The 72089-nt window shown below is 47.3% G+C and overlaps 2 protein-coding genes across 3 annotated transcripts; both read right to left on the reverse strand.

The window, feature by feature from the left end:
* Positions 1 to 23233: 23233 nt before the first annotated feature.
* LOC123167035 (putative receptor-like protein kinase At3g47110) lies at positions 23234 to 27017 on the reverse strand. The gene is made up of 2 exons (XM_044584875.1): positions 26733 to 27017; positions 23234 to 24913 (listed from the first exon to the last, which is right to left on the reverse strand). The coding sequence occupies exon 2, from the start codon at positions 24897 to 24899 to the stop codon at positions 23901 to 23903; it is 999 nt and encodes a 332-aa protein (XP_044440810.1). The 5' UTR covers positions 24900 to 24913; positions 26733 to 27017; the 3' UTR covers positions 23234 to 23900.
* A 511-nt stretch (positions 27018 to 27528) lies between these two features.
* LOC123163720 (transcription initiation factor TFIID subunit 5) lies at positions 27529 to 44476 on the reverse strand. 2 transcript variants are annotated; one of them, XM_044581075.1, is made up of 19 exons: positions 44228 to 44476; positions 43728 to 43809; positions 33301 to 33351; positions 33066 to 33163; positions 32885 to 32941; positions 32244 to 32331; positions 32043 to 32152; positions 31709 to 31810; positions 31337 to 31491; positions 30996 to 31106; positions 30848 to 30917; positions 30734 to 30773; positions 30204 to 30368; positions 30031 to 30101; positions 29231 to 29347; positions 28870 to 29135; positions 28063 to 28158; positions 27904 to 27979; positions 27529 to 27821 (listed from the first exon to the last, which is right to left on the reverse strand). In XM_044581075.1, exons 2-19 carry the CDS (start codon positions 43756 to 43758, stop codon positions 27774 to 27776), a joined length of 1752 nt encoding a protein of 583 aa, XP_044437010.1. In that variant the 5' UTR covers positions 43759 to 43809; positions 44228 to 44476; the 3' UTR covers positions 27529 to 27773. The 2 variants fall into 2 exon arrangements, with proteins under 2 accessions (XP_044437010.1, XP_044437011.1); XM_044581076.1 differs by lacking the exon at positions 33301 to 33351.
* Between the last annotated feature and the right edge of the window lie 27613 nt (positions 44477 to 72089).

Here is a 72089-nt window from a genome sequence, read left to right on the forward strand (position 1 = left end):
GCCCCAAGAAGTGTCGGAGAGCGTGAGGTACCCCATGCACATGAACCCAGATAGGAATTAGCTCGAACGGTGTGGTATCTTCTTTGTATTCCAAGGCTTGAACTCGATAGTGACATTATGGGATTTGATGAAAACTATGAAGCCCGTCACCCTCTGTAACACCTCCTCACTCGGAAAGGACATGAGAAAAGCGTCTTTGCCATGCGGTATGGCCTCCCACACCCACTGCTGCTGGTACTGAGCTATCTTAGCAACCTCTGCCTCCACGACACTGGGAGTGATAGAGCCACCAGAAATAGATACCAACGCCGTCAATGAATCCTGTGGTGCGAGATCCTCCCTGCAGACATTGTCAGGCATCTGAAAGAAAGCCATACTTTCAGTTCCATAACTGCATAGCATCGCTACCGGCTTCGGCATCTTGAGAGAAGGACAGCGCCGCATGGTCATCGGGTGATTAAACTTGTTACAAATAAAGCAGTACTGTTGTGTCTCGCAGTCATCATATGTGTGCCCAGCAGATTGGCACTTGGAGCACCATACCTTCTTAGGAGGAGTTGTCCCCTCGGCTACCCCTGGATTTTGAATCATAGGCTGCTGTTGCAACGAGCTGGACTGTACAAGGGTGATCTGCCCATTACCCACTGCCATCGAAGGCGAAGAAGCGGGCACCTGCACCAATGGCGGCATCATACCGGCCGCCGGTGGGATAACATTAGGTGGAACAGCTGCCTGATGGACTTTGTTACGACCCCCCTTGCTGCCCTTTGGCTCCCGAGGGCGAGCGGCCGCATGAACACCGGCAGCGGCTGGAGTATGATGCATGCGGGCGTTGAAGCCGGCCGGCGGCTGCACCCCGGCAGAACCAGAGATTGGCATATGCTGGAATTGTTGCTGCTGCACAAAGCCACCTGTCTGTTGAAGAAAGAACGGCTGCGGCTGTATGTACTGACCCTGGGCAGTGAAGAGAGGCTGCTGCAAGTGCGGTTGATACGCCGGAGGCTGTTGCAGAGGCGGTTGCTGTGCCAGAGGCTGCTGCGCCGGCACGAAGCCACCCGGCGGCATATACGGCTGCGCTGCCTGCACCGGTTGATAGACGCCCGGAGCGAAGCCTGGCGCGCCACCTGTCTGAGAGGAAACCGGCTGGGAAGAGACCGACTGAGTTGGGGGCTGCATGGGCTGGTGTCCGGTGGAGATGCCCGGCGGCGCGGACGGATCGCCGCGCGTCATCGTTGGAGAGGCGACGACGGCAGCGTAGGAGCGATCGAGATTAGGGTCCAGCCCCTGTCCTTTCCTTTTCCACATATGCCCAAGTCAACGGCCGAGATGGACCGTCCGAAGTGGACGCTCGGGATGCGCCTGCAGACCCGGTGTAGCCACCACGTCCCGTCCAGGTAGGCCCGAGTACGGCGGAGGCCCACTAGACTCCGGCGAGATCCCTCCATCGCCGAGACGAGCACGCGGCAGTAGGTCACCCAACGTTCTTGGCGGAGACAGCCTTGGTGCCGGAACTGGGCCGATCCAAGGCTTGATGAGTGGCCTCGACCGGCCGGGAACCCCGGAGACAACGTGTGGAACTGCCGCCGTCGTCGCCACGGTGACCCCGCGCGGAGCTGCAGCCGTCGCCGCCACGGAGAAACCGCGCGGAGCCGCAGCCGTCGCCGCCACGATTGAGGAGGAGGCCACCGCGCCCTCCACCGAGGCCGGGGAAGGATCTCCGACTTTGTCGAACCTGCAAAACGATGAAACCTCACCTGCACGTCGAACTGAAGGCCTCTCCCAAACCCTGGACACCGGAGTAGGGTCGCCGATGTCTGCCCAGAACTCGTCCGCTAACTCCTCATCGGTTTTCCTCCGACGACCTGCAGGAAACAGAAGAGAAGAGTTGTCGAGGGAGGGTTGAGCGCCCGCTTGCGTCGGCTCCTCCGTGTCGGAAGAACCTAGGCAGGAGAACCGGGAGCCTGAGGATTCCGGCGCCGTCGGCGACCAGCAAGGCGCCAGGGTCAGTCGCCTCCGAGAGGCGATCCGCATTTCGCGGAGCTTCACGTATGTACTAGCGCAACACAGCCAAGCAGCAAACTCCAAGCGCCTACTACATGAGATGACGAGAGGCGAGCGAGAGGAGATCGGCAACTCCCGCATTGAGTCCATGGCGATCCGGTCTTCCCTCGTACGTGAGCAGCCCGCTCCTCCACAAGACCTGATGCCATCGTGCTACAGCTACGTCCTGCCTGCCTCGCCACACGATCGCAGGCTCAGCCACAGTCCGACTTAACCTAGACTCCTACACGCACGCACACACGCGCGGGCCATACAATGCCAAGACACACACATACACACGCCACGCTTTCGCTGCGCCCCGCGCGTCCTGCATGCATCCGACGCGCCCGACGAGTCCGACCGCACCAGTGAGTCCCGCACGCACCCGACGCGCCCGACGAGCCTGACCGCACTAGACGCCGTGGCTTATTCCAACACTTCTTACGTTCTACTAGTAGCCCTTTGTGTGCCCCTACGTACTCCGTCGCCGAAGCTCTCATCGCCTCTTGTGTGCCCTTTGTCCGGTCCATCGCCCTTTGGCTGGTCGGCCATGCTTCCACCCCAAAGGAGGAATTAATCTACTAGCTTCTTACGTTCTTCTAGTAGCCACTGAAAAACTTGTGTTCATGTCTTCCAGCGTAGATCGATCTGTGTTCTCTACATGCGATTTCGAGCCAGCGGATGAATTAATGAGCTAGCTGCTCCGTACGTGCTTGCCTTCTGAAGAAATCGATCAAGCTGCCTGTTTTGCAAGCTATACGTTTCAGATCTATGCTTCTGGCTGGAAAGCAATCGGCAACCTGCATGCTAGATGATCAGAAAGTAATGGAAGCATCGTCAACCATGGACGTTGCAGGCTGCACTTGCAACAAGGGCGAGGGAAGATGGAGTATGTAGGCAAACGCAAAGCCTAGAAAAATCTGGGGTACAGAAAGAAGAATCTCTCAACACAGTCCCAATCAACCGACGTGACTCGCCAATTTCCTTCAAACGAGGAACGCACGTACGGTACACGCTCGAGTTCGTCCGAGCCGATCGTTAGACGTCTTAGTGTACGCGGCAACACGCACGTAGACAAGTAGTAGTAGTAAGCAGGCAGGCAGCCAGGTGGATGCTTTGTTGAGGTTAACTTCTGTACGCATCAAACTAATCAACGCCGGCTAGCTTGATTGATCTGAATGTAGCACATCTCCACGAGATACACGTTAATGATTGCACAGGAGACACGCCCGGTTAGGACAAAAGGCCCGTGTCGAGCCTTTTGCTTTATTGCTTTTGATCTGATCTGGACTGTATGCTGACAGAAACATGGCGTGGCTACATTGCCTGATGGTGTATCGGCGTGCTTGGGTGGTCACTACGTTGCCTCATTAGCTCTGATATGATTTATGGATGTGAACAATGATGGAGGCATGCATGGACGTACTCGCGTATATACGTGTTTGGTAGATACCAGGCAGTAGCAGGAGAGAGGAGCGGCATCAACAAATTGGTTTCCAGTTGTTTCATGTCACTTGCACAACTTCATGCTCCGGCTGGCCTAAGCCAGGTGGTAAGGGTTTCTTTAGAACAGACTCCTAGACTGTTCTTTAGTAATTGTATGATAGTTTTTCTTGTAGAGCTACTGTCTTAACTTATCATAATATTGCTGCTATTTATCACCTCAATTTATGCTGGAAACAACAATGAAATGCTTACCGATCACAATATATACACATAATGATATGAGGGACACTAAAGTTGAATTATGCAAATTAACTGAAATAGATCAAAAAGTATTTTCTGTCATAGTTTTCCAACAGGGCGACATATGCGACATATGCTTACCAACATATGTAGAACACTCGGTATGGATTTTATTTTGTGTGCTAGATATTTATATCAACCGGGCGTCGACAGCCGCAAAGCAGCACATGTGCCCTTGCCCGATTACCGGCAGCTTCCGCGCTGGTGGCATAGATGCCGAATCGAACGGATGTCGCACTGCTGCAAAAGGATGACTCGCCGGACAGGGCCGGCTGCGTTGGCCGTAGCGAGCTCATGGCATAGCCAGAGGGGAGCTCGGCCGAAGTGGCAGAGTCCGAGTCCCAAACTTTCGACACGATCCGCCGACGTGGGCTCGCACGCAGTGCTCTTGCCAATTCAACAAGCTCCGGTGGGTCCATTACCACCCAACGTAGCTAGCTAAGAGGAAACAACAAAAACTAAGAGGAGCTAGCTAGTTGGCAAAACTTAGTGTTGGCGTTCACATACAAGGCATGACAGCACTAGATTATTTCTCTACTGTGTACATAGAAATCCAATACCACCAGTATCTTCCAACTGGTCAGCACAGCTGGGCCCATCAGTGGCGCTGATTGATAATGGCGCGCCACCAACAAAAGTTGTGCCTAGTCATTTCTCCACTAGTGATAATTCTAATTGGCGCTCTTCCCTGGTTAAATCTTTGTTTGAAGTTTTTTCTAGACATGCTCAAGAATTAAAACTATAAGACAACATCTGCTTTGTACTCAATAACGAATGATACATCAAGCTGATAAAAAAGGACATAGCGGAATTTTTCAGTTGGTGATGCAGTTTTCCTCAAGTTACAACCATATGCTCAGGTTTCTGTTGCATCCAGGGCGAATCACAAACCGTCTTTCAAGTTTTATGGTCCTTACAAGATCCTCGAGAAGATTGATGATGTGGCTTATAAGAAGGAGCTACCTCATACAGGCAGAATACACCTCGTATTCCATCTTACATCTTATACTAGCAAAAATGCTCGTGCGTTGCAACGGGAGTAAACACAACTCATGACCTTCCAAAGGTCTATGCCCTCTAGTTGAAATTATACTCCTTCCCATCCTCATCAATAGTGGCCACGGTGTCCACCTGAAGGCAATGCGTTCGAACGTGACTAATCCGAACACGGTGATCTCAGCCTCTACATGACACACCTGCAATTGAGACACGCCAGCGCAAGGGAGTGTTTATACTTTGAAAACTAATCCTGTCGAGTTGGCCATGAGGGACACTCTCCGTGAGCTACACCCTACACCTACCACTTAGGATGGTGATAATTTCTGATGTCATGAAGCCATCGGCTCCTCCATGAAATAAGTTTGAGCGACAAGTTAAACGATCTTACAAATATTTTAGAAGTACAACGACAAGTTTGAGCTGAGTCGCGACCCTTATTGAGGTGCAGAGCTCACGTATATGTTGAACTGATACACACTTGGTTGGCAGGAGCATCGATGAGTTAGATATCGATGTGTGTACGGGATTGGGAGTGGCCAACATAAACTAACCATGCAGAACGGTTGTTGCACTGTGTTTTAATGGAATATATTAACCACAAGTATGCATGTGGGACCATGTAGTAAACATGCAAGTAGTAACCGGTACAGAGTAAATCATAGGTAATATATGTACAATAATGTTAACAAGAAAACACATGGTCATATCTAATTAATAATTGCTCAAATAAGAACTGTTAAAAATATATTGTGTCACCAACTTTGGTTCTGGCACAAAGCTTATAATTTTTTTATGCTATGAAAAATATGTAGTAAAATACTAAAAATTAATTTAAATATTTTGTATCTATTTTCTACAAGACAACTTAAAAAACTCAACAAATAATATTATGATTTCTCGTGCCGTAGCCCGTGCAACATTAAAATTTGCTAGCCCATGCAGTTGCACGAGTTGACGACTAGTGTATTCTAGCTTAAGTGATACCTTTCTCGGGATACCATCATTCAATAAGTTCTACCGCATGTTGCTTCTCCTTCAGGTTCCTCTTCGGGTGCTTCAACATCGTGTGCGTCAGGTGGGCAATCATACAGTAGCTCAAGGTCGTGTTGACTGGACCGATTCTTCGCCATGTTTGGCCACCTGGGAAGACTTGGAGTTCCTACAGCAGTTCCCTCGTGCGCCGGCTTGGGGACAAGCCGGTACTCAAGGAAGCGGGGATGCCAGCATCCCTGATCATCTACCAGACATTACTGAAGAACAGACGCCCATGGTGACAACCAGTGATGGCCCTGTAGATGACCCCACAAGGAGAGAAGGCATGATAGCGTTTGAAGACGCTGGTGGGCCGAGCACGCAGCTCAGTCGTTAGAAGATCAATCCTAGTTGGCTCTCTAACACCGTTTGGGCCGAATAATTGTTGTAATGGTAGAATCGTTTAAATACCGGCCATTAGCGTTGTAATCATTGGCTTTGAACTGGACAGCGGCTTGGGCTGATGCTTCTAAGGTTGTAGCTGTGCGGTGGATGGGTGGAACAGATACAACGTAATCCAACCCTAGCCAAATTCCCAGATCGAGAGAGAGTAGCTTACAGTTTAGATGGATGGCCGCAGGGGCGACAGCATGGCGGAGGTGGTGGGGCAGGCCACGAGGCACGCATGGCAGCGCTGTCGGCCGTGGGTAGCGGTGACAGGCAGCTTGGCTGGCTCCTAAGAAGGCACAAGTACACGGACATGGAGTATCTGCTCCTGAGTTCAAATGCTACCTGATGAACAGTAAAATCCAAGAAAATAATAAAAACTTCTAAAAATTCTGAATTTTTCATTTGGTAAACTTTGACAAATATTTTGTATGCGTGCAAAAATTTCATCACGAAATGACATTCGTGAAAGTTATGGAAAAGAAAAGAAAATCGATGTTCTAGATGCTAGTTTTGAAAACATTTTCGAGTGCTGATTTTGTTAATTTTCCATGCCTAACATGAAGGTCATTTCGTGGTGAAATTTTACAATCATACAAAATATTTGTTAAAGTTTGTCAAAAAATAAATTCAGAATTTATCGAATTTTCTAAATATTTTTTTTATTTTACTGTTTATCATGGAGCATTTGAGCTCGGGATTAGAATAGAGTAGGACTTTCGCAAGTACACGGCAAAAATGGCGATCCGATTCTCAGGCAGCTTACACATAGTTGGTCCCATACGATATATCCATAAAACACATTCAGTACTTTGTGACTTTGTGACACTGAGAGAATATAAACAAGAGTACAATCATTTATTGGCATCAGGATTGCTCCTACGAGTATTGATGTGCGATGTGAATTGAATAGAAAATCTGGTAGCATTATATTAGCCCATGAAGCTATGAAATATGCAGAAAACATGGTGAAGGGATTGATGACGCTGCTGCGTTGTGGCTTTGGCTCCTCCACGGCGTTGCCAGCAGCGATAGCGTTTTTGAATCCCTTCTGAGTCACCATCGTCACAAACCCGGACCCTCGTGATCGCCCACGCTTGTCATACACGACTTTTGCGTGGGCCACCTTTCCGTGCTTGCTGAGCATGTCTCGCAGATGGAAGCTATCCACCTGCGGGGACAGATCACCGGCGTAGATCGTCCGCTGTTGCGATTGCGACTGAGTGCTGACGTCGTTGCAGGTTGCTCGGGTTCTTCGCCGGCCCCGAGTTATCCGCGCATTAAAGAACGATATCTGGGGATCGGGTAGGAACCACATGCACCTTGCGTCATGCCATCCTGGCGGCAGCGTCTCCACCAGCGTGGCGGCTCCGTCATTGAAACTGTACCTGTACACGTTGCATGGCTGCGGAGGGCCAGAACGTCCGTCCTCCTCCGACGAGTTGTCCATGACAAAGTAGGCGGTGCCACCGCTCACCTCCCCGCCGGACCACTCGGCACCCAAGGCGAAGCTGCCCGGGAAACCCAAGAAGAGGACAAGCAGGCTCACCCAACAATAGTCTGATTCGCCACAGCGTTCCCACTCGACCACCAGCTCCTCCTCCCCCTCGCTGCCGCTCCGTAGACACAGCTCGTGCAGTGACACCGACAAGTCGGTGCTGCTGTCCCCTTGAAGAACAGTGGCCAGCAGCAGTGCATCCCCAAATTCAATGAGGTAGCTGCACTGGCGTACCTTTCCGGGCTCATCCGGCAGCGCCGCTTGCAATTTCCTGGTTTCTCTCACGTGCAGGCCTTCACCGATCGCTACAATGTCCGGCCATAGGACGTGACAGTTAGCCAAGCCCACACACACGATGTAACCGCAGTAATACGCGGCCGCGCAGCAGCGGTCAGTGCCGAGATTTGATGAGACACGGCTCCGTAGGCCGTCGTCCTCGTCGTGGCGTAGGAAGGATGCCCGGAATCTGCGGGGTAAATAGAATTCCTCTGGCCGGCTCGGAGTGAAGTCGTATGAAAGGACGGCGCCGTTGCCGGAGATGATGCGTGCTTGTGGTCCAGCCACTTAAGGTTCAGACGTTCGCGGGGGAATGGCAGAGGGTCGGCGGTCAGAGGGTTGACGAGGGAGAGCTCCTTGTGGGCGCTGAGCAGCCACGCCGCCTTGCCGTCGGGGCAGGCGACCCTCCTGTCCCGGACGCAGATGCCAGGCGCGCGGTAGCTCGTCTTGGAGAAGACGCAGCGGCAGCGCTGGCCCTCCGCGGAGTCCTCGGCGTCGGAGGGCGCGACGAGCCATGGCAGGAGCGTTTTTCTATATTCAAGCGCGTTGCGCCATGGCCTGCAGACGGCGTCGAAGTGGACGGCGTCGGACGCGGCGTGGAGACGGCAGGAGATGTCGCGGAGCAGGTCGGCCGGCAGATCCGCCCACTGGCCGGAGGTCGTTGTGGACGCCATGGTGCGCGCAACGGTCGTCGTCTCGTTGATCCGGTGGTACGACTGGTTTGTCTCTATCGTGAGATCCGTCGGGGTAGTAGAGGGGAGGTTGTCGATTATATAAGTGCGCGGAGTGCAGCCATGCACGATAAGAAAACCATTCGGACTCGGCTCTCCGACTCTTTCTCTACAATAACCCCTTTCTCTACGGCATCCAATCCGAGTTAAACAACTTATGCTGTTGTAAGGTGTAACTACGTGCGTGTAGGGCTGCAAACGAGTCGTGTTCGAGTGAGTTGGCCTAGGCTCAGCTCAACTCATACTAAAATTCGAGCGAGCTTAAAATGTGCGAAGTTCAAGGTCGTGCTACAGAAAGTGGCTCTTGCTTAGCTTGTAACAATCTCGAGTCGATCTCGAGCTAGTTTCGAGCTAAATAAGATGATTTTTAAAATCATTTAAGGTAAATTTTAAAGAAAGATAGACCACAACAGAACAGAAAAATCACTATAATTTTGACTTATTCTTTCTCAAGTGAAGACTAGTATTTAACAACAAGAGATCATAAATAGAAGGCGGCGAAGGTGCGCCGGCTCTGAAACTTTGACCAAAATAACAAGATATTGAACACACGGTTGGCCACGTGATGAGAATAAATTTTCTTCATGCTTAATTTCCATGTTTGCTAGTAGGTAAAGTGAAGAAAAAAAATCGTACATAACATATATGGAAATGAATGATCCTAATTCTTGGCAATAGATATGAAGGTTATTTAATATACTTATATGATATCGAGATATCGAGCTAAAATCGAGCGAGCCAATGCTGGCTCAAGATAAGCTCGTTTCTCGATCGAGCTATATAAAGTGTTCATACTCAGCTCATTTCTTTTCGAATCGATCTCGAGTCGAGCTAAAATATGAGTCGATCTCGAGTGGCTCACGGGCCTCGAGCTTTTCTTGCAGCCCTAAGTGCGTGGGTTTGGGTTTGTAACAAATACGGGTGAGATATTACTGCTTATATATTTTAACGATATAGCAAAAGGGCTCGTGCGTTGCAACGGGAGAGAAAAAAAATCATAATCTCCAATAGCCATGACCATATTTTGTTGCATCACCAAGATACATTATCACTCTCATTTTCGTGAAATCGTGAATAATTTTTGAAAATCATGAACATTTTTTAAACTCGTGAACATATTTGAAATCATGAACATTTTTCAAATTCATGAGCACTTCTATAATTTTTCCAAGTTTTCTAAAAAAAAATTCATGAACATTTTATACTATTTGCAAGAAAAATGGGAGTTTTTTTAAATTATTTTTCTTGAATCGGCAAGCATTTCTAGAATCGCCGCACATTTTTAAACATTTTTCTAAATGGAAGTGTTCAGAATTGGTGTTTTTGTAAAATCAACACTATCATGGTATTCATTCTTGTAATGTTTCAAAGATAATGCCAAACAAATTAAAAAAAGCAAGAAAAATACATATTTAGCCCCTTTTTGGGGGGTCACTGTTTGACAAAAAAAATGAAATGTCCATGAAAAAATTATGTAAAATCAAAACTGATGATCGTTCTGGTAAAGTTCCAAACCTTTTACCAAAAAGAATAAATAGTTACGTGCAAAATACAACTTCAGCACCTTTTTTTGGTTAAAATTTGCTGAAAAATGGAAGTGTCAAGAAAGCATTGAAACTTGACCCATTTTCACAGCAGAGTTGTGAACTTAGACAGTTTCAAAATTCAGGGTCACATTTGTTACAGTTTAGGGTTGAAATGAGGACTTCCCACTGGAAAAAATATTAACATTCACAATACCAAATGAATATTTCTTTTTAATATACATTTTGACTTAAAACATGACTCATGTGGGCTATATTCTGCAACCGGGGAGTATATAGTTCTAAGCTCTAAAGTATTTTGAATTTATTTTTGAAACAATATATATGATACCAAGCCTACAGCAAGACACAAGCCAAAATATATAGATGATTGTTCACCCACTACTAGTAAGAGCATCTCCAGCCGCGTCCCCAACAGGCCCTCCCCAGGCGACTTTTTCGCGCCGGCGCTCAAAAATCGGCCCAGTCGCGCCCCCAGGAGCCTGTTTTTCGTCGGTTTGGACCGAAACTGGCGCTGGCGGACCCATGCCGAACCTGGCGTCCTGGGGCGGCTGGGGGCGGCTGGGGGCGCCGGGGCAAGCGATTTTGGCGCGAACGAACTGCGGGCCCGCCGAGTCAGCGACACTCGCCTCGTCGTCCTCACAACGCCTCGGTTTCCTGCGGGGAATCAATGCCAAGGCTGCCACCGGTCAGCCTTCCATTGATTCCTCACGGGAGGCGCGGCGACGCCCCCCTCCCGCCACGCGTACACACGGCGCCCCCCCCCCCCTCACCGCTATAAAAGCCACGCCTCCCCCTCGCCTCTGGCCACACCCGCCCACAGCCGCCGTGCTCTGCCTCTCCAACGCGCTCTGCCTCTCTCTCCCCATGCGCAGCCGCCGCCGACGTTCCTCCCCTCTCTCCCCAAGCCCAGCCGCGACAAATGGGCGAGCGATTCCTCGGCTATGGGGCTACGGCCAATGGCCTCGGCCGCCGCTCGTTGCACGAGTGGGAAGCGCACTTTCTTTTCGATGCCAACATCCCGGTGCCTCCCAACATGCGCGCAAGGCCGGGGGGTGGAGGCTCAGCGCTGGCGGCGTCCCCATCCCCCCGCTGCCCGACGTCAACGCGCGCGCCGACTACTTTGCCGACGAGGTCGTCCACGTGCGGGCGTCGCTGACGGAGAATCAACGGGCCCTCCCGCAGTACGCCACCAACAACCGTGAGGCATGGGCGCGTACTTCCAGCACCGGCAGGTGCAACGGCTGGCATCCACCAACGGGGCGCCGGTGGTGCGGGGCACCAAGAACAGCGAGGGGCGCCGCCTGTGGTGGGGCGCCCCCGGCCGCTCGCTTCACGCCGTTCTCCGGCACCTCGAGGGCGGCAACGACCCGCCGCTGACGTACCCTGCCGCCCCGGCCCGAAGCGGTGGCCAATGGATGCCGAGGAGGACGGCGTCCTCTCCTACCTCCTCCTCCCGCTCCTCCTCCTCCTTCGGTTCGCTAGCACTGTTCAGCGTCAAGGCCAAGCCCGCGGAGACACCGCTCGGCCGGCGCACCCGCAGCGCCGGCATCGTCATCAACGAGGGCGGGCGCGCCTTCTCCTCTGCTCCTCCCCGCTTCGTCAAGCCGAAGACAGAGCCAGGGCTCGCCGCCGCCGTGAAGACGGAGACCGGGCTCGCCTCCGTGAAGACGGAGGCAGGCCTCGCCGCCGTGAAGACGGAGCCGGGGCTCTCCGACGAGGCGGCCTTGAAGTGGGCGCGCGAAGACTGGGCGCGGACGGAGCTAGAGCGCCAGTGTCGCGCCCTAGAGTAGTTCGCCGCTCGGCACCGTGGCCGCGACGAGAGATGCGTCGTCGTTCTCGACAACGATAGCAACGACGACGCCAGGGCGACCCCGGGCAGGGGTCCAGCAGGGGCGGCCGCGTGAAGCAGGAGAAGGACGACGAGGACAACGGTGATGGTGGCGACGGCGGCGACTTCGCTGCGCTCGGCGCGTTCTTCGGCCTGTAGTTGCGGCCTTTTTTAAGTATTTCACTTTGCTATGTAAAAAACTATTTAGGTCACCTAAGTAATGTCATGTTCGCCAAGCTTTGTCCCGTTTGCCGAATTTTAGCCGAGTTCCTTTTCAAAAAAATTATTAAAACACATTCTGGGGGCGATCCTGGGGCCGGCGGATGGGAACCCTAAAGCCCCCACGTCGATTTTTAGCGCCGGTTCGCCCCCAGGCGGCGATTTTACGCACCCCTGGGGGGGCAATGGCTGGAGATGCTCTAATCAGGAAGGGAGATGAGATATTACACACCTCTGCTAGCTCGGCCGGACATCATTTTCTCTTCCTTGGTTTTCACTGGGTGATAGAGTAGTGGAGTCTGAGTTTGATGGTCGGCTATAGTTCAGTCCCATGGGGTTTAAGAGGAGTAAATTGCACAAAACCACCATTTTGAAGGCTAGGTTTGTAGAAAACACTACGTTACGTATTTTTTGCAGAAAACATCACGTCTTGTGTAATCGTTTTGCAAAAATCACTGATCGGCGAATTTGGCCCTGTTAAGTGAGATTATGACAGGCGGGTCCCTTTTGTGCATACGTGGCGTAACGGCTCCACTCAGACGGCGTTTGATGATGGATTTGTCTAAATTTACAAACTAGTCCATGTAATTTTACAGGGACATGTTGGGGAACGTAGTAATTTCAAAAAATTTCCTACGCACACGCAAGATCATGGTGATGCATAGCAACGAGAGGGGAGAGTGTTGTCCACGTACCCTCGTAGACCGATAGCGGAAGCGTTATCACAACGCGGTTGATGTAGTCGTACGTCTTCACGATCCGACCGATCAAGTACCGAACGCACGGCACCTCCGAGTTCTACACACGTTCAGCTCGATGACGTCCCTCGAACTCCGATCCCGCCGAGTGTTGAGGGAGAGTTTCGTCAGCACGACGGCGTGGTGACGATGATGATGTTCTACCGACGCAGGGCTTCGCCTAAGCTCCGCAACGGTATTATCGAGGTGTAATTTGGTGGAGGGGGGCACCGCACACGGCTAAGAGATCTCAAGGATCAATTGTTGTGTCTCTGGGGTGTCCCCCTGCCCCCGTATATAAAGGAGCAAGGGAGGAGGAAGCCGGCCCTAGGAGGGGGCGCACCAAGTGTGGAGTCCTACTAGGACTCCCTAGTCCTAGTAGGATTCCACCTCCCATATGGAATAGGAAAAGAGGAAGGGAAAATGAGAAGGAAGGAAGGGGGCGCCCCCTTCCCTAGTCCAATTCGGACCAGACCAAGGGGAGGGGTGCGGCCACCCTTGAGGCCCTTTTCCTTCTTTCCCGTATGGCCCAATAAGGCCCAATACGTATTCCCGTAACTCTCCGGTACTCCGAAAAATACCCGAATCACTTGGAACCTTTCCGAAGTCCGAATATAGTCGTCCAATATATCGATCTTTACGTCTCGGCCATTTCGAGACTCCTCGTCATGTCCCCGATCTCATCCGGGACTCCGAACTCCTTCGGTACATCAAAACTCAATAAAACTGTCATCGTAACATTAAGCGTGCGGACCCTACGGGTTCGAGAACTATGTAGACATGACCGAGACACGTCTCCGGTCAATAACCAATAGCGGGACCTGGATGCCCATATTGGCTCCCACATATTCTACGAAGATCTTTATCGGTCAGACCGCATAACAACATACGTTGTTCCCTTTGTCACCGGTATGTTACTTGCCCGAGATTTGATCGTCGGTATCTCGATACCTAGTTCAATCTCGTTACCGGCAAGTCTCTTTACTCGTTCCGTAACACATCATCCCGCAACTAACTCATTAGTCACAATGCTTGCAAGGCTTATAGTGATGTGCATTACCGAGTGGGCCCAGAGATACCTCTCCGACAATCGGAGTGACAAATCCTAATCTCGAAATACGCCAACCCAACAAGTACCTTTGGAGACACCTGTAGAGCACCTTTATAATCACCCATTTACGTTGTGACGTTTGGTAGCACACAAAGTGTTCCTCCGGTAAACGGGAGTTGCATAATCTCATAGTCAGAGGAACATGTATAAGTCATGAAGAAAGCAATAGCAACATACTAAACAATCGGGTGCTAAGCTAACGGAATGGGTCAAGTCAATCACGTCATTCTCCTAATGAGGTGATCTCGTTAATCAAATGATACTTATGTCTATGGCTAGGAAACATAACCATCTTTGATTAATGAGCTAGTCAAGTAGAGGCATACTAGTGACACTCTGTTTGTCTATATATTCACACATGTATTATGTTTCCGGTTATTACAATTCTAGCATGAATAATAAACATTTATCATGATATAAGGAAATAAATGATACTTTATTATTGCCTCTAGGGCATATTTCCTTCAGTCTCCCACTTGCACTAGAGTCAATAATCTAGTTCACATCGCCATGTGATTTAACATCAATAGTTCACATCACCTTGTGATTAACACCCATAGTTCACATCGTCATGTGATCAACACCCAAAGGGTTACTAGAGTCAGTAATCTAGTTCACATCGTTATGTGATTAACACCCAAAGAGTACTACGGTGTGATCATGTTTTGCTTGTGAGATAATTTTAGTCAACGGGTCTGTCACATTCAGATCCGTAAGTATTTTGCAAATTTCTATGTCTACAATGCTCTGCACGGAGCTACTCTAGCTAATTGCTCCCACTTTCAATATGTATCTAGAACGAGACTTAGAGTCATCTAGATTTAGTGTCAAAACTTGGATCAACGTAACCCTTTACGATGAACCTTTTGTCACTTCCATAATCGAGAAACATTTCCTTATTCCACTAAGGATAATTTTGACCGCTGTCCAGTGATCTACTCCTAGATCACTATTGTACTCCCTTGCCAAAATCAGTGTAGGGTATACAATAGATTTGGTACACAGCATGACATACTTTATAGAACCTATGGCCAAGGCATAGGGAATGACTTTCATTTTCGTTCTATCTTCTGCCGTGGTCGGGCTTTGAGTCTTACTCAATTTCATACCTTGTAACACAGGCAAGAACTCTTTCTTTGACTGTTGTATTTTGAACTACTTCAAAATCTTGTTAAGGTATGTACTCATTGAAAAAACTTATCAAGCGTCTTGATCTATCTCTATAGTTCTTGATGCTCAATATGTAAGCAGCTTCACCGAGGTCTTTCTTTGAAAAACTCCTTTCAAACACTCCTTTATGGTTTGCAGAATAATTCTACATTATTTCCGATCAACAATATGTCATTCACATATACTTATCAGAAATGATGTAGTGCTCCCACTCACTTTCTTGTAAATACAGGCTTCACCGCAAGTCTGTATACAACTATATGCTTTGATCAACTTATCAAAGCGTATATTCCAACTCCGAGATGCTTGCACCAGTCCATTGATGGATCGCTGGAGCTTGCATATTTTGTTAGCACCTTTAGGATTGACAAAACCTTCTGGTTGTATCATATACAACTCTTCTTTAATAAACCCATCAAGGAATGCAGTTTTGTTTATCCCTTTGCCAGATTTCATAAAATGCGGCAATTGCTAACATGATTCGGACAGACTTAAGCATAGATACGAGTGAGAAACTCTCATCGTAGTCAACATCTTGAACTTGTCGAAAACCTTTTTGCGACAATTCTAGCTTTGTAGATAGTGACACTACTATCAGCGTCCGTCTTCCTCTTGAAGATCCATTTAATCTCAATGGCTCGCCGATCATTGGGCAAGTCAATCAAAGTCCATACTTTGTTCTTCATACATGGATCTCATCTCAGATTTCATGGCCTCAAGCCATTTTGCGGAATCTGGGCTCACCATCGCTTCTTCATAGTTCGTAGGTTCATCATGGTCTAGTAACATAACCTCCAGAACAGGATTACCGTACCACTCTGGTGCGGATCTTACTCTGGTTTACCTACGAGGTTTGGTAGTAACTTGATCTGAAGTTACATGATCATCATCATTAACTTCCTCACTAATTGGTGTAGAAGTCACAGATTTCTGTGATCCAATAAGGGAGCAGGTACAGTTACCTCATCAAGTTCTACTTTCCTCCCACTCACATCTTTCGAGAGAAACTCCTTCTCTAGAAAGGATCCATACTTAGCAACGAATGTCTTGCCTTCGGATCTGTGATAGAAGGTGTACCCAACTGTCTCCTTTGGGTATCCTATGAAGACACATTTCTCCGATTTAGGTTTGAGCTTATCAGGATGAAACTTTTTCACATAAGCATCGCAACCCCAAAATTTTAAGAAACAACAACTTTGGTTTCTTGCCAAACCACAGTTCATAAGGCGTCGTCTCAACGGATTTTGATGGTGCCCTATTTAACGTGAATGCAACTGTCTCTAATGCATAACCCCCAAAACGATTAGTGGTAAATTGGTAAGAGACATCATAGATTGCACTATATCCAATAAAGTACGGTTATGACGTTCGGACACACCATTATGCTGTAGTGTTCCAGGTGGCATGAATTTGTGAAACTATTCCACATTGTTTTAACTGAAGGCCAAACTCGTAACTTAAATACTCTTCTCCACGATCAGATCGTAGAAACTTTATTTTCTTGTTACGATGATTTTCTACTTCACTCTGAAATTATATGAACTTTTCAAATGTTTCAGACTCTTGTTTCATTAAGTAGATATACCCATATCTGCTCAAATCATCTGTGAAGGTCAGAAAATAATGATACCTGCTACGAGCCTCAATATTCATCGGACCACATACATCTGTATGTATGATTTCCAACAAATCTGTTGCTCTCTCCATAGTTCCGGAGAACGGCATTTTAGTCATCTTGCCCATGAGGCACGGTTCGTAAGCATCAAGTGATTCATAATCAAGTGATTCCAAAATCCCATCAGTATGGAGTTTCTTCATGTGCTTTACACCAATATGACCTAAACGGCAGTGCCACAAATAAGTTGCACTATCATTATTAACTTTGCATCTTTTGGCTTCAATATTATGAATATGTGTATCACTACGATCGAGATCCAACAAACCATTTTCGTTGGTGTGTATGACCATAGAAGGTTTTATTCATGTAAACAGAACAACAATTGTTCTCTAATTTAAATGAATAGCCGTATTGCAATAAACATGATCAAATCATATTCATGCTCAACGCAAACACCAAATAACACTTATTTAGTTTCAACACTAATCCCGAAAGTACAGGGAGTGTGCGATGATGATCATATCAATCTTGGAACTACTTCCAACACACATCGTCACCTCGCCTTTTACTAGTCTCTGTTTATTCTGCAACTCCCGTTTTCGAGTTACTACTCTTTAGCAACTGAACCAGTATCAATTACCGAGGGGTTGCTATAAACACTAGTAAAGTACACATCAATAATCTGTATATCAAATATACCTTTGTTCACTTTTACTAGTCTCTGTTTATTCTGCAACTCCCGTTTCGAGTTACTACTTTTAGCAACTAAACCAGTATCAATTACCGAGGGGTTGCTATAAACACTAGTAAAGTACACATCAATAATCTGTATATCAAATATACCTTTGTTCACTTTGCCATCCTTCTTATCCACCAAATAGTTGGGGTAGTTCCGCTTCTAGTGACCAGTCCCTTTGCAGTAGAAGCACTTAGTCTCAGGCTTAGGACCAGACTTAGGCTTCTTCACTTGAGCAGCAACTTGCTTGCCGTTCTTCTTGAAGTTCCCCTTCTTCCCTTTGCCCTTTTCTTGAAACTAGTGGTCTCGTCAACCATCAACACTTGATGTTTTTCTTGATTTCTACCTTCGTCGATTTCAGCATCACGAAGAGCTCGGGAATTACTTTCGTCATCCCTTGCATACTATAGTTCATCACGACGTTCTACTAACTTGGTGATGGTGACTAGAGAATTCTGTCAATCACTATTTTATCTGGAAGATTAACTCCCACTTGATTCAAGCGATTGTAGTACCCAGAAAATCTGAGCACATGCTCACTAGTTGAGCGATTCTCCTCCATCTTTTAGCTATAGAACTTGTTGGAGACTTCATATCTCTCAACTCGGGTATTTGCTTGAAATATTAACTTCAACTCCTGGAACATCTCATATGGTCCATGACGTTCAAAACGTCTTTGAAGTCCCGATTCTAAGCCGTTAAGCATGGTGCACTAAACTATCAAGTAGTCATCATATTGAGCTAGCCAAACGTTCATAACGTCTGCATCTGCTCCTGCAATAGGTCTGTTACCTAGCGGTGCATCAAGGACATAATTTTTCTGTGCAGCAATGAGGATAATCCTCAGATCACGGATCTAATCCGCATCTTTGCTACTAACATCTTTCAACATAATTTTTCTCTAGGAACATATCAAAAATAAACACAGGGAAGCAACAACGCGAGCTATTGATCTACAACATAATTTGTAAAATACTATCAGGACTAAGTTCATGATAAATTTAAGTTCAATTAATCATATTACTTAAGAACTCCCACTTAGATAGACATCCCTCTAATCCTTTAAGTGATCACGTGATCCATATCAACTAAACCATGTCCGATCATCACGTGAGATGGAGTAGTTTCAACGGTGAACATCACTATGTTGATCATATCTACTATATGATTCACGCTCAACCTTTCGGTCTCCGTGTTCCGAGGCCATATCTGTTATATGCTAGGCTCGTCAAGTTTAACCTGAGTATTCCGCGTGTGCAACTGTTTTGCACCCATTGTATTTGAACGTAGAGCCTATCACACCCGATCATCACGTGGTGTCTCAGCACGAAGAACTTTTACAACGGTGCATACTCAGGGAGAACACTTATACTTTGATAATTTAGTGAAGGATCATCTTATAATGCTACCGTCAAACAAAGCAAGATAAGATGCATAAAGGATTAACATCACATGCAATCAATATAAGTGATATGATATGGCCATCATCATCTTGTGCTTGTGATCTCCATCTCCGAAGCACCGTCATGATCACCATCGTCACCGGCGCGACACCTTGATCTCCATCGTAGCATCGTTGTCGTCTCGCCAACTTATTGCTTTTACGACTATCGCTACCGCTTAGTGATAAAGTAAAACTATTACATGGCGATTGCATCTCATACAATAAAGCGACAACCATATGGCTCCTGCCAGTTGCCGATAGCTCGGTTACAAAACATGATCATCTCATACAACACATTATATCACATCATGTCTTGGCCATATCACATCACAACATGCCCTGCAAAAACAAGTTAGACGTCCTCTACTTTGTTGTTGCATATTTTACGTGGCTGCTACGGGCTTAGCAAGAACCGTTCTTACCTACGCATCAAAACCACAACGATAGTTTGTCAAGTTGGTGTTGTTTTAACCTTCGCAAGGACCGGGCGTAGCCACACTCGGTTCAACTAAAGTGAGAGAGACAGACACGAGCCAGTCACCTTTAAGCAACGAGTGCTCTGAACGGTGAAACCAGTCTCGCGTAAGCGTACGCGTAATGTCGGTCCGGGCCGCTTCATCTCACAATACCGCTGAACCAAAGTATGACATGCTGGTAAGCAGTATGACTTATATCGCCCACAACTCACTTGTGTTCTACTCGTGCATAGCATCAACGCATAAAACCAGGCTCTGATACCACTGTTGGGGAACGTAGTAATTTCAAAAATATTCCTACGCACACGCAAGATCATGGTGATGCATAGCAACGAGAGGGGAGAGTGTTGTCCACGTACCCTCGTATACCGATAGCGGAAGCGTTATCACAACGCGGTTGATGTAGTCGTACGTCTTCACGATCCGACCGATCAAGTACCGAACGCACGGCACCTCCGAGTTCTACACACGTTCAGCTCGATGACGTCCCTCGAACTCTGATCCAGCCGAGTGTTGAGGGAGAGTTTCGTCAGCACGACGGCGTGGTGACGATGATGATGTTCTACCGACGCAGGGCTTCGCCTAAGCTCCGCAACGGTATTATCGAGGTGTAATTTGGTGGAGGGGGGCACCGCACACGGCTAAGAGATCTCAAGGATCAATTGTTGTGTCTCTGGGGTGCCCCCTGCCCCCGTATATAAAGGAGCAAGGGAGGACGAGGCCGGCCCTAGGAGGGGGCGCACCAAGTGTGGAGTCCTACTAGGACTCTCTAGTCCTAGTAGGATTCCACCTCCCATATGGAATAGGAAAAGAGGAAGGGAAAAAGAGAAGGAAGGAAGGGGGCGCCCCCCTTCCCTAGTCCAATTCGGACCAGACCAAGGGGAGGGGTGCGGCCACCCTTGAGGCCCTTTTCCTTCTTTCCCGTATGGCCCAATAAGGCCCAATACATATTCCCGTAACTCTCCGGTACTCCGAAAAATACGTGAATCACTTGGAACCATTCCGAAGTCCGAATATAGTCGTCCAATATATCGATCTATACGTCTCGGCCATTTCGAGACTCCTCGTCATGTCCCCGATCTCATCCGGGACTCCGAACTCCTTCGGTACATCAAAACTCAATAAAACTGTTATCGTAACGTTAAGCGTGCGGACCCTACGGGTTCGAGAACTATGTAGACATGACCGATACACGTCTCCGGTCAATAACCAATAGCGGGACCTGGATGCCCATATTGGCTCCCACATATTCTACGAAGATCTTTATCGGTCAGACCGCATAACAACATACGTTGTTCCCTTTGTCACCGGTATGTTACTTGCCCGAGATTTGATCGTCGGTATCTCGATACCTAGTTCAATCTCGTTACCGGCAAGTCTCTTTACTCGTTCCGTAACACATCATCCCGCAACTAACTCATTAGTCACAATGCTTGCAAGGCTTATAGTGATGTGCATTACCGAGTGGGCCCAGAGATACCTCTCCGACAATCGGAGTGACAAATCCTAATCTCGAAATACGCCAACCCAACAAGTACCTTTGGAGACACCTGTAGAGCACCTTTATAATCACCCATTTACGTTGTGACGTTTGGTAGCACACAAAGTGTTCCTCCGGTAAACGGGAGTTGCATAATCTCATAGTCAGAGGAACATGTATAAGTCATGAAGAAAGCAGTAGCAACATACTAAACGATCGGGTGCTAAGCTAACGGAATGGGTCAAGTCAATCACGTCATTCTCCTAATGAGGTGATCTCGTTAATCAAATGACAACTTATGTCTATGGCTAGGAAACATAACCATCTTTGATTAATGAGCTAGTCAAGTAGAGGCATACTAGTGACACTCTGTTTGTCTATATATTCACACATGTATTATGTTTCCGGTTATTATAATTCTAGCATGAATAATAAACATTTATCATGATATAAGGAAATAAATAATACTTTATTATTGCCTCTAGGGCATATTTCCTTCAGGACACCCCTTCAATCAAAACTAAAAAAGCAATCAGCTCCATGGATCTGGCCGGCCCAAGCACGCGAGCAGAGAAGCAGTCGGACGTTGTGTCTCGTCGCCGGAGAGGGGGCGCGCCGTCAAGATCTTGGAGGAGTGGCTGTGGCGCAGCAAGCCGGCGATGCTTGGGGCGATGGCCAGGGAGATGGTCGCCGGCAGGCGGCATGGCTGTGCGGGCATGGCGGCGGCATCCATGGCGCTCGCCCGTGGCGTTGTGGCCCGGGCTGCTGTGACTCGGGGCCGATCCGGTCGACAGGGAGGAGTAGAGGGAGGGGAGAGGAGCCGCAGGGGCCGGCAGGCGCCGTGGTCGCTCAGGCATCGTCAAGGAGCCCTGCGGGGAAGCGCCCTCTACTCTAGGAGCCCGTGGCGTCGCCGAAATCCCACGATGCGGCGGGACGACGTGCACGTGCAGGGGCTCACCCTCGTCGTCGAAATCCCTCTGCTTGTCGGGGCACCGTGGCCGGCGATCTTGGCTCCAAGGAGGGAGTTCGCGGCTGCAGCACCTCACCTCAGTGGATCCCGTGGTGGAACTGACCCGGTCAAAAGCAACAGTCAGAGGAGGAGCTGTGGTTGCAGCACCTCACCTCAGTGGATCCCGTGGCAATCGGGCTCAACGGCGAAGGATCTGACCGGCGGCGGAGGAGGCTGTCCGTGGGGAAGAGCTCGCCTGTCGGCCGCTCCGAGGAGTGAGAAAGGGAACGAGAAAGTGGAGGATTTTTGTTTTTGACTAAAAGGACTTTTTGGTGAGAGGAAGAAAGAAGGATTGGAGGAGAAGACCCAACTGACAGGTGGACCCCGTGTCCTGTCTAACGCCGTCTAACTAGAGCTGTTACGCCACGTATGCAAAATGGGACCCATCTGTCATAATCTCACTTAATAAGGCCGGATCCGCCGATCTGTAGTTTTTGCAAAACGATTACACAAGATACGGTGTTTTTTGCAAGAGAAATGTAACATAGTGTTTTTTGCAAACCTAGCCTTCAAAGTGGTGGTTTTGTGCAATTTACTCGGTTTAAGAGCAATCACCGCTTTATTAATCGTAGTTGTGTGTGTCCCTCTGGTCAAGATTTATTATATGATTATATCCTTCTGATAGGAACCCTCGAGAGTTTAAGGTAATCAGAAATGACATTCGACAAGAGAAGATCACACGTTGTGATGTATAAGTGCTTCATCTGAGTCGTTGAAGCCTAGATTGGATGATACAAGACATGTGCCATCAATGTAGATCTCTAGTTGTGCCCTTGCTTGCACTTCATGTATTGGTCCATGTATGTTTTCCTGCTGCCGTCCATGACGAGTGTCGACATGGAGTCCGTCGCTCTCAAATTTAACTGATGGAAGTCTGAAGAAGTTATATATCTTAGTCATGAAGCGCATTAAGATGTTGCAGATGTGATGCATCTCAATAGATAGGATACAAAATGGTGAATCGAAAGACCCAAGGGACAAAGAAAATCAATTTGGAACTAAGACACATCTAGGCCTTCTTGAGTTAATCCCCTCCCAAGGGGATTGGAGCGGATTTAGGGGACTTTTTACTTGCAGTGGATTAAATCCCCATCAATCCTCTCTCATCCCTACCAATCTGAACAAGCACTCACTTTGTTTGGAAGAAAATTAGTCGCGTACGAGAAGAGCTTCTTGATTCACTGTGTTTTCTTGTGTCACGACTCAAAAATGTAAAATACAGGAGGCGTCGCTACGCCAGGACACATTATGAACATGACAACAACCTAGAAGTTATAGGCCGGGAGCAACTCCAAAGCGGGCCAACACTACAGACCTTATTTGACTGCCCCTAAGATTATCCTCCACAGGTCTTGCTGTTGGATTTTTTTTCGGGTTCACCAATGGATGAGACTTTGCCCCGTTGTTAGCACCATGAACTTATCATTTATACCCTTCGAGGCTCAGGGCCACAAATCATCTCCCTCAATACAACCATTTCCGGGAGCAGCCACGTTGTTTTTTCCCCAAACAGAAGCCTTTTATTCAATTCATCTAGGTGACAGAAATACAAATGAGGTGCGTACATCCACAAACCCTACATACATGGGGATGGATCCGCTGAAAATATAGGAAACCGCTAAGGAAAAGAAGCAATATATAGAAAACTGTAGTCCAGACAGAGCAACCACGCCCGCTGACAGAAAGTGTGACACAGACATGCAAGAACAGGAAGGTGCAGAGCTCTCGTCGGGTCATTGCACTCGCACAGCAAACTGCATCCCTGGCTCATTCGGCCACCATGAATAAGTCATTAGCAGTCAGTAGTGTCGTTGTGCTACCAACTATCAAAATGATTATCGGAAAGATCAAGCTTCCATAACTTTGGCAGATTCCCGACGGAGTATGGTATTGGTCCAACGAAGTTGTTTCCTCCAAGATCTAAAACTGTTAGGTTCTTTAGGGCCCCAATGCTCGGTGGCATTGTCCCAGACAAGTTGTTTGCACCCAAAACTAGCCACCGAAGCGCGGCAGATAGATTACCGATATTGTATGGTAATGTTCCCCTTAGCTTATTCATACTTAGGTCCAGTATTATAAGCTTGGATAGATTAAACAATGTTGCTGGAACTCTACCCGATAGCCTATTCTGACCGAGAAACACTGCCCGATTCTCCCCCATATTCGGCAATTTCCCAAGATCTTCAGGAATGCTTCCTTTGAGTTGATTGTGGGTAAGTCGTAGCTCTTTTAAGTATGTGTTGTTGCCGAAGGTTGGTGGAATGTTTCCTGTGAGGCTATTATTGGAAAGGTCAATTCCCACTAGATTGTAGAGGGAACCTATATTTCCAGGAATCGAACCCACTAGCATGTTAGAAGAGAGGTCTAGTAAACGGAGTTTGGAACAATTTGTAAGTGCATTCGGAATGTTCCCCTGCAACAAGTTGTTTTGTAAGTAAAGGGACTCTAATCTTATAAGACGATTGAGAGGGGGCAACTGGCCAGAGAAGAGATTGTTGGATAGTGTAAGTTCCCAAAGGAAGGTTAGATTTCCTAGAGAGGGTGTGATTTGGCCTGTCAAGCTCAAGTTGGCAAGGTTTAGCACTGTAACACGTTCTGGGTGCATTGTGCTGCACTTGATGCCCGACCACATACAATAGTGGATGTTCTCATTCCAAGAGCGCAAGGCTCCTCTTGGGTCCGCTCTGATGGCCCCTTTGAAATCAAGCAGTGAACGATGATCCGTGGTGTTACCATGAACTGTTGAGCAATTAATGTCACTTGCTCCATAGAACAACCCCAAGAGCACTGGTAGAACAAGCATGGAGAGACCCATTAGGTTTATGTTTCCTGCAAAAGGACAGACATGCATTTTCAACATAAGCTCCAAAAAATTACAAACCTACATTAGTGCATACTACGTCACTTTTACTCGGTAACTTCCAATACAGATAGACCATTTTTTCACCAATTGGGTTTTAAGGGTAAAAATGGAAAGTGGTCATAAATTAGCGTTTTATTTTTGTAAACATGTTTGTATTATATGCTCACCGAAGAAGATAAGCACACTAAGGGGTGTTCGGTTGGGCTTAACTTTGGTTTTGCACTTGGCTTAAAAGCCCGGGAAAACACCTATTTATGGAATTTTGGATTATACAATCATAGGTTTTTTTTTTGCTTAATACCATCGTAGGTGTCCTTTTTGCTTATAAGCCAAAGTTAAACGTAGCCAAATACCCACCAACTCATAGTACTTCGTTGCAAAGTGCAAGTCCAAACATGGGTACATAACTACATATGAACCTAATATTTAAAACTTCATGAAAAAAAACATAGCTCTATTTTTTGAAAATGTGTGAAGAAAAAACTAAAAGGCAGTACATATGGTAACAAGCCTAACTGGAAGACACAAGCCAAGAGAGATTACTTTTTTGCGGATTTGCTAAGCATATATTGTCTACCCGCGTCATCACCAGCAGAAGATATGAAGAGGATTGACGGCTGCAAGGGTGCTTGCCAGCACAGCAGAAGTGTGTGGCTTAGGGGGGTGGCCGGAACGGCGGCGGTAGGCAGCTATGCATGGGCTAGAGAGCGGGTAGAATGGGAGGGGGGAAAGATGAACAGTAGCCACACACGAAGGAATAACATGACTTATCCATAAATACTTTTTCAGGCAGCTGACGGATGAGTGTTCCCTCTTTTCGCGGATAACAAGTCAAAAACTGATGATTATTTGATAAAAACTACTAGTAAAATAAGGACGGAAGACCAAGTCTAAGTACCAATTTCAGGCTTTTGGTTATCGGAAGCACTTCATATAAGACGTGTTGTGGGGCCATAGTGGTACGATGGCTAATCCAACGGCCAGTTGCAGCTTAGCCTTGCGCATGAACGGTGCCATGTGGGATATCGTACAAATATTGGATGGGAACTGTCCTATGCGTACGTGGCAATGTTGTTTGGGTTTTGCACATGATGGTATAAGCCAAAAGCCCATAAAATAGGTGAATATTTTTTGGCTTACAAGCCAAAATGCAAAAGCTGAAGTTAGCCCAACCAAATACCCCCTAACTCGTAGTACTTGGAAGCAAAGTGCTAGTCTGAGCATGGTACATAACTACATACGAAATTAATATTTGAAACTTCACGGGAAAAAAAGATTATACCTCTAGTTTTTAAAAATATGTGAAAAAACAGCAAAACAATACATAAGGTAACAAGCCTAACAAGAAGACTCAACTCAAAAGAGATATTCTTTGCGGATTTGCTAAGCATCGGTTGGTTAGCCGCATCGTTGCCGGTGCCATGCGGTGCATAGGAAGAGGGTTGACGGGTGCTCGCAGGCGCATGAGAAGGGTGGGGCTTAGAGGGATGGCCGGAACAGTTGTGGCACGGCAGGAGAGGCGGCTCGGAGAGGACAGGGTGGCGCACAGCGGTGGTAGCCGGTAGGCAGTTAAGCAGGGGCTGGAGGGGAACAAGATGAATAGTACTAGGCTGTGAAAATCGACTGATACATGGAAACTTGGTGACTAGGTGCTTCCTTTTATCGAGGATTACATCCCAATAAAAGATGATTACGCGATACAACTACTAGTCTATCAGGACAAGAGAATAACTCGCAAATTAAATAAATAAATAAAAATCAGGACGATAGATGATAGTTGCGAACCTTTGATGGAGCGCACGGCAGGACGTGCAGGACGACGACCTCTTCTAGCTTGGGATTCCCCGGGTGGTGGTGTGTGAGTAAGGCGAAAATTGGATGCTCAGCTAGGTAGCTAGCTCAGGCCGGCGGGTTTAAGAACACTTGCACAGCGCCCCTCACATTCACACGCTCGGGTCGCATCAGCCATTGTCACTGCATTATTTCAGCTTTGACATCCAACGCAGCGGCCAAATCAAATTTTATTTCATCTCCCACCTACTTTGTGTCGCTGTTTCAGCTGGACAAAATGCAGCATGTCGACAAAATGCAGGGTGCACAACGGTTCTCCATTTGGGTTTGGCAACATCGTTAAGAAATCAACATTTACTTGTGATAGCAGCGCTCTGGTCCAGATGTCGACAGATAGTAGGATACAAAATAATAGCTTAAGAGATAGATATTGCCTTTATCGCTCAACTCAAGACAGACAGGTAGTGCTTTTTTCTCTCACAAGTCGCATAACTATATCAAAATATCAAATGGCAACTCATTCGGGCCCTACACCAAGATAATGTGAAAACAACCCTCAAGTAGATCCTAGAAGCTCCTGGACCATTGACTTCTTGCATCAACCAAGTGTTCATGTTTCCTATTTGTGACTACTACCTTTTACTCACTTCGTTCCTAAATATAAGTCTTTTTAGAGATTCCAACAAGTGACTACATACGGAGCAAAATGAGTGAATCTACACTCTAAAATATGTCTACATACATCCGTATGTTGTAGTCTATTTGAAATGTCTAAAAGGACTTATATTTAGGAACGGAGGGAGTACATATTTTAAAATTAGCTAATGTTACAACAGCAATACACATGTTCCAATGAGTCGCAATGCTCACAGGCTACAGTTTAACAACCTAGTTAATCATAGGGTTCACTGAGATCAGCAAGGACAATGTAATAAGCTCTACAACAGGAGTCAGCCAAGTAAACATCTACTTTGCTACTTAAGGTCAAAACTGAAAGAATGTAAATTATATTCTAGAGAGCATGCATCAAGGAGCCTATAGCGAGAGAGCGCCAGACGCAAACAATAGATTCCTCCGAGAAAACTGCAATTGGAAAAAAGCAGTTAGTTTGTTTTCACTGCACACGGTAACTACCATATGTTAACTGATGACAACGGTTTCTCACCCGCAAGTTATAAACAGGAGTCGATTTTGTAGGGAGAGCTTTCAGCAGCCTCAGTCGGTTCGTGGAACCAGCCTTGCTGTTTCACAAAAAGAAAGGATATTTAAAAACTAGAGTAAGGCAAACCAAAGCAGTCTTTTACGAGGAAGCCAACCAACTTACGTGTCATCCATCTTCAGGGCCTTTGTGCTGGACGCGACATCCCAGAGTTTAACAGTGCAATCAGCCGATCCAGATGCAAGCAATGCTCCCTCGCAGCTATAAACAAAGGAAGAATTGTTTAACTAAGATGATTCTTCGGTATAGCAGATTACCATGCAATTAAGTAATTGTACTTCTCCAAAAACTAAAATCATATGTAGCTAGATACAACAGCACAGGGTGACTCATCACTGAAAGAAAAAAATGTACATTTCGAAACAGAAGAACTATCAGTGATATTCAATATAATATGTTGCAGCTTACATCTACTGAAAATAGTGGATACATGGAAGACATTTTTTACAGAATTTTTTTAAACAATAGACCCATAAGATAATCTCCAAAGACTATAATAATTTCTTTAAAGCGCATAATAAGCAGATACAATATGTTTAAAATTTCTTAAACATGGACCGTCAATGTATATTCAAGAAGAAATAACCACATACGAGCATTCAAGTTCCATGGTGTGGTAATTTGAAGACAGAATCACGCAACCATCCAGTTATTAAGTACTCTAAAAAAGGATGGCCAAAATGATTAGTGAACCCATTGCTCATTTATAGGTAAATCTAACCCAGTGAACTGAAGCAGCTGCTCAGCAAACTGATTACAGGCAGCAGACAGGAAAGGCCAGTTTGTCAAGCCCTACCATAAACTAATACTCTTTACACATATTTATTTGGTACAACAGCTATTGTTTGACTACCATCAGTAACAAGGACACATGGGATACTAAGCAAGCAAAACAATGTATAATGTGATTACCTGAAAGCAAGTGACCACACACAAGAGTTGTGTCCTGCCAGTGGTGAAACACAGCTACCAGTAGAGAGATCCCACATCATGATGGTCCCATCTTCATCTCCGGAGGCCATGTATCGGCCATCAGGAGACATTGCAAGGGACAAGACCATACTCCTGTGACCAATAAACATCCGTATACATTCACCAGTTTGAACATCCCATAGCCTTACAGTTTTGTCACTAGAGCCGGTGGCAATGTAGTTACAGTTTACATGCCATTGCACACACTGTCAGATAAGTAATATGCAGAAGAGAACATCAGTCAGAATGCAGACTATCGATTCTCAAATCACTACAAGATCTGAGCTAGAAGCACACCTACATCAACATCAGCAAGATGCCCAGCCATTATCCGCAAAGGTTGGATTTTATCCATTGACCAGATTCGAGCAGTCCTGTCATGCGAGGCACTGGCAAAATAATGGCCGACTGGACTAAACTGCCACAAAAACATAAAAATATGTCAGCAATACAACGCACAATGATGTCTATTCAATAGAACAGAATTAGAAAGCTATGCAACACAAACATATGTGCCGATCATAAGCTGTTCAAAAGAACATCAAGCCCAACGGACCTATTCCAAATCCCATCATCAGAAGTGTTCAAAAATGAAGAGCGAACTAGGAATATGTATCACAAGTATTTGCAGTTTTGCACTCGTCTTGCCAAGATCAAGACTAGGGCATGGACATTCTTTGTAACAATGAGGCCACTATTATAACTCCAGAAAAGTTTTCTCTCAAAAAAGAACTCCAGAAGTGTTTATTAAAAACTACTGAAATGAGGCCACTATTATTAGAACTTCAGAAGAATTCATTTAAAACTACTGAAATGAGGCCACTATTAGAACTTCAGAAGAGTTTATTAGAAACTACTGAAATCAGGCCACATTAGAAGTTCAGAAGAGTTTATTAAAAACTACTGAACAACTGATTGTTTGTACGGCATCGACATTGATTGTAACAACAGATCTGAGCATCATTCAAATAAAAACTACTGAACAATCAACTAACTAATCAAATGTTTTGGCCTGAACTAGGCAATCAAGACACCCCATGAAGAAAGAACTCAAATGTTGTTTTCACAACAATGACACGGAGAAAGGATTTGCTCACATACTTGGACATCCCAGTAATTGTGTCCTTTGTAACAAACAAGATTGGCATTCAACTTGGTACTCCATAGCCGAACTGTAACAAATATATAGAAAATAGATGAACGGTTAGTTTGATTAAATAAATGAACAAGGAAATGAATGGTACAAAATAAGCATAATGTAAGTGATGCTTTACTTGTTGAATCTGAAGATGATGACAGGAGAAAATCTCCAAATGGACTAAAGGCAGCGGAATAAACTGGTCCAGAATGACCTTGGAATAATGTATACGGTCTTTTCCCCTCAGATGTTGATGACAAGCGCTCGTCCTGTGAAGATCCATTCTCTCCTTGTGAACTAGCTGAGAGTCCAAATTTGACCAATCAGCAAATACCATCAAGATAGAAATGAAAACGCTACTATGTTAGGAAAATTAATGTTCTATGGTTATTCTGAAGCTGGACAGGTTCCAGTCAAATACTGCAACGCCGTTAAAATATTCTAGCATGTCCAACAATAGGTCCAGAAGACATTGATTGCATTGACCATGCATCAGTGCTGCAACACCACCTTAAACTTCTAGGTTATAACTTAAACTGAATGAAATAAACTAGGATCCTTAGAACAAAAATCAATCATGACCGAAATCAGGTGTGCAGTTACAGAAGCATTTCACCATATCACAGTGGAACAAAAACATCAGCAATATAGTGTAGAACGACTAACATGTTTTGGCTGGTTGACCAATCTTTGCCATATCCCAAACCTAGTGAAAAAGGAAGTTTTGCCGGTTAATGTAGTGATCACATGAGAAATAAACTATCACCTAAAGGGACTAACCTTTACTGATGAGTCTGATAACCCACCAACTACCAAAGATCCATCATTTGATATCGATGAGCAATTTAATCTGTGCTCCACAGGATAATGTTTTCAAACCAAAGTATGCACACTGAAACAGTTGATACTAAATTACAGCTAAGCTTACCCGTTATGTGTATTAAGGAATGTGTAGAAGCTAACAGATAACAATGCCAAGTTATTCAATTGTGCACGGTTCCGCAGGTCCTCAAGAATTGATTGTTCAACTTCAACAGGCCTGAAACAAACAAGTAATTTTTCAGGATCGTAAACGCAAGGCTGACACTTGACAGATCAAAAAGTACACAAGTGAGTATGTTCTGCAAATAGAAAAAAGAGCATGACACTCACATGTCTGGAGTATGGACCCACATTCAGTTATAGGAATGGTATTTGTTTTCAAAGAGTACAGTTGATAAATTATGTAGAACTTTTTTTAGACCTGCAGATAAGAGAATAAATGTTTACGTCGCTGGAAGGGTTAGCTCCGGTTTTACACGAGGTGCCGCAGAAATCATGCTTGTTTCGGATTTGGTATTTTTCCCTGTTGCACCTACAAGCTTATCCTTTTTGAGCTTTTTGTTCAGAGGACCACCCTGCTTTCCACCTTCTGAGGATTTTTTCTGTAGCAAATATAATAAGAAATAATGAAAGATCCAAGTTAGTAACAGAAAACGGTATATGGACAGCATTCCTGTTCTTAAGATAACAGCAGAAGAAGAGAAGAACAAAAACATGCTGCTGAGTGTTGACAAAAAAGGAATGTCCAGGTTTCAATGGCAGAGAGCATATAACAAACATAATATAACAAGAGTCCCATACTATGAGAGAGTTTCTTGCCTTGTTATTATCTTCTGCATCTGCATCCTTGCTTTCTCCTTCAGCTCTATCAGAATCTGAGAGTGCTTTCTCCATACGCTCCTCAACTGAATCTTCCAGCAACTGCATACCATAAATTTAATTTTAACAATAACACATGCCTAAGGATAACGAAGAATAAATACTTAAATAGAAAACTGAAAAATTGCTCTCATGGAAGAGGTTCGTTTGGGAAGTGGCAAAAACAGTGCTACTAGAGTTTTTTTTTCCCTATTTGATCGGCATTATTAACTGTTTTGATATAATAGATAATAGGAAACAAACACATTGATCGCGGATGTGCTGAATAACATACCCCCCAATGCACTTCCTTCTGATTTATCTGTTTTGCCAAGTCCTTGCTGGTTCCAACCAGAGCAACAACATCCGCATCATCAGAGATCAATGAAGGCTGCCCAGCGGACACTGCCAATATAGATAGAGGGAAGTGGTGGAAAAGTGAGAAGTGAGGGTAAGTAAAATGTGCGATATAATCTCAACAGACTGGGAACTGTACCTTCAAAAATTATCCTTTCATTGATTATTCCAAGCATCACAAGAGCTTGTGTTTTCTGGAGATACTGGAGAAGTAATTCATATGAATACTGCAATGAAACACGAGGTAGAAACTTTGAACAGAGCAGTTGACATAATTTTATAGGAAAAACAAAATTGCAGAAAAGAAAAAAAAAGGTGAGATCATGATGTATCATGCAACGAGTTGCCAATTGAACTAGAAATCAGCACATGGAATGTGCTTCGCCAGGAACATCTGTTAAAAACTGGTCTATATGTGGTTTGTGTCTCATATTTGATACTAGCATTCAGTATATGTATTATGGTATCATGATGACATATCATCTACTCCTATGTGAAACTAGTTGCCCATTAGGATTCAGGAAGAAAAAGCTTGTAACAAACCTTAGATTGTGTTTGTTTCCCTTGGTCATAACAACACCTACCAAGTAAGTGGTGGAAAAGGGTACATGAGAATAAAGCATCTCAACTTATAAAGCTATTGTCACAACAACGGATATGCATCCAGTGGAACATTTTATCTATGTGCATTGATTTAACTCAAAAGGTGACCCACCCATACAATCGTAGTTGAAACAAAGAGATGGAATGCAAATATAGAAGAACTTGGTGCAGTACTACCTCACATAATTTAATTCTGAATTTATTTTCCCTTAAAGATCGGGCCAGATCCATTTCCTGAAAATTATAGCAGGCAGAACAATAAGTGCATGTTTTGTGAATCCTGAGAAGATAAAATCAAATAAACAAATGCAAATCTCCATTGGCACTTGAATGGATACGAGAGAGCTAAATGATGAACCTCCAAATGCAAAGGAGAAAGAGTGCCTTCCAGCTTTTGGAGATCCCTTGAATGCATCAGTTCATGATCTTCCCGAAATTTAAGGAAAAATGCCCGAGCTGCAGGATTCATATGTGGTGATATCAATGACAGAAATGCTCCAAATAAACTAATTGTATGCATAAAATGCAAACAAATATTATCCCAGAAATGTACACAAACTACAAATACCTTCCTTGCCCACAAAAATAATTACCTTCTAGTGTATGCCCCTCTGACACTAGATCCATGAAGCAATGGATAAACGCTGGATAAAGGACACGGAGTTTCCAGTCGTTGCAGAATTCTGAAAAATGGACCCTAACCTCTGTCTATGGGCCATGTGAGGGCCAGCCTAGGGACGATTTTGTTAGTTGGCTTTATCACCTACAAATCCCCCCGGATGAAAATTGGCTCTTGTTGGGGGACTTTAATTTCATCAGATCTTTGGAGAACCGAAACCTTCCGGGTGGTGACACCAATGATATCTTCCTATTCAACGAAATAATTGGTCACCTGGGTCTTTTGGAGTTGCCCTTGAAGGGCCGAAGCTTTACCTGGTCTAATATGCAGCAAAACCCCCTGCTTGAGCAACTCAATTGGTTCTTCACTACTGCTGATTGGATTTCACACTACCCAAACACTGTGGTTACACCACTAGCCAGAACTTCCTCCGATCACGTGCCTTGTGTGGTGTCCATTGACACTACCATTCCCGCGGCCAAGATTTTTCGGTTTGAAAATTTCTGGTTGGATATGCCGGGGTTCATGGATTGTGTCTCCAAGTCCTGGAATGCACCTGTTTTCTCTGATCTTTCTGCTTCCGCGGTTATCACAAGGAAATTTAAGCGACTGCGGTACGATTTGAAAATTTGGAGCAAAAAACTATCGTACATCAAAAAGCTTACTGTGGATTGTTCAAAGGTGATTCTGCACTTTGATCAGCTGGAGGAAGTACGACCTTTAACACGGCCGGAATTCAACTTCCGGAAACTCGTGAAGTTTCACTATGAACATCTGTTAAAACTTCACTATATATATTGGAAACAGAGGTGCACTATTAGGTACATCAAGGTTGGTGAGGAGAATTCAAAATTCTTTCATGCCATGGCCTCTGAGCGTATGAGGAGAAACTCCATCTCCAGTCTGAAAACCAGCTCCATGCTTGATCCAGTGACTGATCATGCTCAGATGGCGGGAATCCTTTGGGCCTCTTTCAAATCTAGGATGGGCCAGGCCCAAGGGATCTCTATGGGCTTTGATTTGAATCATTTAATCCAACCCATCCCGGGACTGGAGGAGCTATCCTTGCCTTTTTCTGATGAGGAAATTCACAAAGTTTTGAAGGATTTGCCGGCGGATCGGGCACCTGGCCCAGATGGCTTTAATGGGTTGTTCGTCAAGCGCTGTTGGCCTATAATTGAGGGGGATTTCTTGAGGATGATTCGGGCTTTTTATGAGGGGAAGCTTTCATTGGAAAATATCAACTCCTCCCTCATTACGCTCATACCCAAAATCATGTCACCAGAAGGGCCGGATGATTTCCGGCCAATTTCCCTCACCAACACTTGTCTTAAATTCCTAACAAAATTGCTGGCCAACAGATTGCAGCGGGTGATCCTTAAGTGCATCCACAAAAATCAGTATGGGTTCCTTAAGGGTCGGTCGATTCAGGATTGTCTGGCCTGGAGTTTTGAGTATATTCACCAATGTAAGCAATCCAAGCGTCCAATTGTAATCCTTAAGTTGGACTTTGCTAAGGCCTTTGACACAGTTGAGCATGAGATTATTCTTCAGATGTTGCAGCATAAAGGATTTGATGCCAAATGGATTCTTTGGGTTAAACAGCTGTTGTCTACAGGTTCTTCGTCTGTGCTGTTAAATGGCATTCCTGGAAAGCAATTCTTGTGTAAGTGTGGTGTCAGGCAGGGTGATCCACTCTCTCCTCTGTTGTTCGTCATCGCAGCCGATCTGTTGCAATCTGTGGTCAATCAAATGCTGGCGTCTGGCACACTCTCTTTGCCTCTTCAGACCCATGACAGGGATTTTCCCATCATCCAATATGCGGATGACACGATCCTATTTCTTGCGGCTAAGGATGATGAGCTTGTTGCCCTCAAGAATATGCTGCTTACATTTCAACAATCCACTGGTTTAAAGGTCAACTTTGCTAAATCCTCAATGATCCCACTCAATATGACTACCGAGGAGGCTGACAGACTTGCTGCTATTCTTGGTTGTAAAATTGGCCAGCTTCCATTTACTTATCTTGGATTGCCTTTGGGAACTACGAGGCCAAGGATCATTGACCTCATGCCCTTAGTTGACAGTCTTGAAAGGAGATTAACTGCAAGCTCTTCTATGCTGAATCAAGGTTCTCGATTGCAGCTTCTCACCTCTGTCCTGACCTCTCTGCCAATATACTTTCTGTGTAGCCTCAATATCCCAGCCGGGATCATTAAGCAACTGGACAGGATCTTCAGGCAATGCCTTTGGAGGGGTAATAGTGATGTTCCAAAACAGTCTCTGGCTGCTTGGGAGCTCGTTTGCAGGCCAAGAGATAAGGGTGGTTTGGGCATTATTAATCTGAACATCCAGAACAAAGGACTGCTTCTCAAGCATCTCCACAAATTCTATAACAAGGTTGATGTTCCTTGGGTGACCCTGATATGGAATAGCTATTATGATCATGGGGTCCCACAGGCAACAGCTACTGCTGGATCTTTCTGGTGGAGAGATATTCTGAAGCTGCATGAGGCTTACACTGCTATTGCATCAGTACACATCAACATGGGTGATTCTGCTCTTTTCTGGACTAATTCCTGGCACATTGGGGGCTCTGCTAGACCCCTCTGTTGGAGATTGCCAAGGTTGTTTTCTTTTGTCAATAATGACAGGATCTCTGTGAGGGAATTTCTTCAATCCCAGGATCTTTTCTCCATATTTTATTTGCCTCTTTCTCGGGAAGCTGCTGCTGAGTTGCACATACTGGAAAGTTGGATCATGCAGTTAGACAGAGACCCCACCTTACCTGATGTTTGGATATGGCCTGGTCAATCAGGAAGGTATACTGCGAAAAGTTTTTACAGGATCATGCACTCCCACTTGCCTACAATACAACCCTGCAAATGGCTTTGGCAGAGTAAGTGCACCATGAAGATCAAGGTGTTCGGCTGGCTTTTGTTCTTTGACAGACTTAACACCAAGGATATGCTGGTTAGGAGACACTGGCGCTCAAATCAGGATGATAATCTTTGCCTCATCTGCAGTGAGTTGGCGTATGAGAATAGGATACATCTATTTTTTAACTGCACCTTCAGCTGTAGAATCTGGAACTATTTGGGTATTGATTGGTCTGGAGGTTCAGATATTCTGCAATGTCTCATGCACGCCAGGTCCAACTTCACACACCCTTTCTTCGTTGAAGTTATACTAACAGCAGCATGGAATATTTCGATTATGCGAAATGGCAGAATTTTCAGAGCTGAGAGAGCTACTTTCAGTGCTTGGAAGTGTAATTTCATCCATGATATTTCTTTGCTTGCTCACAGGGTGAAGGACTGTAACAAGCCAAAGCTTTTGGCTTGGATTGCTTCCTTGTTGTAAAGCAAGTACAGTTAGTTAGCAAATAGGTAGACTCTTTCCCCTTTTGTTTTTCTTCTTTGTATAGTCTGTTTTACTTGTACAGTGATACTTTATCTAATAAAGGGCTGTGGGGCTTTGCCTCACAGTAAATATTCAAAAAAAAATTCATGCTACAATATTAAAAAAAACTCAGAGGCATGAAATATATATAGCTGAATATACAAGAATAAAAAAGGCTGTTCCATGTAATAGGTACATCAGATTAGAGCAAGTAGTCCATCCACCGCAACCAAATATCCCATTTCCAGCGACTACAATCATGTGACAAGCACATGATTATGCTTATGTGGATGGTTTTTGCTTTCTAGAAGGAGCTCCGCAGTGTGAACATATGCCATAAAACACAAAAAACATTTCAGAAATGCTACGTACATCTGAAGCTAGTAGTCAAGCATTCAGCCATGATCCCGGAAGCATGGTGCACCAACCACAAGCAGGCATGATCATTTTTAACAAGAGAAACATGAAGATAACTCATGAGTAGCATGCCAGATTACTGAACAGTGTGGATATATCAGCTGCATGCCTCAAAACATCTGTGAATGCTGCAAAGCAAAGCGCATTCAAATGTACTACTAGAGCTGTAAACTGTTAACGTGTATTGTACCTGTGTATGTTTGTGTACTTGTACTCCTAGATTATAGGATCATGGAGCACGCCCTTGCCTGCGTGCCACTTCCATCGGGCTCTCTGTAACTGCTCCAGTGTGTGTATATCATGTACTCTGTGTGGGTGAATCAATGTAGACACAATTGATCGTCCTACTTGGTATCAGACTCCAGGTGCCTCTCCCATGGCCGAGCACTCGACCTCCTCCGCCAACTCCCCGGCCACCAGCTCGGCCACCTCGCCGGGGGCTCTCTCTAGCTCGTCCACCGGCGCCGGCACCACCGCCGGCACTTCTCCTCCCTTCATCTTCGGCACCACCCCCTCTACCAACAGTGGCTCATCCCCATCGCTCGGATCTCAGTTCGCCCCCCTCTTCCCTCCCTCTCCTTCACCGCCGATCCTTCCCCCCACCCCATTTTTCGCGACAGCATCCAGAACCACATCAAGTTTCTCCTCAACCCCGACGATCACAACTATCACAAGTGGAAGTCCTTCCTCCTTATTCTGATCCGCTATGCCGTCATCCAGTTCATCGAACGGCCCCTCCCCGCCAATGCCACCGCCTTCCAGCGCGAGCTCGACGCCCATCTTGTGCTTTGGATCTACTCCACCCTCGCCGACAACCTTGTCGATCACGTCGTCGGGGCCACCACCACCTACGATCTCTGGCACCGCATCCGCGACTACTTCCTGGCGAACCGCACGGCGCTGTACATGATGCTGAACCGGCAATACCACAACCTCAAGCAGGGAGATCTCTCCGTCACCGAGTATGCCCGTCGCATGAAGCTCCTCACCGCCGGGCTGGCCGACATCGAGCACGCTGTCACTGAGGTGGATCTCACCACTCAGTTTCTTCACGGCATCGACAAACACCTCGACACCATCCGCGTCGTGCTCAGGGACACCGTTCCTCTGCCGCCGTTCGAGACGGTGTTCTCTCGCCTGAAGCTCGCCGAGAACCTCGCCCAGCGCGTGGCTGATGAGCCAGCCACGATCCTCGCCGTCACCGGGGGCGGCAGCCCCTCCAGCAGCTCCTCTGGATCCGACGGCTCGGGTCCTCGCCCCGTCGACTATGCTGATTGCTCCAACGATCGGGGCACCGGCTCTCCGGCAAGCCGCGGCTCTGGCGACCGCACTGATGGTGGTGACCGCAGTGGCCGCAGCCGTGGGCGCGGTGATCACGGCAACCCTTCGCCCCTGTCCTCCAATCCCTACATGGGGTTCTTCGCGCCCTAAGGGATGGCCCTCCCGAACCCGCGTCCTGGCTGGGTCCCTCCGAACGCCGCCGGCGTGCTCGGCCCGCGGCCCGGGTCCCATGTGCAGGCGTATCCGATGCAGTTCTCCGGCTACAACGCGCCGGCACCACCACCACCCTCCTGGGATCACCTCGCCATGCTCCAGGCCGCCTACAGCGCCCACGGCATCTCCAACAGCGACTCCGCTCCGCACGAGTGGTACCTCGACAGCGGCGCCTCTTCCCACGTCACCGGCAATCCTGGTAACCTCGACCTTTCGAATCCTTCTTTAAAGCCTCGTTTCACTAGCATTGTTGTTGGCAATGGCACACATCTTCCCATTCATGCCACTGGCTCGGCCACTCTCCCCCCTCACAGCTTCCCTCTCCGAGACGTCCTCTTTTCTCCTCATGTAGTCACTAGTCTCATTTTCGTTCGCCAGTTCACTAAAGATAACTTATGCTCTATTGAATTTTTCCCTCATGGCTTTGTTGTGAAGGATCTTCGAACCAGGAGGGTAATCATGATCTCCGCTAGCTCCGGCGACCTCTATTCATTCTTCGGTAATAACAAGCCTTGGAGCACAGCCCTCTCCGCCACCACCTCCAACGCCGACGTGTGGCACCGCCGGCTTGGCCACCCCAGCCCACAAGTTACTTCCTCCTTAGCAGCCCATGATTTTCTTCCCTCTTGTAATAAGATTGCGCATACACCATGTAATGCTTGCCAACTTGGACGGCAGCCGCGCCTCGCTTTCCCTACTTCACATAGTCGCACCTTTGCTCCATTTGATTTAATTCATTGTGATTTATGGACCAGCCCCGTTGTAAACTTTTCCGGTTATCAATATTACTTGATTGTGCTTGATGACTACACTCACTTCTCCTGGTCATATCCTCTTCGCAACAAGTCGGACACATCCCTTACTCTCCAACGTTTCTTCTCCTATGTTCGTACTCAATATAATGTGATCATCAAAGCCTTACAGTGCGACAATGGTGGTGAGTTCATTAACTCCACACTCCGTGCGTTCTTCTCCGCCAACTGCATTGCATACCGCTTCTCGTGCCCTCACACCTCACCACAGAATGGCAAGGCCGAACGTCTCCTTCGCACTACAAATGATATCATCCGCACTCTCCTCGTCCAAGCCAACCTCACCCCTCCCTTTTGGGCTGAAGCCTTGCACACGGCCACATATTTCCTCAACCGTCGTCCTTCACGTGCCATTCACGATCACACACCGTACTACATGCTTCATGGCATTCACCCCACGTACGATCATTTGCGAGTATTTTGGGTGTCTTTGTTACCCCAACCTCTATGCCACATCTCCCCACAAGCTAGCCCCACGCTCCACTCGCTGTGTTTTCCTCGGTTACCCCCTTGAGCACAAGGGTTATCGCTGCTATCGCGTGATCGTATCCCGTCACGTCACCTTCAACGAGAACATTTTCCCTTATGCACCGCCCACACCAACGGCCCAATCCACATGATCCACAAAAAATCCTATCCCGCCCACCCTCCAATCGCTGCCAGATTCGCTCCCCTCTCCACCTACCTTGTACCGGGACCCACACAATCCTCCGGATGGGACGGCCCCATGCAAGCCACTCCCGCCTCGCCAGCTCCTCCCCAGCCCACCCACCACCTCCACATGCAGCCCTCCCACTAGATCCCACCGGTCCCCCGCACCTGCCTCCCCACTGTACCCGCACCCACGCGCTTCCTTGGGCCTCACGCCCGCCACGCCTGCCGCGTCCACTTCCTCGGATTGCCCGCCCGATTCCCCTGCCCGCGGATCCTTCTTGGATCCCGCGCCTGCCAGTCCTGCCACTGACCCCACGCCATCCACCTCTGATTCCACGCCAACCACTCCCATGCAGCCACGTCTGCCAGCTCGCGCCCAGCCCATAAAGCCTCCCCACAACTCGCATAAAATGCAAACTCGGTCCAAATTTGGTTTCTGCCAACCCAAGCGCCTCTTCCTAGCCAATACCAACCCCTCCACCATCTCACCTATTCCTCCGACGTACCGTTCCGCCCTCAAGGACCCACATTGGCAACGTGCAATGCTTGATGAATATGATGCTTTAATCAAGAATTCTACTTGGTCTTTGGTTCCCAAACCTACAGGTGTTAACGTGGTGACCGGCAAGTGGATATATCGCCACAAGTTCCACCCTGATGGCACCTTGGCTTGGTACAAGGCACATTGGGTTGTGCGAGGATTCACTCCGTGGGAGGGCGTCGACTACGACGAGACATTCAGTCCGGTTGTCAAACCGGCCACCATTCAAGTTGTGCTTAGCATTGCCACGTCCAGCTCGTGGCCTATTCACCAACTCGACGTGAGGAATGCATTCCTCCACGGCGATCTCAAGGAAACGGTGTATTGCGCTCAACCATCCGGCTTCGTGGATCCCTCCCGGCCGGACCATGTGTGCCTTCTTCCCAAATCCTTCTATGGCTTAAAACAAGCCCCCCGCACATGGTTCCACCGTTTTCGTTCCTTCCTCTTGTCACTCGGTTTCATCGCGTCCAAGAGCGACTCCTCGCTATTCATCTTGCACCGTGGAGCCTCCATTGCCTACCTCCTCGTGTATGTGGATGATATCATCCTCACCACAAACACACCGCACACTCTCCACCGCATAATCTCCTCTCTTAAACACGGGTTTTCTATGTCTGATCTCAGTGAGCTCCATCACTTTCTAGGCATCAATGTTACACCAAACACCCACGGCATGTTCTTGTGCCAGCAACAATATGCCCTCGAGGTTCTTGAGCGCGCCAAGATGCTAAACTGCAAGCCTGTCTCCACTCCCATCGACACACAGTCCAAACTCTCTGCCCACGATGGTCGTCTTCTTGACAATCCCACTCTATAGCCGGTGCAATTCAATACCTCACACTTACTCGGCCCGACCTCTCTTACGCGGTTCAACAAGTGTGTCTCTTCATCCATGCGCCTCGTGATTCTCACATGCAACTCATCAAACGCATCCTTCACTATTTCTGTGGCACTACCCACTATGGCTTGCAACTGTACAAGTCATCCTCCCTCGACCTTGTGGCTTACACCGATGCCGATTGGGCCGGCTGTCCGGACATGCGCAAGTCCACATCCGGGTTCTGTGTCTTTCTAGGGCAAAACCTATTGTCTTGGTCCTCCAAGAGGCAAGCCACTGTCTCACGGTCCAGTGCCGAGGCCGAATACCGTGGCGTCGCCAACTGCGTTGCCGAGTCATGTTGGTTGCGCCAGCTCTTGCATGAGCTTCGTTGCCCGCCAACCCATGCTACCATCGTCTATTGTGACAATGTATCGGCCTCCTACATTGCCTCTAATCCCGTCCAACACCAGCGGACAAAGCACATCGAGACCGATCTTCATTTTGTCTGCGACCGCGTGGCTCTCGGTGACATTCATGTCTTACACATCCCTTCCAGTTCGCAATTCGCGGATTTGTTCACCAAGGGGCTACCCTCACAGGTCTTCCACGAGTTCAGATCCAGCCTCAACATCCTTCCACATGGAGTTCAGGCTGAGGGGGGGTGTTAACGTGTATTGTACCTGTGTATGTTTGTGTACTTGTACTCCTAGCTATGTTTTTAAGGCGGTAAGGCGAGGCGAGGCAATGGGGGGCGCCTCACCGCCTAAGCGCTAAAGCGTAAGGCGAGGCGACGCCTTAGACACGTGCATATATAATATATGGCAGCCAATTAGGAGATTTAACAACTAGCATTAACTTAATAAATTGTACATACATATATAATAGATGGCAACCAATTAGGAGATTTAACAATTAACATTAACATATAAACTGTTACCAAAGCATAGGCCTCAAATCATCATGTGTATATGACAGAACGTCGCCTTTGAAGTTCAGCTTCATCCTCCTCATCAATATATCGCTCCATAGCTTTAAACTTTCTAGTGTTTAAGGAATTGTGCATCTCTATCCTAATCTCCATGGATGCCTCAGGACACTTATCCGCATCACTGGAACCCCCAGAAAAGTGTTGCTTTAGCCTTCTCACTCCACCATGGACTATCTTGCCACACAATGTACACTGGAGTAAATCTTTCCTCTCTAAATCTGGCCAGAACCCATACTTCCAGGCTGGATCATCTGATGTAGCTCTTCTCCTAGGATCATTGGCTAGATCCATCAGAGCAGGTACACCTGGCTACTGTCAAAGAAAAAGAGAGAAGAGCCAAATCACTAGAGCAGCCAGATCAAGCATGGGGAAGGAGAGAAGCAGTGGTGGGGCTGCTGCCTTGTGGGTGGAGAAGCAGATCTGGGAAGAAACAGATGCAGATGAGAAGGAGCAGGCAAGCACATCTAGCTACACTGCTGTGCATAAGAGAGGCAGCACCTAACAGTTAGTAGAGGAGCTGTGCATAACAGAAGTACAGAACAGGCAAGCATGGCAAGCTACACTGCTGGATGGAAGAAAGAGGAGAGGGGGGAAGGGGGAGAAGAGAGGGCGGGATTCATACTTTGATGTGGTGCTGATCTGCTGGAAGAGGGTTGCGCCAGAGGAGGATGGGGAGGAGCTGCAGCCGGAGAGGAGGGGAAGGAACTGTGGCCGGAGGGAGGAGGCTGGCGGCTGCCGCAGATCTGAGGAGGAAGCCTCCGTCAATGGTCCAGAGAGGAGACAGGAGAGACCTCTCGCGTTGATTCACTCTCTCTTTCCCCTTCTCATAACTGGTCGCACCTGAACCAATGTTTCCCGCGCCTGTGTTCCCGCCCAGGTCAGTTTTCCCGCCTGCAATCTCTGTTTCCCTGCCTGACAAGCTAAGGCATCTGATTTGGTCTGAGGCGTGCAAGGCGGCGCTAAGGCGGACGCTTCAGACGCCTTACAGCCTAAGGCGGATGCCTTACGCAACTGTCTAAGGCAAGGCCGACGCCCTGAGCCTGGAGGGCGCCCTGACGCCTAGGCGTCGCCTAAGCGACGCCTTAAAAACATAGACTCCTAGATTATAGGATCATGGAGCACGCCCTGGCCTGCGTGCCACTTCCATCAGGCTCTCTGTAACTGCTCCAGTGTGTGTATATCATGTACTCTGTGTGGGTGAATCAATGCATAGACACAATTGATCGTCCTACTTAAACGTGAATCACAGTCCACACTTAATGTAGCACACCTTGTATTGGTCCAGAGAATTGTATGCCCATGATCTTAGCTTGTTGTAGCCATCATAGTATCTTGCTGGGTCGTTATCCGGCCTGTCAACAAAGGGGAACATAGTAAATTTTTCAGATTAACATGGAATTAGAGCAGTTTTCGAGCATATTTGACATGATACTCTAGATTAGCCCCGATAAACTCTGCTCAAGGCCCAAATCATGTTGAAGGTTTGCCATTGCCCAAGCCAAAGTAGTATCAATTTCTCACGCCCGAGGGGGTAAGTTGATTCTGAACATCGGAGTGACTTAAACCCTAGCAGAAACAGCCCGGTCCGAGTCAGGTTAGTCAAGCCGCCACGGCTCAGCCACTCGGAACCACCAATTCGGCGCCATTCCTCGCACAAACAGCACGAGAACCAGTGGCTACTACGCGAAACTTGGGGAGGGGCGAGGCCGCCGGAAGGGGCGGCGGGGGTCGAGATTCAGGGGATTCGCGGCGGTGGGTGGGCGGGCGCACCTGGAGAGCGAGACGTCGGAGAGGGAGGTGGTGGAGAGGCGGTTGCGCTCCTCCTGCAGCGCGAGCTCGGTGAGGCGGAAGCCCTTGCGGTGCAGGTACTGCGGCACCTTCCTCTCCATCTCCTCGTCCTCCATCGCTCGCTGGCTCGCTCGCCGGCCGGCCTCCGTGCCGGGGAGGGAGGGAGGCGCCCTAGGGTTTAGGGGCGGGCGGGCCGGATCCGTGGGCGGGCGGGTCGGAGGGGAAGACGACGGCGGAGGGGGGTGGTTCGTGCGACTGATTTCGATTTCGAGGCTGCTCGGCGAGGCTCCCGATCGGACGAGCAGGGCTGCGAGGCCGGATGGGCTTGGCCCAGCAGGCTAGCAGGTTCGGCCTGGTCTGGATAGCCTGGTTAGGCCCGCGTTCACACGGGCCGAGAGGGTCTATGGTCGAGTTGCCCCTCAAAAAAAAAAGTCTATGGTCGAGTTGTGTGTGAATCCGACGTCGAGTCCAACTGGGGGACCCCGAGCCTCTTCTTCTGGGTTGTAAAAAGCCACGGCCTCTCGCACAGCACACTCGAGACTCGTCCAATCGCACCGCGCACGACCGCAGCACGGGGAAAGATGGAAGGGACGGCGGCGGCCTCGCTCCCGGACGACGTCGTCCGCGAGATCCTTGAGCGCTTGGACAACGTCGTCGACCTCTTCCGTTGCGCCATGTCTTGCAAGCAGATGGGCCGCATTATACTCGAGGCCTCCTTCCTTCGCCGCCTCCGCTGGCCGGACTCAACGCCGTCGTTCCTCTCCGGGCTCTTCATCTCGCAAAAATTCGTCTACACGGAGGCCCCTCTTTTCCTAACAACTTTCGTCCCGACGAAGCACTCGTTGTTCGGTCCTCACCGCCGCAGTCTCAAGTCGTTTTCCCCCACAAGAGGCCGCAAGAGAGGCCTGCTGCACAACATGGTGCCACTCGTTGCTCGCCACGGCCTCCTCCTCCTCCAGCGTATGGACATGCCCAATGTCAATGTTCATCCAGCCTCGACTGTCTGGCTGGCGGTGTGCAATTTGTTTTCTGGGGCATGTGACGAGCTTCCTCCCCTCAAGTGCGATTGGGATTTTGACCAGAGCAGCTATGCCATCCTAACCACAGCAGATTGTTCCTCGAATGCCGAGCAGCAACCTTCGTCGCCGCCCGGCTACTCAGCCTTCTTCAAAGTGCTGTCGTTCAGACTGACATCAATCGACAACCACATAACCTTCACAGTTTCGCATCAGGCGAGCCAAGTTGGAGCGGACCCAGTAAAATACCCACTAAGGAGAGGGGTGATTATTGGCAGCTTAAGCACCCTCGCGCCGTTGTATGCCGTGGCACGGCACACTGGCTCATCGGTTATTCCACCGGCTGCCACTCGTGCTTGCATACCATTGACGTGGATCATGAGACCCGCCATGCCTCTGTGACTAAGATCGAGACCCCTATTGAATATATCACAACTGAAATTTATGAAGGGCGACAATTTACTGCCCTTATTGTCAATGTCGATGGGTTACTCTCGGTGTTTCGCATGCGAGGCTCCCAGCTAGAGATATGGACACGGCAAGAGGATGGTGATCCTACAATATGGCTCCGCACTCAATGTATGGAGCTAAAACCACATATGCCGCTTATGATGCACTTGACCATTCTAAGAAAGAAAGGTGGTGTGTTGCTCGCCCAGGACGACTACTACCACCATGGGCACGTGTACACTATAGATCTTGAGACCGGAGCGAGGGAGGAGCTGGCACACTTTGACAAGAGTTACTGTACACAGGTAGTGCCCCTTGAGATGGATTGGCCGACACTCTTCATTTCTCGTCTCAGCGCACGTGAACTTTGATCAAAGAAATAACCATTCTCATAGTTGCTACTTTACTCTTGGTAATATGTTAAGTACTAGTAAGCATGCACATGTAAAACACGTATAACCATAGGTAATAATTTTCTTATTTATCCTGGTTAGGAGGCAATAAAAGAATATTATTTTGAAGAAGAAGGTTTCACCAAATAATGACTGAGAAGATATTTAGGTAATATTTCTGAACCTCTATTGTAGTGCACAGACAAGCATCTAATCATTGTAATTGGGTCATCCAATCTAGTTTCTAGTTAAATTGTTGGTTTTTTCTCCACTTTTGGCGATCTTGGCCAAGGAGGTGGATTGCTTATGTAGCAACAGATATACGTGGATTATCTACCCTTCCACAAACAAGTCGTAATCATCCATGCATTGGATAAAAATATATTCCCATGAAAAAAATACAAGTATGATATTTCATTTTGTCGCAAAAGGTACAATGTTTCATTTACAGAATTTTCAAGTATATTTGTACTACATCACTAACAAGTGTAATATTTTATTCAAAAAATTCTCAATAATATCCATATTACATTGCAAAAACAAGTATTTCCGTATTCCATCTTACTATAGAGTACACTCGTATTACATCACAAAACAAGCATATATAGAATCATACAATACAACCCAATATATCGCTTGAGGAAATAGAGCTTGGCTTCTTCTAATTGAGGTTCCATGTAGTCATGAAGTCTTCGATACCTGTACATAACAATGTCCACATGATCAAGTTTGCTGAAACAAAATATATCTGCCCACAACAATTGGTAGTGTGATAAAATCTTCAAGTAAACTTATAGCTAGAGGGCCATATAAGCAATGGAGTGTATGTTGGTAATCCTTTGGAATCAAAAGTACTAATTGCAACATGATAGTTTAAATAGACTTTCATCAGTCTATCTACTCTATTCTGCCTTCTTCTAAAGTGGCATAACTCTTTCATATAAATACTGGGACAGGACCACAAGTTGGAGGTACCACGTATGCTTCTTGTCATCGATCCCTCTACATGGGACTTGCAGTTCATGTTCAGGCTAAAGCCAACCAGGTCTAATCTACAATAGAAGTGCAGGAAGTTACTGCTACAGACCTTGCGGATGCTAAGGCTCATGTCATCTTGTTGGCAAACACATGGATGCCACATCTCATCACATAATGTTATGTTATTCAAGCAATTAACTCAAGTATGAATCCACACAAATGACAACTGAGACCCACTACCAGTCTCATTCGCCAAAAGGGACGGGCAAACGGTGCTATCTTCGAACATGTTTTTATAAATCAAAACCAGATCAGTACCAAAGGCATGTTGCCCCTTACTGGTCTTATTCACACATACCAGCCCTCGAAATTATGCATTTCAATGTCATCAAGACGATCACAATATTTTACAGTATTACCTTGTTTTTTTGCGAGACATTTACAATATTATCTAAAATCGTTCAAAGACACCATCATGTATTTTCCAATAGTTCTCATCTAGAGGGTAGAAGTGTACCTTGTTGAAAAACAGTAAGCACCATTACCTTGTTGATAAAGTCAACACCTATAATAGTTGACATATTTACAAGTTGTATATATGAAGCTTGAAACAAATTTGACGTTGTCGTGACACTATGGCACTGATTATGAGATGCTTTTCTACATAACCTATTTTGTTATCTCCCTCTAATTTCCGCCATGCTTGCTCTTACCACAAAGATCAAATTGCCAGAGAACAGTTTAGCACTATGCAAGGAAAGAAGGGGTTAACTATAACCTCATCGTATCATGATGCATTTGTCTTCTGGGCTACATTTACATAGTGCTAACGAGGTTTCTCATAGCCGAGCACACCATAATGTTCAGTCATGATAGAGCAGCCTTAGACAAACATCATGATGGAAATGGGCCTGGCTCGATTAAATTGTTGCCCAAAGCAAAATTGAAGTGAGGGAGGTAATTCAACATCATATGGGAATGGTACCTAAAAATCACTAAAAAAAACATACATGTGTACATGTAGATACAACAATCGCTTCGATGCAGACTTTAGCATTAGCCTTCTACTCCCTCCGTTGCTAAATATTCGTGTCTTTTTAGAGATTTCAAATGGACTATCACATACGGATGTATATAGACATATTATAGAGTGTAGATTCACTCATTTTGCTTCGTATGTAGTCACTTGTTGAAATCTCTAGAAAGACAAATATTTAGGAACGAAGGGAGTAGTGAGTACGCATGGGCGTATACTTGCACCTCCGTTAGTTTCTAAAAAAAAAAACATAACTCTCCGTTACAAAAGTTCATTAAACAAAAACAAATGCCGCTTACTGAGTAGAGTCTGACAGCCATTAAACTCCAACTGCTTGTTGGTACCATGTGGCTAGTCCTCAAATGCTATCGTGCTCCTAATGTGTCACACCTTCAACTCTGTAGACCAAACAATATCAATAGTTCAACATATGTACAAATGAGATTAGGAGAGCTCCCATCTGTTACCTTTTCTTGGCCACTGGTTAGTACCGAATGCTCTGGCTCGCGGATCATGAACATTCCCTTGACAAGTAAGCATCTAGCAACAACAAAGGTGCACATGAAGTCTGAACTCTGGCTTGTTCTTTACCCATCGTGTAATCTACTTCCAATGCACCTGTTCTTTCAATCTACAAATTAAGTGCCCTTGGTAACATTCTATTTGGTCCTACAACTCAATTAGCCTGCCGAACAAATAAATTGTATTCAATAACTATTGGTTATATAGTACTCATGCTAGTTTATTTGGTGGGATACAGTGAAGAAGCACAAAGGATACACCGCATTTAGCAATGACATGAGTATTCGATACCAAAATATACCTGCCAATTCAACACAGAAAAATTTAAATATCACTATACAGGACATGACAAAATTGAAGGGAGACGCAAGGTTACTCCGAAAAGGATAGTTTAGAGATGCGCAACATTCTATACCAATCACGCTACATCATAAGCTACAAGAAAGATAACAAGTGGGGAGTAGAAGACAACCCTTCCTTCCACTAAATCATGCCTGCCAATGTTTATTTCTGTCCCATGGGTTAAGAACTCTTTTCTTATTTATTGCTCTCTCATCAATGGTTCAAGGTATAGCTACATTGATCAACCTATTGACAAAAGATCCAGCAATGAATTAACATCAGCAACGGCTAGCAGAAAATTTGCGTGCAAAGAGTAAATGAGCAGGACTCTGTAGCTATCTAGAAAGCCATTTCATGGTCTGAGAATGACAACGTCCCTAATAAGATCAAATAGCTGATTCCCGGATGGGTCAATTGGCAAGTTCCTCTTCAAGAATGGGTTTTCACCTAGATAAGTGTTAATGTGCGCCACATAAGAAGAATTCCCCACCTGGTTGAGACTGTGCAGCAGCGTAGTATGGTGGATTCGAGGAACGATGGTGAATTCCTGCTGCCGCCAGCGGCCAGCCCCGCCACCGCCCCCCACGGCGGCGCTTCCTTGGAGCTCACCCTTGCTTGCAGATTCAGAAAATCCTGCAAAAACACCACATCAAATTCGCCATTCAAACCAAATACTCTTATCATTTAGCAGCAGCCGAGGATTAGCCACCATGGGACGGGTGGGGCGAGCCTAAGGATTAATAGCGGGGGTCATTCGGTGGTGGCCTCGGCGGCAGATCGCGTGGGGCAGCAGCTCGCATCGTACGGGTGGGAGGGCTGGTGCACCGGCGCCTATCATCCGCCTTGTTCTGAAGATGGAATTGGCCCAAGGCACACACTTTCTTTAGAGTACGTATAAGGCACTCTCGGCCTAGAACTAAACCTACTTTTAGTTACAAATTAATGCTGCTCCGGTTCGTATTGTAGCACGAAGCAGACATGTGGATCCGACCGAGACTCCAATTAGGACCGGCCGGACCTCGAGGCCAATAAAAACGACACCTCCCAGATACGTTGGCCCTCGCACTCGAGGCTCCTCCAATCGCAGTCGGACGATGGCAACACGGGAGAAGAAGGAAGGAATCGGCAGCCTCGCTCCCGGACGACGTCGTCCGCGAGATACTTGTGCGCTTGGAGAGCGTCGTTGACCTCTTCCGCTATGCAGTGTCGTGCAAGCAGATGCGCCGCGTTATACTCGAGGCCTCCTTCCTTCTCCGCCTCCGCTGGCCGGACTCGACGCCGTCATTCCTCTCCAGAATCTTCATCTGGGAAAAATCCGACTTCATGCCCGCCATTACTTTCGTCACGTCCTTCTTCCCGACGAAGTACTCGTTGTTCGGTCCTCACCGTCGCAATCTCAAGTCATTTGTCTCCACAAGCGGCACGAGAGGCCGCAGAAGAGGGCTGCTGCACAACGTGGTTCCGCTCGTCGCCCGCCACGGCCTCGTCCTCCTCCTGCGCGTGGATATGCCAAATGTCAATGTTAGTCCGTCCTCGACCATCTGGCTGGCCGTGTTTAATTTGTTTTCTGGCGCATGTGACGAGCTCCCTCCGCTTAGGTGCGATTGGGATTTCGACAAGAGCGGCTACACCATCCTAACCAGCGCAGATTGTTCTTCGGATGTTGCGCAGCAACCTTCGGTGCCGCCTGGCTACTCAGCCTTCTTCAAAGTGCTCGTCATTGAGACTGACATCAATCAACAACCACATAACCTTCACAAGTTCACATCAGGCGAGCCAAGTTGGAGTGGCGTGAGTAAATTATCCAGTAAGGTGAGGGGTGATAATCAGGAGCTTAGGCACCCCCGCGCCGTTGTGTGGCGTGGCACCGCACACTGGCTCATTGGTTACTGCAAGGGTTGCTACTCGTGCTTGCATACCATTGACGTGGATGCTGAGACCTGTGGTGTCTCTGTGACGAAGATTGAGACCCCTACCGAATATATCAGAACCGAAATTCGCGATGGACCAGAATTTATCACCCTTATTGTCGATGTCGACGTGTTACTCTCGGTGTTTCGTAGGCGAGGCTCCCAGCTAGAGAGATGGACGCGCCAAGAGGATGGTGATCCTACAAGATGGCTCCGCACTCAGTTTATGGAGCTAAAACGACATGTGTATCTTAGGGAACCCTTGATCATTTTAGAAAAGAAGGGTGGTATGTTGCTCGTCCAGCACGACGACTTCCGCGGGACGAACGTGTACGCTGTAAATCTTGATACAGGAGCGAGGGAGGAGATGGCACGCTTTGGCGGGTTTAACTGTAGGCAGGTAGTGCCCCTGGAGATGGATTGGCCGACACTCTTCATTTCTCGTCTCGGTGCATGCGAACTTTGATCAAAGAAATAACCATCCTCATATATAGTTGCTACTTTACTCTTGGTATAAACTGTCAAGTATTACGCTTCGGTGTGGATGAATCGGCCTCTTAATTAGTACATTTTTTCAAGTGTGTCCTCATGTTGCATCTAACAGGGATTGCCCAAAAATACACATTGTGATTTGACCTTCATACACTTCTTGACAGCATAGTGCTTGGGTTCTGTTCTACTCAGGGTTTTGTTCCTCGCCTGAGATTTTCGGAAACCGTTCGAAAGCCGGCCGTTCCGCTACCCACCGAGAAAACTTGATTCCGAACTTTTTTTTTGGAAATTTGTATTTGAACTTCGAGAAGGGTAATCTAAAGTACATGTGCTAAGCTTAACAGATAGCAAGCCAGATCAAGCACCGTATTTTTTCATTTACCGGAAGGCAGTTCGTTCTTAAGTTCTTATAGAATAACTATCTTAAGGGTGTTCGATTTTCAAATTCAAAATTGTTTGAATACGTCGGACAAAATAAATCCGAATTTTTCTTGGGCTGGTACGTTTTGAATCTACTAGTATAAAGTTGGCCGAAGGCACTCACTCGTGTAGTCCCTATCTCACAAAACCTAACAACAATGCGATCGGAAGCCAATTTTTTAATATAAATTGCAATAAAAAAACCTAATTTGTACCGTACGAACGAATCTAATTTTGATTGGACAAAAGGCTAAACCACCATATTTGCAGTACGACGTAGCTTTGAGATTAGATCGGCGGGAAGCGAATCATCTTCCATAGTTTTGTTGCTTCGTCTATGAAGGCCAGGCCTTCGACTAGATATCTGGACGCAACAAGATGATGGAGTGAGTGAGGATGGTGGTCTGTGGCTCTGCACTCCGAACGTCGAGCTAAAACTCCCCGAGCAGCATGCGGCTATTAACGCAAGACATGTGTACTTGAGCTTTTTGGGAGAGAACAGTGGTGGTGGTACCTTGCTCGTCAAGGACAACTGTAGGTATGTGTATAATGTCAATCTTGAGGATAAAGTCATAGAGGAGTTGATGAGCATGGACATGGACTGCGAACGAATTAACCGTCAAGAGGTCGTGCCCTTTCAGATGGATTTGAAGAGATTCCTAACTTCTCGTCTTCGTAGCTGGCAGCAGACTTGACTACAAGAAATAATGCTCACAGTTGTATTTTCTTTCTTTAGAAATATGGGGGTAAAGTATCATGCATTGGCATGGATGAAACATCATCTTTGTATCAGGGTAATTCCTTTGTGTTGCGTGTAGTATTGGTTGTATGAAATAATTGATTGCACCGCCGGGTTTATTTAACTTACTCTAATTAAAGAGTATATACATTGAAACCTATTTTAGTACTCTCGCAATATTATGGTTGTAGTCTCCATGTTGAATTAAGATGTGTTTGCGAGTGCATCTTCATTTTTTGTTGCCATGACAACTAAATTCTTGGCATGACATCTTCTACCTTTGTCACATTATGGCTTATGATCTCCTAGCTTTGCCCTGTTTCTATAGAAAATTCCTAACTTTCCATCTTTTAAAAGAATAAATCTTCTAAATTTGCATGTGCCCTTGGCAAATTTGCTAATTTTGTCATCTGTTTTCAAAGAACTTATCTCCTAATTTTGCCATGTGCCCATGGCAATTTGCTAATGAATCTCCTAAATCTCCCATGTGCCCATTTTACAAAATTCCAACACTTGACATGTTATGCGGGAGAACACTTATCTTTCTGGACCATGGCAAATTTACTTTTTTTGTGTGGACATTGAAAATACAATTACAAATTTACTATATGTACCATGGTATTTTTCTTTGTTTTCATCGCGGCAAACTTACTCTTTTTACCTTGGAAAAATTTATATTTGGATGAGGGCAAATTTATTGGGCGTGCTTATATATGGCTATGTCCGTAATAACATGATTACTGATGGCGTGGGAGGTTGCTATCCATGTGCCAGAACCATGAGTTGGTCACGAGATCGTATAGGTTCCCGAGCGCTCAAACTTCCAGCTCCAAAAATCTTCATGTTCTGCGTACATATAGGAATGCTCAATATCACCGGGATATCCATTGGCATAAACAGTTCCTGGATACGTTCCCTGTTCCAAGTGGCCGAAGTGGCATCCAATGGCTGGGACACCAACTCCGGGGGGTTTGCAGCTATGCACCCGTAGGGTCGTAATATTTCATCTCTGGGTAACCAATGATCTGACCATATATTTGTTGTTTGACCATCTCCAATGCGTTTTATTAACCTCTGTTTCAACACATCTATTCCTTCAATCATTGCTCTCCAAATCTGACTTGGATTGTTGTGAATGGTTGCATGCAATATAGAGGAGTTCGGTTAGTATATACTTCTCAACAGGCGTGCACCGAGTGACTCAGTATGTCGAAGGATGCGCCACGCCTGTCAAGCTAGCATAGCCAGATTGAAAAGCTCGAAGTCTTTAAACCCCAAGCCTCCCATTGATTTAGGTTGAGTCATTTCTTTCCAAGATACCCAATGCGGTTTATCATGTCCATCTTTGCTGCCCCACCAGAACCTTCTGATTAGCATGTTCAGATGCTCGCAAAGGCCTCTCGATAGTTTAAAGCAAGACATTGAGTATACCGAAACAGATTGAGCTACCGCCTTTACTAATACCTCCTTCCCCGCCATAGACATAGTACTCTCAATCCATCCCTAGATTTTACTCCACAGTCGATCCTTTAAATATTTACCAAAAAAGGGTCCCCCCGCTTTGTATGCCAAAGCAACCAGCACCGAGTACAAAGATCGCTGTGGCGAGCAGCATAACACACCAAAAGAAAAAGAAGAAGAAACAAATGCCAACCACGGCAGCTCGGCAAAGCGTGGATGACCCGCCATCGCGGCGCCCACCGGATACAAACCACCACAGACCGAGGTTCCGAACCGCCGCGTACCAAGCAGCACCTCCAAGAAGGAATGCGACGCCGACGACGCTGCTGCCCGGACGAGTCCTAGGGTTTCCCCTGGCACGCGGAGGGAGGTGGGGGGTGAATACCACCGACACTCTCCAGGAAGGAATGGTGGCACCCACAGGTGTCACCGCGTCGGGGCCGAAGCCGGCAGGGATTTCTCCCGCATTCCCAGACCCAACCACCCAACCAGACGGAACCGACCCGCCAAACCATCGCCCACCCCCATGCGCCAACGCAGTAGCGCCGTCAGCTACGCCGCCTCACTACGAACACCACCACGAGGCCAAGAGGACCGGAGATAAGCGCACCACGACGGGAGCAGCAACATCGACCCCGAGCGGGAGGGAACCACCTCCACCGCCGTCGTGCGGGAGGCCCGTGCCTCCGGCACCGTCGCGGTAGCCGTCCGGATGTGGCAGAGGGGCATGCCGGGCCACCCCTGGCCCAGCCAGGTCCGAAGCGGGCCCGTTAAGCCCCGCCGGCCACGATGCAGCAGGTCGGCGTCGGCGCCGCCAGCACCCAGCCGCTCGTCGCGTCTCCCCCACCTCCCAGAAGCCACGCCTGAGACGATCCCCGCCCAGGCCTAGATGGGGCCCGGAGGGCCCAGATCTGGGCCGAGCGGATGACACCAGATCGCGCCGCCAATGGCGGCGCCGCCGCCCAGCAGCCCGCCTGCGTCGTGCCACGGAGCCCCGCCGCCACGCCAGACCGCCGCCGCCTAAGTGCACCCCCCCGGAGCAGCTCCGCCTGCGCCGGAGAGCGACCGGGAGGGGAAGGGCAGGGAGGCCGCCGCCACCAGCAGCCCCGGGGCCAGCCCGACCGCGGGTGCCGGCGACGGCGGCGGGAGGGAGGGAGGAAGGGGGGCCTGGAGGAAGGAGGAAGGACGCGCGACCGGTCGCCCGCGGGGGAGGGGGGACGCGGTTGCGAGAGGATAGATTGTGCATTAAGGATGCTCCTCCTTTAAATATTTGAAAGCACCATTTTTTGAAGCTCCAATATCAGAAGGCATACCAAGGTATTTCTCATTAAGAGTCTCATTTGGAACGTTAAGTAGCCCCTTAATCTCATCACGTACAGCTTCAGGAACACCGCTGCTAAAAAATATGCATCCAACACTTGATTCACCTCATTTGCACCCATACCATTTACCTTGAAGAACAACAGGCCGTTATCTGCAAACAATAGATGGCTTACCGGTGGCGCCAAGGGTGCCACTTGCAGCCCATGAAGATTTGATGACTCACTCTTTGATTTTAACAGGCACGAAAGGCCCTCTGCTGCAATCAATAACAGCTACGGAGAAATTGGATCCCCCTGCCGAATCCCACCAGATGGCTTGAATTGCTGGAGTTTCTTTCCGTTGAATAAAACTGAGAATTTAACCGAGCTTACCATTCCCATGACTATATCAACCCACTTTTCTGTAGAGCCTAGTTTTAGCATTATAGCTCTCAGATAAGCCCATTCCACTTCGTCGTAGGCCTTCATCATCTCCAATTTCAGAGTACAATGTTGATTTTTCTTTGCCTTATTCCTCTTCATAAAATGGAGGCACTCATTAGAAGTAACGATATTATCAGTGATGAGTCTACCTGGCACAAATGCAGATTGTTCCTTCGAAATAATATCAGGCAACACCAACTTCAAACGATTTGAAATGACTTTTGATGCTATCTTATACAAAACATTGCACAGACTAGTAGGACGAAATTGTGTCACTAGAGTTGGGTTCTTTACCTTAAGGATCAGGACCAAGGTGGTCTCATTAATACAATCAGCTGATTCCGTAACTACCACGATTCTTAGGACGGTAGTTACCTCACCGCAAAACTCCTAGTGACCCTAACAAAAATGAGCCGGAAAACCGTCCGGGCCCGGAGCCTTTGTGGGATACATTTGGAAAAGGGCTTCCTTGACTTCCTTCTGGCAATAGGGTTTAGTATTTCATTCATTTCCACCGTTACCTTGCATGATACTGTATCAAGCACGTGATGCATATTTTGTACTCCACCAAATGTATATAACTCTGTATAAAAGGCAGTAGTGAGAGACTCCACCTCCCCTACTTCTTCTGTCACCATGCAAAAACAAATTACTTCTTCTGTCATCTGCCTGGCCGTCCGGTCGTTTCAAAGCATTGATTTGATTTTTCATCCTTCACCGGCTGGCCCTCAAATGAAAAAGGTATGTGTTTTTGTCCCCGTGCTGTAGCCATTCCACCTTGACTTGATTCATCCCATAGGCACTCACTAAATCTAATTCCGGTGGTGCCGGCAGCGTGCTTGGTCATGGCGGCGTAGGTCGCAGTGGCCGGCAGCTTCGGTCGGCGGCGGCGGAACATGGCCGATGTTCTGCCTGGATCCCGGGGCGGCGGCCCTGGAGGGTGGCGGCTCGTGAAGCTAGGGCTTCCCGCGGCGGCATGACGTGGTGCAGTCCCTGTCCAAGACGGATCTGTGATGGCGATCTGCTTTGGATTGTTTCGGATCAGAGACGGTGACAAGCGTGCGGGATCCATCTCGGCAACTCTTGCGGCTTGGCGAGGCGGGGTGGGAGCCCTCCTCCTAGGCTCCAGTGGTGGTACACTCAGGCTGTGGCCGATGCGCCAGGGCTCCTACGGTGGCACTGTTGCTGCGGGTGGTTGCCGGATCTAGGCGGCTGGATCTGGGGTTTTGAAAGCGGTCGAGACGGTGCACGTGTTGTCGGGTGGATTTCTTGGGACGGATCCGGGTGAAAACCTGGTTTTCACCCGATGGGCGGAGCCGGTGATGATGATGTCCTTATCATCGTTTCCTCCATGAAGGCATCATCGAGGTGAAGCTCCCAACTCCACTCAATACCTCCGGGGGAAACCCTAGATCAGCTGATCGGATGTTGGCGGCAAGCATGTGTCTTACCCCCTTGGGGGCGGCATTCTTGGAGGTGCACTCGGCTTCGCGGGACCAGCGGACGGCATCTTTGGTGGAGCGGTGCTTCATCCTACACATTGATGGCGACTGATTTCGACGGCGCAGCGTAGTGCAGATTCGGAGTTCGATGTGCGAGGATGGACTCGCGCAGGAGGACGACGCTCTCTGGCGTCATGGTGGCGTCGATGGCAGAGAGACCTGGCATGGTTGATGCAACAGTACATCTCTGAAGATGGATTGGTGGCAGGTGGCTGCGGCGGCCTCATACCCGGCAGGCGTCCTGGTTGAGGAGTTCGCCGGACTGGTAGGTGCCCCATACCCGGCAGGCGTCCTGGTTGGGACCTCAGGTCTTAGATGTTTTGGTTTGGCTGCGATGTCTGTTTGGTATTAGGCCCAGGCTATCTGCCCCTTCATCAACTGGATAGGTGTAGCGACAGTTTGTTGCTTAGACGGCGGTTTAGTCTTACTGTTGTATGACTTTGTAAGGTTTTGGGAGAATAATTAATAAAGTGGCCGTATGCATAGGCCGGGAATCATCCTCCTTTTCTAAAAAAAACTAAATCTAATTCCAGTGTGATCCCAGCCAAAACAAAAAGAACTTCAAGTACAAAACAATATGTCTAATTGACAGGATAAAAAGGCTAAACCACCAGGGCAGTGACGGTAGCTCCCTGGAGATTAGGGTGTGTCTGTGAAGATGCGATCATCTTGTAGCATGTGAATTTGGTGGTGGCTGTGAAGCATGTGCTCACCTTCAAATCCACTTACATGGGTTGTGCTTCGAATCAGATGTGAGTTCGTCTCGAAGGAGACTCCGACCAGGACTTGTTCTCGCCTCGGGGCTGCTTAAATCTCAACACCTCGAGATAGATAGTACGTACTTACATAACCCGATCAGCGTACCCAACGTTGCTCCCCCGATTGCACCACGGTTCACAGATGATGGGAGAGACGACAGTGGCGGTGGCCTGGCTGCCGGGCGACGTCGTCCAAGAGATTTTCATGCGCATCAAGGACGTGGCTGACCTCTTCCGTTGCGCCATGACGTGCAAGCAGTGGCGCCGTATCGTACTCAACCCCTCCTTTCTTCGTCGCCGGCAGTGGCCGAATCACACGTCGTCGTTTCTCTCCGGGTTTTTTATCTGGGAAAAGCTCATCTTCGGACGGGGTTCTACGGCTCTGACATCCTTCATACCCACGCCTCGATCGGTGTTCAGTTCCGATCACTGGTTTCTTGAGACGTTTTTCTCTAGAGCGACAAGGGCTCGACTGGAGAACGCGGTGCCACTCGTCGCTCGCCACGGCCTCCTCCTCGTGCGCCTTGTCTCATCCAACTCCATTGTCCGCCTGGCCGTGTGTAATTTGCTTGTTGGAGCGTGCGACGAGCTCCCTCCGCTGAAGTGTAATTGGGATTTTGAGAAGAGCGGCTATGCCATCCTAACCAAGGCAGATTGTTCGTCGAACGCCAAGCACGGCTACTCGGCCTTCTTCAAAGTGCTCATCATCGGTACTGACAGGGATCACCGGCCACACAAACTCCATAAATTCATGTCCGGTGAGGCAAGGTGGAGCAGTCCCACTGATTTATTTGTATCCACTAATAAGAGGATGACGGGTTGGTTGCCCCTTAGGGACCCCCGTGCCGTTGTGTGTCATGGCACAGCACACTGGCTCATATGTTATGTCACAGGTCAAGACTGGCGGTTGCATTCCATTGAGGTGGATGCTAAGACATGCCGTGTCTCCTTGACAAGATTGCGATCCCGGCCAAACACAAGACGACTGAACATTATGATGAGCCGCAACTTATTGTCCATGCTAGCGAGAAACTATCGTTACTCTACCTGGATAGGCAAGACTTCAAGCTAGAGACATGGACACGGCAAGAGGATCCTACAATGTGGCTCCGCACTATGGTTGTGGAGCTAAAACCACCTAGGCCAACTATGATGGACATGGACTTAAGTATTTTGGGAGAAAAGGGTGGCATGTTACTCATCAAGGACAACCACATGAACTTGTACGCTGCGGATTTTGAAACTGGGGCGATGGTGAAGTTGACGCGCTTTGACAATGTTAACCGTCCGAAAGTTGTGCCCCTTGAGATGGATTGGGTGGCATTCTTCGTCTCTCGTCTAGGTGGTGGACTTCGCTCCAAGAAACCATCCTCGTAACTGTTTTTTTTCTTGTTATTTTGACAGTTATTGTGGATAAATCTCGGTCTTAATTAGTCTGTCAAGTATTTCCTTGTGATGCATGCCATTTTTTTTAGAAAGGAGGATTATCCCTGACTTCTGCATCAAAATAAAGTATGCAGCCATCTTTATTAATTTATTCATGAGGGTCTGACAAGATAAATACAAAGATAAACCCAAAACCATCTCTACACCTACAAGTATAAAGATGTGCCATGACCGCATCAACGGGCATCATCTAATCTAGTGGCCTCAAGAAGCTGCCCACCTAGCAAGCTGAGAGTACACCCTGTTTAGGCATCCCACAACGCGCATCGCATGCATGCGCTCTAGGATCCGCCACCACCATCTTCCGAGGTCCCATCTTCAGAGGGATCATTTCATAGATCTTTCCAGGCCCATCTGTCATCGACGTCATCATGACGCCAGACAATGCCAGCAGCCTACGCGCGTACATCAAACCACATCCAACCTTGAGACTCCAATGCTCCACGCCGCTAAGACCCGTCTTCAGTGCGGTAGATGTGACACTGCTCCACCCGTTGGCCCCTACAGTAAACCTCTGCTCCAAAATAATGCCCCCTAGAAGAGAGGACGACACCACAGTCTCCGTCATCATTTGATCCGAGAGACACAGATTTAGGATTTCCTTGGAACAGATGCCCACTGGAGGAAGAGGGACACGCCATCTGTAACTGCCCATGAATCCAAATGGTGCCCACCACCACATAATTGTCACGATGACACCTTCAACAAGGACACAACGCCATGAGCGTCGTCGCTGCCCACCGCAGTTAGGGTTTTCACCCGAGAAGTAGTGAGGTGGGAAGAGCTAGGGTGGACCCGAACAACGTCTCCAGGAAGAAGATCAGCGTCCTCGGGCATCGTCGTCCTCGCGGCCGGCAGGAGCCGACCATCCCAATCTGGATCCCTACATCCTGCTCTGCTCAAGCCCAGTGACCGGCTAGTGGCGCGGACATGTCCGATGATACGGAGTGCACGTAGGAGAGAACAGAGAAAGAAACAGATCGGCGCCGTCGGCCGCCGGGGCAGGAAACCGCGGCACCAACAAAAGGAGCCGCCCCCCACGGTGGGGCCCTACCGACTGAATAGAAAATCTGAGACCCGGGACCCGCGAACCCGAAAACGCGACAGGACGATCCGGTACGCGGAGACTGAAGACAAACCAATGCGCAGTGGTTGGTGCGGATCCGATGGACAGAAAAACAACCTGAGCCGAATTTAAAAACAGACATCTGAAAAATAGTAAAACTGAAAGAATATTATGGATTTTCCGCCTTGCAACATGAACGTCCAAGGACAAAGAGCAAGTATGAGCTGGTACGGTACGGGAGAAGATGCGAGCGAGATCTGATGCAAACTGTAGCAGCATGATCTGATCTGGCCGGCCACGCGACAGAAGCAGCATGCAGAGATGCGAGCGTGATCTGATGGACGGATCCGACGGCCAGCCAGCCAGCTGATCCGCGCACGGTCGGGATACCTAGGTGGGGACGCCTTCCCGGCTTCGAACTGTAACACGCCACGGACGTGAATTCGACGGTGACTCCAATTAGGATCCGGGCCTTGAGGCCCTTCAAAACCTCGGTTCTCCTCCTCGTACGCGAGAGACGCGCAGAGTCGCACGATCATGGTACGGGAGAAGATGAAAGGGATGGCGGCGCTGGTGACCGCGGCGTCGCTTCCGGAGGATGCGGTCCGCGAGATCCTTGTCCACGTGGATGACATTTTTTTCTTCGAAAAAGGGACTCCCCGGTCTCTGCATCAGAATGATGCATACGGCCACATTTATAAATAAACTAGCAAAAATGATCGTGCATTGCAACGGGAGAAAAGAAATATCACATGTCCTCTTTCTGTGATGTCTCAAGACCCCTCTTCTCTGTCACACACATACACACACATGCATGTGCCTTGTATTTTGACATGACACCTGAACCCACATCGGCCGTTCACCACCTGATCACAATGTATCCGGACATGGTCGATACCAAGGCGACGAGCTCATCCACGACACTGCCCGAACCACACCTGCGCAAGGGAATGTTCATATTAAACATTAAAAAAACTAATCTCATCGAGCTAGAAGTGAGGACCGCCCTCGGCAATCTACTCCCTGATGCCCGGAGGTTACTATGCCATAAAATTCTGTCAAAATCAATATTTCATCAATTCAGTAAAGAAAATTACTACATCAACCTTAAAATTTGAAAAAAATATTAAAAAATGTAATATAATTAATAGTGAAACCTAAAGTGTTAAGAAATCATCTGATACAACTTTCCATTTATCAATGGAATAAAATTTGTTCTGCACTAACCTTAAAATTTGGAGTAGTATATATTAAAAAAAGAAACATAATTAATTGCAACAAAAACCTAAATTGTTAACAAATCACCTGACACACCTTCCCATCTATCAATGGAATATAAAAGGATAAGTACACTTTTTTTAGGATAACTTAATTACTTATCTATTTATTCAAAAAACTCGGACATCCCCGAAGCAACAATCTGCAAAATACAGTCTGGTGGATCATCAGTCCACACATTGTTTAATTCCCTACAAACTCCCTCTCGAGCTAACCCGTGAGCAGCTCCATTAACGGAACGGCGTGCCAAGCTAATCTTTGTATCTTGAAAGTTCTTAAGCATGGCTTTAATCTCTTTAGTGACCGGTCCAACAGCTGCTAGGTTCTTCTCCCTAGCATTCAGCGTGCCCACCACCGTTCTATTATCCAGCTCAACATGCAGCTTCTTCACATGCGACTCCGCAGCTAGTTGAACTCTCATTTTGCATGCAAGGATTTCTGAAAACTCTGACTGGAAACGGTGGCAGACCGCCCCTCGGAATGCACCTGTGCGATCCCTGAGCAGCTTGCAATTTGCACATACATGCATGACATATCTCAGTAATTTGAAATGAGCCCAGTTTCATTGAACCGATGCTTGGCGCAAGGGACGCAGGAAGCAACGAATGCCGATACGACTTCCCTACTTCCAGATCAAGAGAACACGCAAGAACATAAAAAAAATAGCACGAAGTTCATGGCATATAGAAAATTAACAGGTCGATATGGAGGAGGCGGAGCTTGGCCTGCCACTATGCTCGAGAAGAAGCGTATTGTGACGGTGAACCCGATAAAGTCAATCCGTGCTTTATTATTAGGGATAGATAAAGAAGTTCAACAAGGTTTTAAAGTCTGAAAACAAAATAACGGCACAACGCCAAGAAACAAAAGGCCCAAAAGCCACAACCGGCTGGCATAACAAATATAGGTAAACTAATTGCCTATCCTACTACATGACCGCCATCCAAACCGGTTGAAGATATCCCGCGCTACCATCTCCCACCGGACAGATCCAGTAACCAAACGCTCCCTGCCCTCCGCCGGAGTGAGTAACGACCACATACGGATCAGCTACGCGGCACAAACTCGATACACCTCATTTGCCTTGATCAAATGCACATCTGTAAGAATGTCCTTGAGAGTTTGCTCGCGACACTGATGAACATGCCGGATAAGACCAAGGATCGGCCGAAGGCAAGAAAAGACTTGCAAGATTTGAAAATCAGGGAAGATCTGCACATGCCGCCCCGTAAACAGTCAGACGAGACAGAGACGGAGACAGAGGCGCGGGAGAAGAAGGGCAAGAAAATAAAGAAAGAGGATTATTGCCCCCCTTCTTGCTTCACCTTAAGTCAGGCTGAGGTCGATCAATTCTTTAAGTGCCTTACCGGAGTCAAAGTTAGTTCCGGTTACTGTGGCAAGATAAGGAGATATCTAAACATGGACAAGAAAATGTTCAACGGGTTGAAGTCCCATGACAGTCATGTGATGATGACGCAGATACTACCTGTTGCCCTTAGAGGGATAATGGACAAGCACGTCCGTGACACGCTTATTGGTCTCTGCAACTTTTTCGACGTCATCTCTCGAAAGTCGATCAGTCTGAAGCAGCTCCGAAGGCTACAGGAAGAGATCGTTGTGATACTGAATGAGCTTGAGATGTACTTCCTGCCCGCGTTCTTTGACGTGATGGTGCATCTATGTGTCCATATTGTGGACGACATAATAGACTTGGGGCCGTCATTTCTGCACAACATGATGCCGTTTGAGAGGATGAATGGGATTATCAAAGGATTCGTTCGTAACATGTCCCGTCCGGATGGAAGCATCTTCCAGGGCTATCTGACACAAGAGTGCATCTCTTTCTGCGAAAATTTTCTATATGGCGCAGACCAGCCGCCTGATGTTAGTGTTGGTTTGTCCATTAACAAGCACGATGGGAGGCTCGAAGGAGAAGGTCACACTAGTAGAAAACAGGGCTTTCGTTCGGGCATGGCAAGCCCATTAGTCCCAGTTCAGTCACGAACCGGGACCCATGGGGGCATTCGTCCCGGTTCGTGAGCCCAGGGGGCCGGCCGGGGCCTCGTGGGCATTGGTCCCGGTTCGTATGGAACCATTTGTCCCGGTTGGAGCCACGAACCGGGACTAATGGTCCTCGCTCCTGGCCCACAACCATTGGTCCCGGTTCTTGGCATGAACCGGGACAGAAGGCCCGGATTTAGTATCGGTTCATGCCACGAACCGGGACCAATGAGGTGCCTATATATACCCCTCACCCGTGAGCAGAGCACTCCAGTGCTCTGTTTTTCTCTGGCCAGCGAGGGGAGGGCTTTGTGGTGCTCTAGCTCACCTCCTATGCACATGAGGTGTTCGATGAAATGCCCGAGCCACACTAGTTAAGCTTTGTCCTCTCGAAGCTCGACCTCAAAGCTCCATTTTCCTCGAGATTTGTCTAGGTTTAGCGGCCCGTCACGTCCCATTCCCGTCTTCACCGCCGTCGACCGCCCGCGCCGATCTCGTCGCCGGCACCACCGTGGTGAGCCTCTTGTTCTTATCTTCTTTTTGAAAGAAAAAAATTCTTACTTTAGATGGATACTTGTCTAATTTTCTTACTATTTTATTCCTTCTTATTACATAGTGCGATGGTTTTGGTATCCGCTCCCGTCGGCCCTCGTTCTGTCTATGATTCGGATGTGGTATATATTATCTTTTTATAACTATTTGATTCATTTATTGTTTATGACAAATATACCGACCAGTGTGACATAGATTTTATTTATCTAGGAGGTGGTTGAACCAGAAATTCTAACCGACCCTATTGTCGAGAGGTTAAATTTAGTTGAAGAAGAAAACAATTACTTGAAGGAAAAAATAAAAAAAATTGAGGAGGAGAAGATGATATTGGAGTTGCATGTTGCGGATGTCGTCGATGATCACAAGATCAAGATCGATGCAATGCGCTTGAAGATTAGAAAGATTAGAAAATATGCCATTCATACCGAGGCTTGGTATCATTATGCCGTTGGATCAATTGTTACCTTGGTTGCGATTATGATCGCATTTGTTTTCGCATTGAAATGTTCTACATAGTTTCAATGTATGGTTTAATTAATTAGATGCTCTGGAGAGCTATATATATGTTGTTAGATGAGAACTATGTATGTACTTTGGTTCTAATGTGATGATGAACTTCTATTAATTTGGTCACTTAATTATCTATTCATGATGTTCTGTAATGGTTTTTGACACACTTAATTATATGTAATGCACGCAGATGAACCGGCAATGGATGTACGGTGACAGACACACCTCCGAGTACATTAAGGGCGTGCATGATTTTCTCGAAGTGGCTGAGGCAAACAAGCAGAATGGTTTTATGTGTTGTCCATGCCCTATATGTGGGAATACGAAGTCTTACTCTGACCGGAAAATCCTTCATGCCCACCTGCTTTACAAGGGTTTCATGCCACACTATAATGTTTGGATGAGGCACGGAGAAATGGGGGTTATGATGGAAGACGGCGAAGAAGAAGAGGACGATGACAACTATGTGCCCCCTGAATACGGTGATGCTGCAACGGGGGAAGCTGCTGAAGATCAAGAGGAACCAGACGATGTGCCCAATGATGCTGCAAGGGGGGAAGCTGCTGAAGATCAAGAGGAACCAGTGCCCGATGATGATGATCTCCGCCGGGTCATAGTCGATGCAAGGACGCAATGCGAAAGTCAAAAGGAGAAGCTGAAGTTCGATCGCATGTTAGAGGATCACAAAAAAGGGTTGTACCCCAATTGCGAAGATGGCAACACAAAGCTCGGTACCGTACTGGAATTGCTGCAGTGGAATGGCCAGCCCTCCAGGAAGAGGGTTCCTGCGAAGGTGATGTGGTATGCTCCTATAATACCACGGTTGAAACGTCTGTTCAGAAACGAAGAGCATGCCAAGTTGATGCGATGGCACAGTGAGGACCGTAAGAAAGACGGGAAGTTGAGAGCACCCGCTGACGGGTCGTAGTGGAGAAAAATCGAGAGAAAGTACTGGGCTGAGTTTGCAGCTGACCCAAGGAACGTATGGTTTGGTTTAAGCGCGGATGGCATTAATCCTTTCGGGGAGCAGAGCAGCAATCACAGCACCTGGCCCGTGACTCTATGTATGTATAACCTTCCTCCTTGGATGTGCATGAAGCGGAAGTTCATTATGATGCCAGTTCTCATCCAAGGCCCTAAGCAACCCGGCAACGACATTGATGTGTACCTAAGGCCATTAGTTGAAGAACTTTTACAGCTGTGGAATGGAAACGGTGTACGTACGTGGGATGAGCACAAACAGGAGGAATTTAACCTGCACGCGTTGCTGTTTGTAACCATCAACGATTGGCCCGCTCTCAGTAACCTTTCAGGACAGACAAACAAGGGATAGCACGCATGCACGCACTGTTTAGATGACACTGAAAGTATATACCTGGACAAAAGCAGGAAGAATGTGTACCTGAGCCATCGTCGATTTCTTCCGACCAACCATCAATGTCGAAAGAAAGGCAAGCATTTCAAAGGCGAGGCAGATCACCGGAAGAAGCCCGCCATGCGTACCGGTGATCACGTACTTGCTATGGTCAATGATTTACACGTAATCTTTGGAAAGGGTCCCGGCGGACTAGCTGTTCCGAATGACGGTGAGGGACACGCACCCATGTGGAAGAAGAAATCTATATTTTGGGACCTACCCTACTGGAAAGAGCTAGAGGTCCGCTCTTCAATCGACGTGATGCACGTGACGAAGAACCTTTGCGTGAACCTGCTAGGCTTCTTGGGCGTGTATGGGAAGACAAAAGATACACCTGAGGCACGGGAGGACCTGCAACGTTTGCACGAAAAAGACGGCATGCCTCCGAAGCAGTATGAAGGTCCTGCCAGCTACGCTCTTACGAAAGAAGAGAAAGAAATCTTCTTTGAATGCCTGCTCAGTATGAAGGTCCCGACTTGTTGGAAATATGCCCTAGAGGCAATAATAAATAGGTTATTATTATATTTCCTTGTTCATGATAATCGTTTATTATCCATGCTAGAATTGTATTGATAGGAAACTCAGATACATGTGTGGATACATAGACAACACCATGTCCCTAGTAAGCCTCTAGTTGACTAGCTCGTTGATCAATAGATGGTTACGGACAAGACCCAATCCTAAGCCTAGCACAAGATCGTGTAGTTCGTTTGCTCAGAGCTTTTCTAATGTCAAGTATCATTTCCTTAGACCATGACATTGTGCAACTCCCGGATACCGTAGGAATGCTTTGGGTGTACCAAACATCACAACGTAACTGGGTGACTATAAAGGTGCACTACAGGTATCTCCAAAAGTGTGTGTTGGGTTGGCACGAATCGAGACTCGGATTTGTCACTCCGTGTAAACGGAGAGGTATCTCTGGGCCCACTCGGTAGGACATCACCATAATGTGCACAATGTGACCAAGGAGTTGATCACGGGATGATGTGAGTTACGGAACGAGTAAAGAGACTTGCCGGTAACGAGATTGAACAAGGTATAGGGATACCGACGATCGAATCTCGGGCAAGTAACATACCGATAGACAAAGGGAATTGCATACGGGATTGATTGAATCCCCGACATCGTGGTTCATCCGATGAGATCATCGTGGAACATGTGGGAGCCAACATGGGTATCCAGATCCCGCTGTTGGTTATTGACCGGAGAACGTCTCGGTCATGTCTGCATGGTTCCCGAACCCGTAGGGTCTACACATTTAAGGTTCGATGACGCTAGGGTTATAGGGAAAGTATGTACGTGGTTACCGAATGTTGTTCGGAGTCCCGGATGAGATCTCGGACGTCACGAGGAGTTCCGGAATGGTCCGGAGGTAAAGATTTATATATGGAAAGTTGTTGTTCGGGTTCCGGGAAAAGTTCGGGTTTTTCGGTATTGTACCGCGAAGCTTCCAAAAGGTTCCGGAGGATTCCGGAGGGGTCCGGAGGTCCGGAAAATGTTCCACCACGTCCAATACAGCAGCATGGGCTGTAGGGGGGCGCCCTAGCCTTAATGGGCCAGGGGCACCAGCCCCCCCAAGGCCCATGCGCATGGGAGAGGGGAAACCCTAAGGGGGAGGGCCTCCACTTGACTTGGGAGGCACTCCTCCCCCTTGGCCGCCATCCTAGATGGGTTTTGGGGCTGCCGCACCCCTTGGGGTGGAAACCCTAGAGGGGGCGCAGCCCCCTCCCTCTCCCCTATATATAGTTGAGGTATTGGGGGCTGCAAACACATGAGTTTTCCTCTCCCTTGTGCAGCCCTACCTCCTCCTCCTCCTCTCCCGCGGTGCTTGGCGAAGCCCTGCGGGATTGCCACGCTCCTCCATCACCACCACGCCGTCGTGCTGCTGCTGGATGGAGTCTTCCCCAACCTCTCCCTCTCTCCTTGCTGGATCAAGGCGTGGGAGACGTCACCGGGCTGCACGTGTGTTGAACGCGGAGGCACCGTTCTTCGGTGCTTAGATCGGAATCAACCGCGATCTGAATCGCTACGAGTACGACTCCCTCATCCGCGTTCTTGCAACGCTTCCGCTTAGCGATCTACAAGGGTATGTAGATGCACTTTCCTTCCCCTCGTTGCTAGATTACTCCATAGATTGATCTTGGTGATGCGTAGAAAATTTTGAATTTCTGCTACGTTCTCCATCAGTGGCATCATGAGCTAGGTCTATGCGTAGTTTCTATGCACGAGTAGAACAGAAAGCAGTTGTGGGCGTAGATGTTGCCAATTCTTCTTGCCGCTACTAGTCTTATCTTGTTTCAGCGGCATTGTGGGATGAAGCGGCCCGGACCGGCCTTACACGTACGCTTACGTGAGACAGGTTCCACCGACTGACATGCACTAGTTGCATAAGGTGGCTAGCGGGTGTCTGTCTCTCCCACTTTAGTCGGAACGGATTCGATGAAAAGGGTTCTTATGAAGGGTAAATAGAAATTGGCATATCACGTTGTGGTTTTACGTAGGTAAGAAACGTTCTTGCTAGAAACCTATACAAGCCACGTAAAACTTGCAACAACAATTAGAGGACGTCTAACTTGTTTTTGCAGCATGTGCTATGTGATGTGATATGGCCAGAAGATGTGATGAATGATATATGTGATGTATGAGATTGATCATATTCTTGTAATAGGAATCACGACTTGCATGTCGATGAGTATGACAACCGGCAGGAGCCATAGGAGTTGTCTTTATTTTTTGTATGACCTGCATGTCATTGAATAACACCATGTAAATTACTTTACTTTATTGCTAAGCGCGTTAGCCATAGAAGTAGAAGTAATCGTTGGCGTGACAACTTCATGAAGACACAATGATGGAGATCATGATGATGGAGATCATGGTGTCATGCCGGTGACGAAGATGATCATGGTGTCCCGAAGATGGAGATCAAAGGAGCAAAATGATATTGGCCATATCATGTCACTATTTGATTGCATGTGATGTTTATCATGTTATGCATCTTATTTGCTTAGAACGACGGTAGTAAGTAAGATGATCCCTCACTAAAATTTCAAGAGACGTGTTCCCCCTAACTGTGCACCGTTGCGAAGGTTCATTGTTTCGAAGCACCACGTGATGATCGGGTGTGATAGATTCTAACCTTCGAATACAACGGGTGTTGACGAGCCTAGCATGTACATACATGGCCTCGGAACACATGCGGAACACTTAGGTTGACTTGACGAGCCTAGCATGTACAGACATGGCCTCGGAACACAAGAGACCGAAAGGTCGAACATGAGTCGTATAGTAGATACGATCAACATGGAGATGTTCACCGATGATGACTAGTCCGTCTCACATGATGATCGGACACGGCCTAGTTTGACTCGGATCATGTATCACTTAGATGACTAGAGGGATGTCTATCTGAGTGGGAGTTCATTAATCAGATGAACTCAATTATCATGAACATAGTCAAAAGATCTTTGCAAATTATGTCATACGCTTTAGTTCTACTGTTTAAGATATGTTCCTAGAGAAAATTTAGTTGAAAGTTGGTAGTAGCAATTATGCGGACTGGGTCCGTAAACTGAGGATTGTCCTCATTGCTGCACAGAAGGCTTATGTCCTTAATGTACCGCTCGGTGTGCTGAACCTCAGCGTCGTCTGTAGATGTTGCGGAACATCTGACATACACGTTTTGATAACTACGTGATAGTTCAGTGCGTAATGCTAACGGTTTAGAATTGTGGCACCAAAGACGTTTTTGAAATGTCGCAGAACATATGAGATGTTCCGAAGACTGAAATTGGGATTTCAGACTAGTGCCCACGTCAAGAGGTATGAGATCTCTGACAAGTTTCTTAAGCCTGAAGACTAAGGGAGAAAAGCTCAATCGTTGAGCATGTGCTCAGATTGTCTGAGTGCCACAATCGCTTGAATCGAGTGGGAGGTTATCTTCCAGATGAGATAGTGATGGTTCTCCATAGTCACTGCCACCAAGCTAGTAGAGCTTCGTGATGAACTATAACATATCAGGGATAGTTATGATGATCCTTGAGCTATTCGCGATGTTTGACACCGCGAAAGTAGAAATCAAGAAGGAGCATCAATTGTTGATGGTTAGTAAAACCACTAGTTTCTAGAAGGGCAAGGGCAAAAGGGATACTTCATGAAACAGCAAATCATTTGCTGCTCTAGTGTAGAATACCAAGGTTAAACCCAAACCCGAGACTAAGTGCTTCTGTAATGAGGGGAACGGTCACTGAAGCGGGACTACCCTAGATACTTGGTAGATGAGAAGGCAGGCAAGGTCGACAGAAGTATATTTGATATACATTATATGAATGTGTACTTTACTAGTACTCCTAGCAGCACCAGGGTATTAGATACCGGTTCGGTTGCTAAGTGTTAGTAACTCGAAATAAAAGCTACGGAATAAATGGAGACTAGCTAAAGATGAGATGACAATGTGTGTTGGAAGTGTTTCCAAGGTTGATGTGATCAAGCATCGCATGCTCCCTCTACCATCGAGATTTGGTGTTTGCGTTGAGCATGATTGGATTATGTTTATCGCAATACGGTTATTCATTTAAGGAGAATAATGGTTACTCTGTTTATTTGAATAAAACCTTCAATGGTCTTGCACCTAAAATGGATCTCGATCGCAGTGATACACATGTTCGTGCCAAAAGATATAAAATAGTAATGATAGTACCACATACTTGTGGCACTGCAATTTGAGTCATATTGGTATAGAACGCATGAAGAGCTCCATGTAGATGGATCTTTGGACTCAGTCGTTTTTGAAAAGATTGAGACATGCGAACCATGTCTATTGGTATATATGCATAAGAAACTCCATGCAGATGGATCGTTTGGACTCACTTGATTTTGAATCACTTGAGACATGCAAATCATACCACATGGGCAAGATGACTGAAAGTCCTCGTTTTCAGTAGGATGGAACAAGAGAGCAACTTGTTGGAAGTAAACATTTTGATGTATGCAGTCCAATGAGTGCTGAGGCATGCAGTGGATATCGTTATGTTCTTACTTCACAGATGATTTGAGTAGATGCTGAGTGTATTTACTTGATGAAACACAAGTCTGAATTATTGAAAGGTTCAAGTAATTTCAGAGTGAAGTTGAAGATCGTCGTGACAAGAGGATAAAATGTCTGTGATATGATCATAGAGATGAGTATCTGAGTTACGAGTTCGGCACACAATTAAGACATTGTGGAAAGTGTTTCACAATTAATACCGCCTGGAACACCATAGTGTGATGGTGTGTCCGAACATCATAAATGCACCCTATTGGATATGGTGCATACCATGATGTCTCTTATCGAATTACCACTATCGTTTATGGGTTAGGCATTAGAGACAACCGCATTCACTTTAAAAAGGGGCACCACGCATTTCCGTTGAGACGACACCGTTTAGAGAAACCTAAGTTGTCGTTTCTTAAAAGTTTGGGGCTGCGATGCTTATGTGAAAAAGTTTCAGGCTGATAAGCTCGAACCCAAAGCGGATAAATGCATCTTCATAGAATACCCAAAACAGTTGGGTAGACCTCCTATTTCAGATCTGGAAGCAAAAGTAATTGCTTCTAGAAACAGGTCCTTTCTCGAGGAAGAGTTTCTCTCGAAAGAATTGAGTGGGAGGATGGTGGAGACTTGATGAGGTTATTGAACCATAACTTCAACTAGTGTGTAGCAGGGCACAGGAAGTTGTTCCTGTGGCACCTACACCAATTGAAGTGGAAGCTTATGATAGTGATCATGAAACTTCGGATCAATTCACTACCAAACCTCGTAGGACG

The sequence above is a fragment of the Triticum aestivum genome, chromosome 7D (genome assembly GCF_018294505.1).
Source record: "Triticum aestivum cultivar Chinese Spring chromosome 7D, IWGSC CS RefSeq v2.1, whole genome shotgun sequence".
Classification (NCBI taxonomy): domain Eukaryota; kingdom Viridiplantae; phylum Streptophyta; class Magnoliopsida; order Poales; family Poaceae; genus Triticum; species Triticum aestivum.

Coding starts and splice junctions, on each gene's coding strand:
- LOC123167035 (XM_044584875.1), bottom strand. CDS start 24,899: ATGGGTCTCTCCATGCTTGTTCTACCAGTGCTCTTGGGGTTGTTCTAT.
- LOC123163720 (XM_044581075.1), bottom strand. CDS start 43,758: ATGGGCATACAATTCTCTGGACCAATACAAG. Junction 32,332..32,884: donor TCAGAATTAAATTATGTGAG/GTAGTACTGCAC, acceptor GTTTCATTGCAG/TATTCATATGAATTACTTCT. Junction 30,918..30,995: donor TTCCTTAATACACATAACGG/GTAAGCTTAGCT, acceptor TGTGGAGCACAG/ATTAAATTGCTCATCGATAT.